Source organism: Pogona vitticeps, chromosome 6, assembly GCF_051106095.1.
Source record: "Pogona vitticeps strain Pit_001003342236 chromosome 6, PviZW2.1, whole genome shotgun sequence".
Taxonomy (NCBI): domain Eukaryota; kingdom Metazoa; phylum Chordata; class Lepidosauria; order Squamata; family Agamidae; genus Pogona; species Pogona vitticeps.
This window is the reverse complement of record NC_135788.1, coordinates 94,574,293-94,632,222: the sequence shown is the minus strand read 5'-3', so window position 1 is coordinate 94,632,222 and position 57,930 is coordinate 94,574,293. Positions and strand designations below refer to the sequence as shown.

The 57,930-nt window shown below is 44.6% G+C and overlaps 1 protein-coding gene across 2 annotated transcripts; it reads right to left on the bottom strand.

The window, feature by feature from the left end:
* Positions 1 to 1,443: 1,443 nt before the first annotated feature.
* On the bottom strand, positions 1,444 to 44,031 carry LOC110074905 (inactive phospholipase C-like protein 2). Of its 2 annotated transcripts, XM_020785645.3 has the most exons (6): positions 43,270 to 43,790; positions 12,980 to 15,463; positions 10,813 to 11,022; positions 8,762 to 8,837; positions 7,202 to 7,311; positions 1,444 to 4,271 (listed from the first exon to the last, which is right to left on the bottom strand). In XM_020785645.3, exons 1-6 carry the CDS (start codon positions 43,522 to 43,524, stop codon positions 4,086 to 4,088), a joined length of 3,321 nt encoding a protein of 1,106 aa, XP_020641304.3. In that variant the 5' UTR covers positions 43,525 to 43,790; the 3' UTR covers positions 1,444 to 4,085. The 2 variants fall into 2 exon arrangements, 1 of the variants encoding a protein (XP_020641304.3); XR_013537564.1 differs by lacking the exon at positions 1,444 to 4,271 and having other exon boundaries at positions 5,583 to 7,311; positions 12,972 to 15,463; positions 43,270 to 44,031.
* Between the last annotated feature and the right edge of the window lie 13,899 nt (positions 44,032 to 57,930).

Here is a 57,930-nt window from a genome sequence, read left to right as displayed (position 1 = left end):
CAGGTTTTGGCTCACACTCAGTCATAAAAAGCTCACTCCGTAACCCTGGGCCAGACACTGTATCTAAGCCTAATCTAACCTCAGAGCCATCATGGCATTGTTTTGAAGACAAAAATTGGAAGACCCACGTATACCACCTTGAGCTGCTGTGTGGAGTCTTGGGGCAGGAAGCCAAATCTGGTTCTCAGATCCATCCAATTTCCCCACTCTGAAATAACATAGTACAGTATTATCTTCCTTGACCACAGGAGCTTTCCAAGGGCCCATGCCAAAATCTTTGCCTACTGCCTATTATACAATCCTTTCCTTTGGGACTTCTACATGGAGGGCGCATCAAGTATGCAAAGCAAAGCAAGTGCTTTGCTAATGTTAAAAACAGAATTGTAGAAACTCTTTCTGGGTGGGGAGCTTTTCTTGACATTGATGTAACCTAAGCATCAGAGAAGGAGCCATTCCACTGAGATACGGACCCCCTTCCCTGTTGTTCAGCTTACATTCCCATTAAGTTCCTTGCTTTTGTATTAGTCAAAAGTTTTTAATTTAAAAGAGACAGACTCTACTCAGGGAAGGAGAATCCCACTGTGCTCCCCTTCTTTGTCTAGGCTGCCTTGTAAGACCTCACTCAGCATCATCCCTCCATAATGTACCAAAGGCTCATCCAGACAGAGCTTTTTAACACCTTTCTGCTACCTGGTAAACACAGAATCAATTAAAATTTGTGTCTCTTTAAGAACCCACTTCACTTCTCTTCTCTTAAATAAATCCAGTTCTAGAAGTGCTGGAGCTGTTTTGTTTTCTTTTAAGTGCTGATTGAGAGCGTCTGACTAGGAGGCTCTCACCACAGATATCAACTTCAAGCAGGAAGTGCAAGAGTGCTGAACTCCACCTCCCTCTGCAAAGCGAATGAAAAATAAACCTTGCTTTCAGGAAGGATAAGGAGCGGGAAGTTGCAGAAAAAGCACAATACTAAGCGGGGCTTATGAGAAGGTTGTTTGGATGGCAGGAAAAATAATGACAGACATCCCTGTGGAACCTAGTGCTTTAAGGAGAACAAACGAAGAACCTTCATTGGCTGCTCTCTCTAAAGCAATCCTTTTACTTAATATAATTTTGAAATTAGTTTAATTACAGGTTCCTCCTTCTTTACCCTCAAAGTATATATTTGTAAAAACTGTACAGCAGAGGTGAGGCATGCTCAGCCCCTTGGTTGTTTTAGCTTATGCTCCCCTTCAGCATCCAACCAGGGTAAGGCATTGTGGGAGTGGCAGCTAACAGTACAGTATCTGGACAGCCATACGTTCCCCACCAAGAAGGAGAATCTTTAGAATCCCATGGTTCAGATCAGTGGCTATTCTTGAGCAGCTCTTTAATAGCTTTTCACGTGCGGTGCAAACGTAAGAGTTCTGAGGTCAATCTGACTATGGTGGAAAGACACCAAGAGAATGAAAGAGACATTCCAGTTTTATTGTCATCAGAATTCAGCCCTCTCAATTCTACAGCAAGCCTTCCAGGACTGGCAAGAAGAGAGCAGCCAAAGAGTATGGGAAATTTCCCTTCCCGTCCAAGCCATCCCAAAGAGAAAGCGAGATGGAGAGTGGCATTTGGAACTGGAAACAGAGTTTTGAGCAAATCCAGAGCTTGACATAAATTATAAAATTTGACGTTTTGAATAGTAACTCTTCCCTCCCCCCAACCCCATCCTCTTTGAACTTATTTTGAAGGGACCCCAAGGACTGGGCATAATTGTTCAAGTACCACTTGAGTATCAATTTGCTCAGGATCATTTGAGGATATTTATACTGTCTTTTGTAAAAAAAAAAAAGGGGGGGCAATCTAGAATAAAATTGGAGAAATGCTAGTTTAATATTTATTTTATTTATTCTATTTATATCCCACCTATTTGGTTGTTATGACCACTCTAGGCGGTCCCTAGAGTGGTCATAATTCCAAACTTAAAAACTTTATGTTTTTAAGTTTGGAATCAATGCTGATCTATGACTGTAACAGATCTTCAGAGTATTGTGGGAGTCATGATTTCATAGCCTATTGTTCTTCTGTTTGTTTGTTTGGGTGTTTGTTTGTTTTTTGCCTAACAAAAGAAAAAGAACTTAATCCAATACTATTCTAATGCTGGGAACACTGTGGAAAAACCTAGTCAAGAGAACACAGCATTTGAACTATTATAAACATATTTTAGGAAATTTTCAAACCCCTCCCTTCACCTCCTTTCACCTCTAGCTAGGATCTGGATAATATGAAGGAGCAGACAAACTGTAAAGCTTTTTTCTTTCAGCGCAGTGTTTCGTTACCTTCAGTCATGAGATATTATTGGACTACATTGGCCATAATTCCTAACTGGCACAGCTAAGGTTGGGAACACTGGGAGTTGTAGACAGAAGATATTGGCTACCACCTAATGACGTTTGGGCTCACCTTCCTTTACAGACAACCTGGTCTGATGGAGGCCCCTACAGTAGATAAATGAGCCTTGTTTTGCTGTCATGTTGCAATCCTTTCCTAATACTACATTTGCATGGCCCACTTGATCTTGCTCCTGCTCTAGTGAATTAGATTAAAAAAATGGAAAGAGAGAGGCTATTCAAATGGGCCAGGGCAAAACATTTAAAAAAACAACATCCCTTTTCCAGTTGTTGCTATGAGATACAGCAGCCCACCAGACTGCAGGGAAGCTTGGGCCTTCCAGGTGTCTTGGCCCGCAGGTCCCACCAGTCCCAAACAGCATGGCCAATGGTAAAGGCAGGCTGGGGTTGCAGTACAAAAGGTCTTAGGCAGAGGGGAGCAAATGTTTTTTTACATCTACACCGGGGGGGGGGGCGAAGAGCCATAATAGGACAGGGTGACCAACCCAAGGTGCTGTACATTAGAGGGTGCAAAAAGAAGAAGAAGAAGAAGAAGAAGAAGAAGAAGAAGAAGAAGAAGAAGAAGAAGAAGAAGAAGAAGAAGAAGAAGAAGAAGAAGAGGAGGAGGAGGAGGAGGAGGAGGAGGAGGAGGAGGAGGAGGAGAAGGAGGAGAAAGAAGAAGAAGAAGAAGAAGAAGAAGAAGAAGAAGAAGAAGAAGAAGAAGAAGAAGAAGAAGAAGAAGAAGAAGTGGTGTGCTGGAAAGGCACAGCTCTGCCTTCCCTGAGCACTTACACCCCCTCCAGCTACTGTTCCACAGGAAGGAGTACACAAAAACCAGGCAGGCTTCGTGTGGCATTACTATGGCTGCTGCCCATTCAATCCCAGGCGTTGCTCCCCATTCCTCCACCCACCCTCTGTGTATGTGGATCTCAAGGGATCCAAGTCTAACCAACAGGTCAGTGGAGCCCCAGGCACCAAAACTATTGGTTGCAGCTCTGCCAGGAGGATATTCCATGCAGCAGCTCTTCAGACCTGCCTTTGCAGTACATCTCGAACCAAGAATCCTGGGAAACACCTGGCAGGATGCAGCCTCCATGGCACCACTAGGTTCTGGCCGGGAGGAGGGAGCTACAGGAGTTTAACTAGTGAAGCCTCCTAATATTTCGCCAGCAGACGGCCAGCTGATAACCTGCTAAACTTCTGTAAACATTTTCCAGGTCAGGTCAGTCCTTGCATGCCCAAGGAATTAGGTATCCAGCTTCTGCTGGTTACACCATGCTGTAAGCAGCAGAACTACTTACTATTCCAGACTACAGCTCCCAGAATCCCCAGCCAAGCTAAGAATAGCCATGAAGGATCTGGAAATGTACCCACTGAAAAGTGAACTTTCCAGAATCCTTGCTACAGACTGTCAGGCTGAAGTGAATGAGAGTCTCTAGCTTGACTCACTAGGGGCAGTTTCCTCCTAGAGTCTACCCTCGCAGAGTAAAATCTGTTACCACCATCCAAAATCAGGAATCTGGAAGTCCTAGCTATTACACACATAAAGATGTGGAAATTGAGTGCCATGCCCTCCTTTGCGTCCCAGCTATGGAGCAACACTGTGCTCTGTATGTGACTTTCCTGTTTCAAATTCATCACATCTCATCTTCTCTGCAGGGCCCACGTTGTGACCGCAAGTCCTTTCGCGCTGCCCCCCCCCCCTTTGGTCTCAGCCATCCTGAGTCAGCAGGATCCCACATCACTCGGCCCTTCTGTTTCAGGGATGGGATCAAGAACAGTTCGGTTGCGGAAGAGGTCCGGAGAGGCAGCTCCGTTCTGCCCAATGCCACAAGACTGGGCGGCATTGTGGATCTGCCACAGTGTATCTAGAGCTTCTGCTTTGGAGTGTTTGAGCAGATCAGCCTGGCCCTGTGGAGAAAGGAAGAGTTGGAAGATCAGGAAAGATTTTCGGAGACTCAAAGACGGAAAAGAAATGGGTACAAAACTGTTAAGAGACAAGAGGTGCTTTCATGCAAAGCTTTTCTTTAGCAAACTCAGAGCCTCTTCAGAGACTTTTAGGAGCTGTGGGTCCCCCTGTGAGACTATCTTCCACTGACTGGCCCACCATGTTCTCCTACTACTTCTTCCATTTCCCCTTTATGGGGGAAGGGACAGAATAGCTGTCCAATATATTTTGACTGGTAGCACCTAGAGCTGTGCATCCAAGATGTTCTTCCCAGATGCAACTGGGAATGAGATTTTCAGTTCCACCCCAGCACCTCCCTTCTAAGCCCAACTGGACTCAGAGATTATAGTCCTCACTACTTCATCAAGGAAACTTAAAGAGAACTTCTATAATGTGTGTGGGAAGCTTTGGCCCTCAAGAGATTTGTAACTTCCAACTCCCAGAAGCCCCGGTTAGTAGGGCCAGTGGGAAGAGATTATGGGAGTTGCTCCAAAACATGTGGATGATCAAAGGCTCCTCACCTCTGTAGGGCAAGGATTCAATGAGCAGAGAAGTACCATCATGGGATGTTAAAAGCCTTAACACTTGGAAATCACTTTATTATATAGTGCAATCGCACCAGCTGTGACTGCCATATTTTGTTCACTTGTTTCACAGGCCAGTCACGAAACATCACTATCATATTGTTGTTTTCCCTGTGATTGTTGTGTTGTTTTCCTCCCACCTCCAGACAATGGCATTTCCAGCTTTTCTGAAAATAATTGAACAGTTGTGATATATTCACAGGTGAAGTCATCTTAGTGCTACGCTTTGGAACTGTTTAATACATGTAGTTTGAGCCGTTGACCTGGCTGGATAGCTCAGTGGTTTATGTACTTGGCTGCAGAACCAGAGGTTGGGAGTTTGATTCCCCACTGTGCTTCCTAGGAAAAGAGCCAGCCTGTGTGGCCTTGGGCAAGCTGCAGTCCCAGGGCACTCCTTGGAAGAAAGGAATGGCAAACAACATCTGAGTACTCCCTACCTAGAGAGCCCTGAAAAGTGTTGCCCGTAAACCATAACTGAATGGAGAGCACACAAATATTATTATTAGTTTGGATAGTTACAGCATCCTTTCACAAAATATCTAATTTTGGCACACTTTCACTACTATTTTTCTCGTTAGTGCATTTTATTAGTCTTTTAATTCTTTTTAAAGCTGCAATCTTCTACCCGTCAATGTGGGAATAAAACTCTGTGAGCTCTATGGCACTACCCTCTGAGTAAAACATGTATTAGACGGCGCTATTAATTGAGCTTTTAATTTTCTAAAATGCTCTCTTCCTTAATTATTTAATTTTCAGAAAAGTAAAATATTGAAATAAAAGCACTTTGAATAAAAAGCATTTTAGCAGAAATTAAAGCATTGATTTTTTTTTTTTTAAAAAAGTTGGTGCCATTAGATCACCATGCTTGTTTTCCCATCTTTTAATTAGTACTGAAACACTTTTGATGTACTCATTGATAAAATGTCATTAAAGTAATTACATGATCGCGGGTTAAAAAAAAGTGCTTTACTGCAAATTTAAAATTGGATTAAAATATTTTTTAAAAAGGATTTTAAAAATGGCTTACTCAACTGAATGGTGCCTTTCCTATCCACACAGCTTTTTCAGTCTCATTAGCGTACATGCAGTGCTGTGAAGGGCAGGATGAACATTCGGGGGGGGGGGGGGGGAATCCTTCTGTCCATTCCAAAATATGGAAGATCTCTGCACGAAGTGGGCTGCCTCAGCTCCAACAAACCCAAATGAAGTGACTAGAAGATCCTGAAACAATTCCTTCAATCCACAATCCACCACACCCTCTCTCACAACACCTTAGTAACAATAAACATATGAACGCCCACTGCCCGCTAGGTGGCAGTGCTTAATCACCCAATGACCACGTTAGCTTGACAATGGCAAAGACTTTAGGGCCACTTCCACCTGGACGTAACTCGTGGGTCTAGTTGAGTGATTTTTCCACGTAATAATCCAGGGAGGATCTGAATCAGTATGGCTGAGTACAAGAAAGGGGTCATTAATCTTTATCTTGACTGCTGTTTCCAAATAAACACACACACACCAGCTGACTTTTATGTCGTGGGAAAGAAGATACCACTTTGTGTGAGAAGTTTCACAGTTTCACAGTGTGAGAAACTGTAAAGCTATTTATGGTGTGGAGGAAATGATAGACAGATGGCCTCCTAGGTCTGAAGAAGTGGAATTGCCTATGAAAGCTCACGTTTTAAAATACAGTGGTGCCTCGCTTAACGAGCGCACCGTACAACGACGAAATCGCATAGCGATCCCTTTTTTGGGATCGCTAATGCGATCGCTCAACGACTTTTAGATAGGGTGAAACTCGCTTTGCGAAGATCGGTAAGCGTTTCGCTTACCGATCTTCGCAACACGAAGCCCGGCGATCAGCTGTTCGGCGGACAAAATGGCCGCCGGAAGCCCCAAAATGGCCGCGTGCAGCGTTTTCACGCCCTCCCCTCGCTTAACGAGGGCGCGAAAATGGCTGCCGGCCATAGGAAACTTCGCTGAACGGTGAGTAAAGGAGCCTATTGGAACGCATTAAACGATGTTTAATGTGTTCCAATGGCTTTCCCTGTCCCATTCAGCGATGTTTCGCTATAGCGAAGGTTAATCCGGAACGGATTAACCTCGCTATGCGAGGCACCACTGTATAGCAGTTAGTCTTTAAGGTGCCACAATGTCTTCTTCATTTTTTTGTTTCTCTTTTCTTTTTGCCAGAAATGGTTTTATGGCAGACAGACAGGCATATCTGTGCATGGCTCAGAGGTATTTACACCTCTGTTTTACGGTGTCCCTTGCAAAGGTGTCTCCCCGCAAATGCTGCCCCACATTACCTTGAGGACAGTGATGTTCCAAGCAAAACTCTCCAGGGCCTTCTGCAGCTTCCGCCCTTTCAGCCCCTCCTTTGCCTCCAGGCGATGCAGCTCCTTATGAAAACCCATTCCTGGAGAAGAGGCAAAGTGGAAAATCTCACAAGCCTGCTGCCTTCTGGTCAAGGTTGGATTTTATCACTCAACGTTAGAGGCACAACCTCGTTTCCTCACTCTCATGCCAGAGGTGGTATAAGAGATGCACCATTGCCCATGGGAGTCCATGTTCTTCCTAACAGGGGTCCCTGGAAACAGATTCTGCAAATTTTTGAACCCTTCAAAATGGCTTTGACCGAAAGCAACAGTGGGACTAAAGCATGATGTGGGTCTGTAGAGGAGGAGTCAACAGCCAGGTGTCTTCCAGATATGGAATCATAGATTTCATAATTCCTGACACTCTAGGGTCTGGGGCTGATGGGAGATGTAGTCCAAAAATAACTCAGTACTTCTACACATAGAGTAATGATGTCTCTCTTGTAACAGTTTTTGAGCCTCTTCCCAATCTGGGTACAAAATATTTCCCATTCTTGCCTGTAGGAATTCTTACTGTTACTTCCACCTCCAAAAACTTTGCCACCCAAATTTCAACAAAGTTCTTGCTTATCCATAATCTCACTATCCACATGTCATTTTAGGACAGGTGAGGGAACCTCTTGTTTGCCAGTCAAATGCAAACTTGACTACTATATGTCTCCATCTAGACCTCCAGATTTTACACAAAGTATATACTGTAACTCATGCTACACCCGTCTCCTCAGGCTATACCCTCAACACCTCTACTCCAAATTACTGATATTATCCACTCCACCCCATTCTCCTCCCCAGCTACAAAGCTGATGGGAAGAACCCTGAACAACTTGGGAGAAAGCAAATCCCTGAAAAGAAACATACACTGTAGTCAGGGGTGGATTTACTATGAAACTAATGAAGGTTAAGCTTCACGGGCCCTAATCCCGAATGGGCCCCCAGACACAACTTGAATCCACATGTTTTTAAAAATTGTGGTGATCTGTCATGGAACCACTCCATTGAAGAAGATAGCAGTGGTTATCCAGACCTCATTACTGGTTGCAAAAGGGGCCCCATAATAGTCCAAGCTTCAGTGGCTCTAAAAACGTAAGCCTGCCACTAACCATAGTAAGTGCTGAATGTAAATACGAGTCATGTTGATGATCCTACCCCACTTACACAAATAGAGAAGACTTGCCTTCACATATAAACTAGATCTAAATTAAATCTAAAACGACTAGCCCTTGGTCTCATTGTGTGCAATACTGCTTTGCTCCCAGATAAATGAGCACAGAACAGCAGGATTTGGGGTTGAAAGACAAACAGTGGCAGTTCTTAGATTTGGGTCTTTTAGCTGTTTCAGACATCAACACCCAAAAGATCCATCCAGCACGGCCACTGGCTAGTGAATCTGGGAGATGAAGCCCCCCAAAATCCAGAGAAGTGAAAGTAGAGAACCTGCAACAAGAGGAGGTCAAGAGGGAGAAGATTGGCAGATAGTCTGCCAGCACCTACCTGCTTGTTGCACCTGAATAATCTTGGCATGAACCGCATCAGCAGACTCTATTAGTGTCCGGCTTGTCTGGATCATCTGCGGTGGGAGGGGCAGAGAAGGAGAGGGAGAGGGAGACAGAGAGAGAGAGAGAGAGAGAGAGAATGAAAATTAGTGATGGTTAGGCGAAGTCAGACCAATTAGCAAAGCTCCCCAGCCACCCCTTATATTTCAGTACTGAAACAGAATGTCTGTCACAGACAGGAGGGGTACAAACCTTTGAACCTTCAAATATTTTAGACAGGAGCTCTTCTAAACCCTTATCATCAGGCCTGCTGGCAGGACTTGCTGGGAGCTGAAGTCCAAAATATCAACAGGCCAGTTCTCCCACCAAAGTCACTGCAGTCAATTTCATGGCTTCCTTCCCCCCCCCCCACAAAGACATCCACTTGGCAATCCTGCCCAGGAGGCAGGAAGCCAATACCCAGACTGTTCCCCTTCAGACTACAAGTGTGTGTGTGTGTGTGTGTGTGTGTGTGTGTGTGTGTACATATACAGTGGGGTCTTGACTTGAGAACTTAATCCGTATTGGAAGGCAGTTCTCAAGTCAAAAAGTCTGTAGGTCAAGTCTCCATTGACCTACAGTGCATTGAAAACTGATTAATCCCGTAACAGGCTGTTTTTGTTCCATTTTGGTTTTTTTCTGGTCTGTAAGTCAATTCTCAGTCTGCAAGTCAAACCTAAATTTTGCGGCCAGAGAAGTCTGTAACTCAAAAAGTCTGTAAGTCAAGCCGTCTGTAAGTCAAGGGTCCACTGTAACTGAATGCTCACACACACACACACACACACCCCATCTGTTTGCACACAAAACTAGTCAGTTTAGCATATTTGTTGTCTTTGTTTGGAGACAATGCCAGTTGTTTTGGAATGGAGAAACATTCAGTCACACAGTCCCTTCCTCCTTGATTCAGCAGTCCAGTCCAGTCTAATGCAGTGGTCCCCAGCTTTGGGTCTCCAGGTGTTCTTGGACTAAAACTCCCAGAAGCCTTCACCACTAGCTGTTGGCCAAGATTTCTGGGAATTGTAGTCCAAGAACATCTGGGGACTCAAGGTTGGGAACCACTGGTCTAACGTATGGTTTGGCCACAGAAATTGGAAGTACATTGGCACCCAAAGAGTGTCCATTTAACATGTTGATATTTTAATTATTTTTCTCCTATTAAACAGGAGGAATGCATCCAGTCTTAAATAAACAATATTTTGCATATAACAAGCTTAGAACTAAAACTGTTACTTTCAAAATGGTGCTGTCTGGATTGACTGGTCCTCCTTTTTGAAAAGGAAAGCCATGATTTCAATGTTAACACATCAAACTAACATGCTGTTTCCACGCTCTAAATAAGACTATGAACTTTAGACAAAATCTCCCTCGCCCATAAATTACTTGATGGTGGCAACAGTGCTAGATGTGCTCTAACCCACAACCGGTCACCAGGTTTAGGTAGAGCCATTTTAATTTCCCACAATGCACCAGAGCAACAACACATCAGAATATTGATGGAAATTAAAACAGTTGCTTCTACAGCCAGCCAGCCAATTCAGTCTGGATAACCGAGGCAGAAATTGCTCAGTATTGGGTTTTGTAGGGGTGCTGACCCCTCCAAGAGCTACCTGAGGATACCATATGCTGACCCTGAACCTGATGCTCAGACCATCTGAGGACAGACAAGAAAGGAGTTTTCAGAGAATGATGCTTTCTCCAGTCGGGGTTGTAATGTGAACAAAAGCTTCCCATGCAAACCATACCCATTAAGTGACAGGACTGTGATGCAGCTTAAGAGAGAGCCATTTTATCGTTGTACTTTCACAATACCATCCTATTTTCCAGACATGGTTTGTTGCCTGAATGGTGATTTGCAATCCCACCACTGCGTTGGGCAGGATTTGTACCACAGAGGTGTGCCCCAGAATTTTGCCAGAGCCCAAGCAGAATTAGCTGATCCATAAGAGGACCAACGTATCAAACACTCGCTGGACAAGGCCCAGGGATTCCTGCCATACTGGATGCACTCACAGTGTCATAGGCTGCGAGCACTTTCCTCAGGAGTTCCGGGACGGGGCCCTGCGCCTCCATGGAGGGGTACTCTTCACCCAGGTTCAGAGTGACAGCTGGAGGGCTCTCCTTCTCACTGGGCTGTAGCCACGTGGCCAGCTTTAAGATGCACTGCTTGATGTTGGCTGCTGGTGTCAGGCCACACAATTCCTTGAAGGAAACCAGAGCATTCTGGGACAGAAAAGATGCAGAAGTCAACAACATGCTAAACCACTGTGGAGTTCTCAGCTCCCAGTACTTCTGATCACTCCTTCATGCCACAATAAATAACCCCAGTTCCAGGGCCACATACACATCGTGGTGAACAAACTGGTGCACCCCTGCCTGTTGCCTCTTCTAAACCAGTCGGTGCAGGGTTACCATGTGAACAGAGCGAAAAGTGAGCTTCAGCGCTAAAGGCACAGACACTCTTAAATGCCTTAACCTTCTTTAACAATTTATGTCCGTTTCAGGACCCCTGTTAAATCTCTCTGGCAGAGCATCTGCTGTGCATTCAGAAGTTCCTGGGTTCAATCTAGAAATTGGAAACATGTATTCATGGTGAAATAATTACTTTTGTGTTAAGAAGGGGGCTGGGGGAAACCAAACAGATGCATATGATCTTCTAAAAATAATGAGTTGAAAGTAACATTTTAGTGTTACCGTGTTTCCCCAAAAATAAGACAGGGTCTTATATTAATTTTTGCTCCAAAAAAAAGCAGTTGGGTTTATTTTCAGGGGATGTTATTTTTCCCCCATGTACAACAATCTACGTTTATTCAAATACAGTAATGTCATCTTCTGGTTGCTGTGCAGTGGTGGAGGGCAGGCTTTCACTTAACTAGGGCTTATTTTTGGGGTAGGGCTTACAGTGGTGCCTCGCTTAATGATTGCCCCGCATTACGACAAATCCGCTTTACGACGATCTTTTTGCAATCGCAATTGCAATCGCAAAACCATGGTCTAAATGGGGGAATTTCGCTTTGCGATGATCAGTTCCCTGCTTTGGGAACCGATTCTTCGTAAAACGATGTTTTTTAAATAGCTGGTCGGCAGTTTCAAAATGGCCACGGGGTGATTAAAATGGCTCCCCACTGTATTTAGGGACAGATTCGTCGCTATACAGACAGCGAAAATGGCCACCGTATGGAGGATCTTCGCTGGACGGTGAATTTTTACCCCATTGGAATGCATTGAACGGGTTTCAATGCGTTTCAATGGGGTTTTTTTGCTTTACGATGTTTTTGCTTAACGACAATTTTCCTGGAATGTATTATCATCGTTAAGCGAGGCACCACTGTATGTTATGAGCAGCCTGAAAAATCATACTAGGATTTATTTTCAGGTTAGGTCTTATTTTCAGGGAAACAGGGTAGTTTCAAAACATTATTCTCAGAGGATTAAAGGCACCGATTTTTCTTGTCCTGTTAACACAAAAGGGGCAATCGAAACATTAACGCATTAATAGTAATGTGTTATTTCTAAACTCTGATTCAATTTCTGTGTCAACAATTTTAAAAATTAGGAGATAAGAAGGACATCTTTTTGCCCGAAACCATCAGAGGTTGCTGCCAGTCAGAGCGCACAATACTGTCTCAGAAAGCAAATTATTTTAACTTGCACTAAAGCAGTTCCCTGTGACTATTCTCCCCATACTTTTTCCTTGCTTAATCCAAGCACTAAAATTCTAGGCTTCATTCCCTATGCCAGGTCACAATTACTGCACTAACCTACACATCCCTCATGTCCCTCTGGAATAATCTCCTCTGAGCTGTTCTTCTCCATACATATTGGACTGGAGCCTCCATTAACTCTAGCTAGGAGCCTGGCAATGCTCACAGAGCATAATGGGAGATGTAGTCCAATACATCAGGAGGTGACCAGGTTGGGGAAGGCTGATTTGGAAATTCCTTCTGTAGAAGGGTTAAGGTTCTCCTCATATGACCACCTCCAGCTCACTTTTGTGAGCGGGGTGGGAGCAGAATGAAGAGCATGAGGCAGCACCCAGCTTCACAATATTTTCCTGGAGCAATTTATTTCTGTAGCATAACTGGGCACTCGGAGGTGTACAAAACCCACCAAATTCCTCCCAAATTCCAAACCCTTGCAAAGCAAATTCAGGAGACCCCATCTCCCACTACCTGGGTACCTGCATGTTCTCCCGCAGGTCTGTGGCCTCGCGCAGCGGCTGCGTGGCAGTGCGAAACACTTCATCAATGGCCTTGATTCCTGTGGCTTTAGTGGATGTGTACTCCCGCATACGCCGTCCCTTCCGCCCCGCAAGCCCCCGCCGTTGTGCTTTGCCTCCCCCCCTCCGGTTGGTGATGGCCACATGCACAAACAAGGTGGCATTGGGGAGGGGCTCGCCTGCCAGGGACTGGAGGGGCACGTGGCGGTAACCCATCTGGAGGCACTCAAAGGGGATGGTGTACTGTGCAATGAACTCATCACCGATGTAGTCATCGTCAAGCACCATGAAGCGTAGGATCGCCAGCTCAGGGAGGTTCACCTGGAACTCCAGGGTCTCCTCAAAAACTGGGTTGTCCCCGCTCTGCAGCACCGTCTTGGTGCGCTTTTCAGCACAGTCTGCAGGAATACCATGCATCTCAGCACAGACATACGGCTCCACCACATCACCTTTGGCTCCAGAGCCTTTGGGTTTGGGCAGATTTTGACCACTGATGATCTTGAGGTGCAACAGTTGGGCTGAGATGCCAGGTAAGGTATCCCTGGTGTTTGCACTGAAATAGGACACCTCCTCGCGCATGATGGCTGGCCGGAGCACATAGCCACAGCCTCCATTCTGGCGGAACCAACCAGCATTCAGGTCCATCATGAGGCCTGGTGTCTGATAGTTCATGGCCACCATCTGACAGCCACACTTCCAGAAGTCCTGGGGGTTCATGTTGCTGGCATCGATGCGCATGGGACTAGGGTAAACCCGGGACAGGAAGCGCTTGTTATAGGCCACGAAGTCCTCTGGCTCCTCGTTGGCATAGCGTCCAGCCTCTACCTCACTGAAGGAGCAAACCTCCCAGTAGCACTGGCTTCGCCGAGATGCCTCAAAACCCTGGAAGGAGACTGTCTGGCATAAGCTCACCAGGTCGGAGAGTTCACGACACAAGACCCGCCGGCAACGGGGCTGCTCCCGGTGCTCCTCGCTGTGGGGCAAGCCAAGCTCCAAGGCTTCCTCTTCATCAGACACCTCTCCCTCACTTGACTGGCAGCTCGGGAGCAGCTTCCGGCCTTTAATCAGGACGCAGCCCTTGAGCCTTTCAGGAGAAGGGAGATAGACCTCGTTTGGGTTTGGGGATGTCAAGTAAAGCTTGTCTCCAAAGGTCTTCCTCAGATATTCAGCCACAAGCCTCTGCTGGGCGACACAGCAGCGCACGGACAGGCACAGGATGAGGGGAAACTCGGAGGCCTCAAAGGCGTGTTCTGCCACAGCACTCACCACTCTGGAGAAGGCCAAACGGCTCCCGGCCCCAACCACTGGTTCTCCAGAGGAGCCATCGCACACCACCAGTTCCAGGCTACGGCAGCCAGCCTTGAGTGCTGCCACATAGCCGCCAATGTCTGAGGTGGAGCCCCCCCAGAAGCAACTGTCCTCTGCCAGACACGCTCCATGCGCAGAACTAATGTAGTAGTGGGACAGTGGCTGGCTCATGTCCTGACAGACCTTGCGGTGTTGGGGGTCAAATATGTCGCAGTCCGCTGAGAGGAGGTAGCGAGTGAAGCCGTCAATAGCTAAGTAGCCCTTTTCCCGGCCCTCCTTAGATGGCTCATATTTGCTCACAATCTCCAGGCACATCTGTTCCACCACCCCTTCCATGCCTTGCTCTGCCTCTAGAAAGCTCAACAGGTCCTTCACGGTCATGAATTCTTTATTGCTGGAAAACTGGACCAAAAGGAAGAAAACCTCCGGCCTGGTGCAAAGCTCACAGTAAGCCTCCACAAAGACCTCACAGCTCACTTCTTCCCCAACCCGCTCACTGGCTGCTTTCTGAAGCTCTTTGAACTTCAGTTCAATCGTTGACGCCTTCATACCTGGGTTAAGGGCCCGAATAAGCTGGACAGCCCGAGAAACAGGGATCTGGCCTTCTTTCTCCAGGTCTGCAATGTCAAAGACAGATGAAATCCAGGAGGTGCGGGGATTGGGGTGCCCGGTCTCAGGGGCCCCTTCCAGAGTGTGCTTGCCATAGGAGGCCAAATACCTCAACCCCATCACCCAAGCATTCACCACATCCGGAGAGCTTGCCACCAGATCCAAGGACTCGTAGTTGTCTCCATAGATGATGGAGAAGGCGCATTCATCTGGGAACTGGTCTGAGAGGCCGTTGGAGCGCAGCACGGGGGTCTTCTTCCCTACGCGCACTTCCTTGATCGACTTGATCTCAATCTTGGCTTTTTCCGAGTCCTTCTTGGAAGGTTCCCAGTGCATGAAGCGCAAGTCTGGGTCCAAGACAAAGAACCGACTGTACATGCGGGAGTTAGAGCGCACCTTCTTCATCTCACAGCCCTCCAGCATGAAGGAAATGCAGGCAGCTGTGCTGCTGAGTTTGCGGTTGCTGGGCATGGTGCTGAAGGAGACTGTCTTCTTCTTGTGCTGCAAGGGACGCTGGCGGGACCCATCCTGGGAGAAGGGAAAGGAGGAAAAAAAAACACAGAGATCAGGGGCAGGGCTAGGAAAAGCTGACCATTTTGCTTTCTCCTACAATCTGAAAAAAAAATAAACCTCACTTTTTTAAAATCCCAAATGTGAAGAAATGTGGGAAAATTAACAAATTCTCCAAAAAGGAATTAGAACAAAAGTCTACTACCCCATTTGCCTTGGACAAATTCAATCAGTCGATCTTCCCAACACAAAGAGGGTCAGATTTTGTTTGTCTCCCATATAGGGTTAAAGTTGAGGAGCCTTTCAGGAAAAGGAGCTGGCAACTCTAATTCATCCCCTCTATTGTAGCTGAAGACACAACAGGCAACAGGAGTTCAAAACAGGTGTTTAAGCATCCAAAGTTTTGGGCCTGGATAATGTAATTTGTCACTTTCTGCTTCTTCCACAGAGAATTTTTTTAAAAATCCCAAGTTCTTTGTACAGTGGACCCTCTACTTAAGGAATTAATCCGTATTGGAACGGTGGCTGTAAATCCAAAAGTCTGTAGGTCGAATCTCCATTGACCTACAATGCATTGAAAACTGATTAATCCCACAACTGGCAGTTTTTATTCTATTTTTGTTCCATTTTGGTTTTTTTCTGGTCTGTAAGTGGATTCTCAGGCTGCAAGTCGAATCTAAATTTTGCAGCCAGAGAAGTCTGTAACTCGAAAAGTCTGTAAGTTGAGTCGTCTGTAAGTCGAGGGTCCACTGTACCCCTAAAATGAAAAAAAAATCTGCAGGTTCCAGATAATTCTTATAAAAATATGAATGGAAGCATCTCATCCAAGCCGAGTCAAGGGATGCAACTGGACTGCTGAAGACACATAAAGAGAAAACTAAGGCAACTGAAGAAGAAAGGAAGAGGAAAGTTTAATCTTCGATCTGAATTACATCTTCTTTCTTGACCTCGCGCAATAATTGCCTACTAAGGATCAGGCCTCAGAAATAGAAAAATTAGAAGGTACATGTGAGGTGTGAAAAGATGGAGAAGCAAGAACTTGAATGACTGAAACCTCAGTGTGGATCTAGCCCACAGATGATGGCAAAACCATAGACAGAAACCATTTTTCGCGAAGGCTTTCACGGCTGGGATCTAATGGTTGTTGTGGGTTTTTCAGGCTCTTTGGCCGTGTTCTGAAGGTTGTTCTTCCTGATGTTTCGCCAGTCTCTGTGGCAGGTATCTTCAGAAGGTTGTCCTCCGAAGCTGCCAGCCATAGAGACTGGCGAAATGTTAGGAAGAACAACCTTCAGAACACGGCTAAAGAGCCCAAAAAACCAACAACAACCATTAGAGACGATTTTTGTTCATCTGTTTTTAAAACAAGCATTTCATACAGCTGTAAGGAAACAGGGATGGGCTGATCTGGACCAGAGGGAGAAGACAGGCCTGACCTGAACTCATAGAGCACTGCCCACCCCTCAAAGGTGCAGTAGCCAGATAAGAATGAACTGGCTCCAGGAACTGAGAGCCTATTCCTGACTACTAAATATACTGACATCCGACCATTCTGTTATTTCCTCCCCTCCCCCTAAGCGCCAATGCTTCCTGATGGTTCAAATGGAAGGTCAGGTTGAGGGGAGGGGGTCAGATAGGACAGAGTGGACAACAGAGCACAGAGAATGGAAGACTGGAGGGCGACAATGTTGGGAAATGATGTATCGCATGAGCTGGAGCTGCAAAGGAAAATGATTCCATCGACTCCCAGGAAGCTACACACACTCCATTCTGAAGGCCTCAGCCATTTATTTCCTTCATGACATCTCAGTCTTACGAAACTAGAGAAACTGAAGGGGCGACAGGAAAACTACATTCCCACTCCAGCATCCAATGATTAATTTATGGCCGAAGAGTAAGACCCCAGGGTAAAAAGTCATTTGATGCTGCAATCTGAAGCACTGTTAAGCTATCATTTACTTCTAAGTAAATATGACAGCAGTACACAAACTAACTTTGATTCTTTGCCTCTTCCCCAGATCTGATTCAGTTCCTCATTTTTTGCCTTTTTAAAACAATTGTTTTTGCAAACACAGAGTTAGTCTTATGGTATCGGTTTCACATTAGGATTTTTGTTAAGATCATTTTGTAAATTGCTTTGATTTTTTAAAAAATCAGGTATACTTATTTCCACAAGTGAAGCATTTGTTTTTGACCTTAGGCCAGTCATTATCTGAGAAAATAAGAACATCCCCGCTGGATCCGACCAAAGGCCAACATTCTGTTGACACAGTGAGCAACCTTGGCCCCATCTCTGTGCCATCTCTCCGGATTCCTCAGGAGGTTTGGCCCCCTGCTTCTGTAACAAAGGCTTCTTACTAGTAGAGTCCCCACGGCCTCCGTCTGATTATATTTTCAGAGTTAAGAGAGTTCTCTGTTCTTGCACATTTGATGAGACATAATTGGCTGTTTTTAAAAATGCGACAATTGATTACCTCCTAATTTGTTCTTAGTGTTTGTAGTTGGCTAGGCAGCTCGGTGGTTTGGGAGTTCAATTCCCCACTAGGCCTCCTGTGAGTACAGCCAGCCTGTGTGGCTTTGGGCAAGCTGCAAAGTGCCAAGGTGCTCCAGAAGAAGGGAATAGTAAACCACCTCTGAGTATCCTCTACCTGGGAAACCCGGAAAAGGGTCACCGTAAGTTAGAATTGACTTGATAGCATATGATTATTATTATTACTGGATTTTTATATACTTTAACTGTCTTTGAGCATTCCCCCCCCTTCCCTCTCTTTTTTTTTAAAAAAAGAAAAAGACACCCAAGATGTAATTAATCACAACTGTTCTCTTCCAGGTCTAAAGCATCTCACTGGGTTGCTGGAAGGATTACAAGGGCAGGCAGGGCAGGAGGAGAACAATTAACCTACTCTGTATATATATACTGAATGTAAAGGTAAAGGTAAAGGTTCCCCTTGACAATTTTTGTCCAGTCGTGTTTGACTCTAGGGGGCGGTGCTCATCCCCGTTTCCAAGCCACAGAGCCAGCGTTTTTGTCCGAAGACAATCTTCCGTGTTCATATAGCCAGTGCGACTTAAGACACAGAACACTGTTACCTTTCCACCGAGGTGGTCCCTATTTATCTACTTGCATTTGCATGCTTTTGAACCGCTAGGCTGGCGGGAGCTGGGACAAGCGATGGGAGCTCACTCCATCGCGTGGATTCGATCTTACGACTGCTGGTCTTCTGACCCTGCAGCAAAGGCTTCTGCGGTTTAGCCCACAGCGCCACCACGTCCCTATAATATACTGAATGTAAGAATCCATAAATACCTGTGTACCTGTTCTGAAAGTGCAGACGGCCAAACTCTTGCAGCCTCATCAAAAGAATAAAGGTTCCAGAGTGGATTGCACTCTTGCTTTTGCACTTGTTCCACTTGAGCGCCACCCTCTTTCCCTTTCACTCACCCTCAAAGTGGTAAAGAAGCCAGGCCTGGATGTAGTAGGCCGTGGGTGAAGACTGGAGACTCCTGTGTAGAGCTAAAGAGGTACCACTTGGTGCTGCCTCAACCAGCCCACGTCAGCCATGGCCAACTCCAGAGGCATAAAGAAGTGTGAAGACGTTGGGAAGCAAGAACCATTGAATACAAGAGTTGTCGTAGGTGAAAGTGTGGCCAGAAGAAGAAGAAGAAGAAGAAGAAGAAAGAAAGAAAGAAAGAAAGAAAGAAAGAAAGAAAGAAAGAAAGAAAGAAAGAAAGAAAGAAAGAAAGAAAGAAAGAAAGAAAGAAAGAAAGAAAGAAAGAAAGAAAGAAAGAAAGAAGGAAAGAAATCTGTGCATGATCAGAGGAAATTATGTCAGCCCTGATGAGAGATAACATACCCCCTGGACCATGCCTGGACTGAGGAGTGGTCCCAGGTATAAGCTCTGGGTGGTTTTGCTCCTGAGCACGGAATTCTGCTCCCAAACAGGTGGGGATCCTTTCCCGGGCATCTTGCTCCTCCCTGGGTAAGACTGACAGAAAGCACTTTTTGTGGGGTTCACAAGGAAAGAAAAGAAAACAGAGCTGGGATGCTTCCTTGCTCCGCAGCTGGAACCAGAGGCTACTCTAGATGGGGCCATCTCAAGACATTTTGCTGCAGAGGAACAAACGGCGCCCCAATGAAAAGTTCCGAAAGTTAGTCAAGTTATTTTAGTACAGAAGGCAGACAATCTCAGAAAAGATTCTTCTGCCCGCCTCCCTGGCAGTAGAAATATAGTAACTATCAATTAAATAATTAACAATTTGCTGCCTCTTCATCACACCTAGCATCAATTACATCAAGAGATGGCTGCCTCATTTTGGTCCATGGTGGGATGGATCTGTCTCTATGGGTGGGATCTGAAGTCCCTTCGCACTTTCCCAGGCCACTCGGAGGTGCTAGAAGACCCTAGATCCCAGAAAGGAGGGGAAGGTGTTCCCTCCCTCCCCCAGCAGCAGAGCAGAGACAAAAATTGACAGAGAGGGGGCGGAGGAGATGAATCAGTCATCATCCTGTTGCATAACGTTCCATCTCTACGGTTACCACAAAAAAAGAGAGAGAGAAAGAGGAAATTGATGGTTCCTAAATTGACACAAATCAGGAGATTGGCACAGGAGGGTACTAATCTCGGCTCATTGGATTTTGCTCATGGAAACAGAGAGGAGAAAGGGCTTCACGCTGAGGTTGGCAGGTGTAGATCAATGTATCTGCCTTTATTGGTTCGATTGCACATCAAAACGGACACAGGCCAACGTAATTTCTTCTTCTTCTTCTTCTTCTTCTTCTTCTTCTTCTTCTTCTTCTTCTTCTTCTTCTTCTTCTTCTTCTTATTCTTATTCTTATTATTATTATTATTATTATTATTATTATTATTCTTATTCTTATTCTTATTCTTATTATTCTTATTATTATTGCCAGAGGTGGAATTCAAAACCAACACTTCTGGTTTGACTTTGCAGCCTTCATTTTGAAACTGGCATCAACATCCTGCTATGATTTTTTTTTGGGGGGGGACTCTTGAATTTTTATTATACTATTCACAGAGAAGTGGTGTCTAGCTCGATGAAGGCTTGTATAGGCTAAAAGCCAGCTTTTTTTCTGATATTTTAGTGGACTAATATCAAGCTGGCTGGATCGCTCAGTGGTTAGAGGCTGGGAGTTTAATTCCCCAGTGTGCTTCCTGTGACTAGGACCAACCTGCATGGCCTTGGGCAAGCTGCGCCAGTCCCAGGATGCCCCCAGAGGAAGGGAATGGTAAATTAACGCCTGAGTGCTCTGAAAAGGCTCACCACAAGTCAGAATTGACTTTATGGCACATTAGTGTAATTAATAGGGGTATCACCCCTTTCTTGCTTTTACTATTTTCGAGGTCAACTTTTAGATTCTCCTGGCCAGTGACTGGGGAATTCCGGATGTTGGGAGTCCAAAATGATAAACTTCTCCAGGCTCTAGAATCAATTCCCCCCCCACCCCAATGCTCTCCCATCCGTTCTTGTTGAACTGAAGGAAAGCTGCCCATCTATTTTCATGGGGCTTCCAAGGCAGAACATTCCCACAGCCCACACATCCAAAGGTTCAAAATATTCGGCAGATAGGAGCTGCATTGAGTAGCAATGAGTTACAGAGTGTCTGAACATCCCTGGAATTCAAGGTCTCTGTTTGATTCACAGTTTCATCCCCAGCAAGGTTATAAAAACTCACAGGGAGGGAGTGCTGAAGGTTTAGAAAACAGAATGGGGAAGGGCAGGCAGCAGGCACATTCTGGAGAAAAAGCTTTTACTGTTTCCTGTCTATTTCCCTACTTCCATCTCCATATTATTCCTCCTATTTCTTCTGCAGCTCAGTGATTCCCTTTTCTACTTAGTCTCAGCTTCCAGTAATACGGAAGGGAAAATCACACCACATACATTTACAATAAGAAGTAAAAGTTTGGGTTTAGACAAATCCTTCCATGTACAACTATAGCCTTTCTCAACATGGGGACCTCCAAATATGTCAGCCTACAATGGGTCTGCTGGCTGGGGATAATGAGAGTTATCATCTCATGCTATTAGAGAATACCAGTTCAGCAAATACTGGACTTCTGCAATGCATTGCACACGGGTCTGTCCTTGAAGATAACTTCTAAATTCTTCCAAACATTTCTGTCTGCATGGACATATTGCTTTGGCCAGTCAGCCTGATTATAATTTTACAACATCTTGTGTTATTTTCATTATGGCTTTTTGCTATTTGTATTGTGCTTTATAGGAAAATTTTCATCATCCTGGTATCTTTTGATGGTTTATAAATACGTATCCACATAAATCAATCAATGTGCCTTAACATACTTAGACCTCTGGATTCTCTAAACATAAAAATATAATTGTGTACCAACAGGTAATCCAAATTCTGTACCAAGAATTGGCTGGATTCTACAATCCATACAACAAATGAAGACCAAAACTACCTAATCCTTTATTTTGCAAAAGTAATTCCAATTTGTTTTGATATAGGGGATGCGTAAGGAGCTAAGGAGAGCACTAAAGCCTAAACCTGCAAACCAAGACAGGGAAATGTACAGCCACTTGAACACTGCCAGATTGTCTCTCCCCTAAGCCTCCACCAAATGTAGATGTTCTTGGGAGTGCATTTCATATCAGCTGCAAGGGCTGATATGAAATGCACTCCAAGAACATCTAAAGGATCACATATTCCCTTCCCCATCACAAGATTCATTCAGCCACACTCTGGAGATCTAATCAGACATTATCCATAAAATCTCAAACCTATCCTGGCAATCATGAGAACTAAGAAAAATCACTTTTTGACTTTACATTTTTGCAACTAAGGCTGACATTCATAAGAAACAGGATCCATTGCCTGCTGTCAGGTTCAGTCCTTTCCTGGTGCTCCTGTGAAACCACAACATGACTCATTTGGCTTGCTCTGTCTGGTTCCCTTGGGCCCAACAATAACTCTGTGAATTCAAAAGCTTTCCACTTTTGCAAAACGGCTCATTTGTCAAAGGAGAGATGCTCCGAGTTAACCTTCCTCAACTTGGTCCCTCCTGAGATGGTGGACTATGTCTCCTATCTTCTAACACCCCTGCTGGCATGGCAAACATGCTCATGATAATGGGGTATGCAGTTGCATACATTTACAGGAGTCTGAGTTGGGAAAGGCAGCCTAAGAGTGATATTCATTATTTACTATATTTATGTAATACTTCCCCCCCTCCTTCCCCAGCTCCATATTGCCTTTACAACAACCTTGTGAAATAGTTTAGAATTTGATTGGTGGATGTCAGGTTTCTACTACAAAACTAAACAGATCCCAGAAACCTGGTATCTAAGTGCCCCTGCGCTACACTGTGCTGATGCTCCTAGTCTGCCTTACAATGTACATTGTTTATCCAGTAAATGAACTGGGAAACCACATTCATCCTTTGTTTGCAAGATATATAACCATCAACTATGGAACTGATCCGATTTCCTGTTTCCAAGGGACGTAAGCTATGCAAAGTGCTGGCTCTTGGGGCAATCAGGAAACTTTGCCCACTACCTAGGGCAAAGTTTCAAGGTTTTAAAATTAGATGGGCTTGGTTTTAATTGTGTAATATTATTTATCTGCAATATAAACAATATATTTCTCTGGGCTGCTTCCAATGATTAAAAAAAAAAAACAACCAAGACTTCTTATTAAGTTTTGCTCTGGCTTTGCTCACCATTGGTTGCTGTGCCTTCCATGCCACCAGCCTCCATGAGCAATCAGCACCATCAAATTCCCCATGCCATCTCTCACTCTGGATTCCTCCTAGACCTAGTCATCACATCTACCTGCATTTCTGCCACCATATTTCCATAAGACTCAACCTCTTCCCTCCTCATGTCTCCTCTTTAGCTCATCCAAGTCTAAATACACAAAGGCAATATTGCCATCTCACACTAAGCCAAAGTTTATGCTAGCCATGGTTTGTCATTTTAATGAGCGACTGCCCTAAATAAACCACCCAAACCACCGTTTGTTTTTCCCATTGATGGTCTGCTCCTCTTCTGTGCCTTTTTGTCACCTCCTGTTTTAGAGCAGGCAGCTAGCATAACAGCCCAGGAACAAACCATGGTTGCAGGCTCAAGATGTGATGGCAAACATCAAGTTAAACAACTCAGGAGTTTATGAATGAACCGCTAGCACTCTAATTGTGGTTTGTTGCCAATTAACAAATTGGGAAAAGTCTCGGAAAGAATAACAAGAATTCAACAAACCAAAATCTGATTTACCATTACATGGAAAAAGTCCTAGGTGGCACTTTGAAGGCTAACCATTTTAAAATGGGCTTTGTAGACACCGCGGACTTCCTCAGACGCGCAACAACTTGCCATCAATCTGGCAAATTCCTATTTCCATTCTGACTGGGGAGATTGCAAAGAGTGAGTTCAAAAGAAACGGAGGTGCAGAAAGCACAGGTAGTAATAAGAACCTTAACAGTGGTAACTCACAATCCATTGTTGGCAGTGGATATCCCAAGCACCACTTCACTGGTAAGCTGATTAAAAATGTAGTGTCATTTTTTAAAAAAATGTTCTTGTCAGACCAAAGAAAATGGAATTGAATCCCTTCATGAGTTATTTGAGAATTTCGCACTGTGATATGTTGCCGAAGTCCCGCTGCTCCAGACTGGTCACCTTAAAGTCACCAACAGCAACAAAATAACATTAGCACTGTGAGCACCTAATGAAGGGGGCCGCAGTCCACCAAGAAACAAACAAGCTGTAATAATTTTTGTAGGCGTTAAACTGAGAGGAGATTCCTTCCTTATTTTGCTGCAGCAGATTAATATGGTTACTTTCCCTGAATGCACAGAATTGGATTTTTCATATTCTACTATTTTTACTGCCATATCTGCTTTCCTTCTATATGCCACCTCCTTATGTTGTCGAGATTTAAATTGTACGTTCCTTGGGGAAAGGACTTACTCTTCTTGCTTGTGTTACTTTATAGATTATCACATGCATGCACCTTACAAAGTGCTTCTCGCTTGAACAATTTCATTGTGACACCAATAGCTGGAAATGTCTCTGATCCTCCTGGAAAGACGGCAGAAAGCTACCGCATCTCCAGATGGTGCTTTGCAAAGCAGGCACATATGTGAAAGGTCCAAGTTCTCTCTCTTTGATGTACTAAGCAAACGGACACAGTGGGAATCTGGAGAGCAAGGAACGGAGTTCAAAAATGGACTCAGCCACTTCCTAGAAAGAGGCGTGCGCGTACACACACACACACACACACACACACACACACACACACACACACACACACACACACACACAGAGTACACTTCCTCGCCATCAGGCGCAGCTGAAGGAGAAAATCTGGACCTCCACAGGAAGTCTGTGTAACAAGAATAACTTTTCCTGCCTTTGGAATATGAACAGGTGTTTAGCTTATTCTTTGAGAAAGGGGTGAAGGGAAGGAAAAACAAAATAAAATTAGAAAGCTCCAAACAAGGAGAAAATGAACTCCCCAAAAAGCAGGTTGCAGGATTTTCCTACCATGTCAGCAAGCAGCAAGTAGGCAAGGTTTAAGATTTAGGACAGAGCTCATGGGAAGCCTTGTTTCTCCCTTGTCTCTGCCAGGAATCAGTGCTGGTGTATGCAATAAATTGTTTTAGAAAATCTTTCCAGCTATGGACACAAAACAGGTGAATGGGAAAGAGAAGGTGCAGGCAGAAAGTCCCCGGTTCAGTTACTGGCATCTCCATATAAGGCTGAGGAATGGGTAAAAAATGAGGTCTGGAGGGTTTCTGCTTGATGGTGATGATAGTACAGACTGACACTGACCTATGAGCTGACTTCCGTCAGGCAGTTTGCTTTATCCCTGTGTTGCATTCATTGCCAGTTTGTGGGCTTCCCAAAGGAAAATAATTTGGCTCTGGTGGAAATGCACTGCCGGATGAGCAAGATCTTTGTTCTGGTCCAACATAAACATATGTTTTGTTCTTATACAAGTGTCTCATATATCAATAATAATACCCCTGACTGTCACCATTGCCCTTGGTTTGCACCAGGGAGAGTGAAGGGAACCAGAGCCACTAGATCCTGTTTGGGGGTCATTAGCTATTCTATGGCCTTTCCTCTATCAATGGTCACAGCCATTCCATCCGATTACAGCAGAGGGTGAGGCAAAAAATCAGCCCTTCACCTCTGCTGAGATGTTAATAACTTTAAGCTCTTCTGGAACCATCCATGGGGTCACGAAGAGTCAGACACGACTTAACGACTAAACAACAACAAATATATATATTAAACATCTCTAATTACATCTTACAGAACTTACAACAGTAAGCTCTGTTTTGGGAGCACATTTTATTTGGGGAGGTATTTTTTCTAGGCTGACCTTTGCTCTCACTGACCGCATGGCCTGAGGGGGCGGGGTTTAGATTTAAATGAGTGTGAGCAGAAGCAGCGCACAAAATTCTCTGATTCTATTTTTTACCCTAATCTGATAAATAGGAAAGCCAAATAGCATTGCATACACCTGGGGGGCAGGAAAGTCTTAGGGGTCGGACCATACTTCCCCACTATTAGGGAGCAGGCTGGGTAGGTGGGGCTCGTCAGCCATGGAAGGCAGCCCATCTAGGAGAAGGAAAACTCCGATTTCAAACCTCCACTGCCTTATAGCTGTATCCGTTGATGGAAAAGGCTTCAGGAGTTAACCTCGAGGCAAAATCCGGGGCTGGAGTCCTGGAGCCAATTTGTGTCATTCTGGCAACTCCTGTGACATCGCTGGAACCAGTTGTATTGGCTCTTGCCTTTCCATTGGACTATTTCAGAGATGTGGAGAGGGGGGGTTTGCTGCTTGGGTAACAACCTATCCTCCATATTATTTTACCCAGGCTTTGTCCTCTGGAGAGGGCACTCCAGCTTTGCGTACAGCATCGAAACAACACAGGAAGTAGCAGTTACCGGTTATAAGTCTTTGCTTGATTAGCGTAGAGCAGGCTTGTCCAACCTTGGCCCTCCAGATGTTCTTAGACTACAGCTCCCAAAAGCCTTCACCACCACCTCTGCTGGCCAGGATTTCTGGGAGTTGAAGTCCAAGAACATCTGGAGGGCCAAGGTTGGACAAGCCTGGCGTAGAGCATGACGCCAGGGGCTACTTCTGACAATGGGAGAGGTCATTGCACCTCATTAGGTAGCTACAGCCCGCCTTAAGCTGGACAGTCCCCAGCCACTAAAAGGGGACAGATTGCACTTGTCTGCAATGTGGAAGGGACTGTCGCTCTCGAATTGGCCTTCTCAGCCACACTAGAAGCTGTTCCAAGTCCTCCATACAGAGTACATTACCATAGTCTCTCTAGACTGAAGGATGCCTAACTAACTTCTGGAACCATGTCCTGTGCCAGGTGCAGGGTCTTAAAATGTTAGCATCACCACCAGTGCAATAAAACTGAATGGTTACAGCTACTGTATTTCATTCTTGGCTCTTTAAAATGTTGAGACAGATATTTTGCTAATTCATGTGTTGGCTTTGCCATACTGTGGAATGATTATGCATCAAAACTTTGAATTACTTCATCTTAAAAATGGCTAAACTTCAGCTTACAATTGTTGAAACAATAATAAGGATCTACCGTAATGAGAAAAACTAAATCGTTGTGTTTGCCATTTTGATAACAAAAATAATGGATTCTAAATTGATTGTCGAAAATTTAAGGGACTCAAGTAATGTTTTAGTTTTTAATTAATTATTTCCAAGTTTCGTCCACAGGTTATCATGAAACAAGTGTCTGAATTTGGTTCATCACCTTCCTCCTTCTTCCCAATCCATTCTCCTCCTGAGTTTGAGGGCAAAGATGCTCTTATTACTGAGCTTTGTAAGCTGCTCTTTGAGTCTTTTGAAGCTGTTAAAAAAAGCTTCAGGTATATAAAATAAATAAGATAAGACATTCCTGTTGAAATGCAGACATTCCACTTCGTTGCCACTGTCCCACTGGGCTACTACCACCAACTGCTATGAAGAGGACCTTTACACTTACCCCTGTTGAATTTCATTCTGTTGCTTTCGGCCCAGTGCTCCATCCTATCAAGGTCATTTTGAATGTTGTTTCTGTCTTCCAGTGTTTGAGCTATTCCACCCAATTTTGTATCATCTGCAAATTTGACAAGCATTCCCTGCACTCCCTCATCCAAGTCATTAATAAAAAAAATATTGAAGAGCATCGGGCCTAGGACTGAGCCTTGGGGTACCCAACTAGTTACCTCCTCCCAGTTAGAGAAGAACCCATTAATCATCATCTTCTGAGTATGATTCTGTAGCCAAAATGTCTATCCACCTGACACTTGATTTAACCTGCCCACATCTAGTTAGCTTGCTAATCAGGATATGATGGGGCACTTTGTCAAAAACTTTGCTGAAGTCAAGATATACTATGTTCACAGCATTCCCTCTGTCTATCTGGGAGGTGACCTGATCAAAAAGCAAGATCAAATTAGATTGGCAGGATTTGTTCTTGACAAATCTGTGTTGCCTTCTCGTTATTACTGCATTGTTTTCTAGGTGCTTGTACAACGACTGCATTATGATCTGTTCAGAATTTTGCCTGGGACTGATGTCAGGCTGACTGGCTTCTAGTTCCCAGGTTTCTCTTTTTGGCCCTTTTTGAAGATAGGGACAACATTAGCCCTCCTCCAATCCTCTGGCACCTCCCCCATTTCCCATGATTTCAAGAAATTAATGGCTAATGGTTCTGAGAGTTCTTCAGCCAGTTCCTTCAGTACTCTCCGATGCAGTTCATTAACTTCATATTCTACAGCAAAGGTCGAAATCCTACTATTTCATGATCCCCTTTCAAGGGGCTAAATCTGTTACTCCCAACCAGGATAGAATGAATGGTACTTGTTAAGTCAACACTTACATCAGTCCCATATTTTAAGCTGGTCCCTTCCAGCTGGGACTAATAACAGCATTTAGTCCAAGCTTTGCTTCCTCTTTGATTTGTAGCATCTGGTCTATTACAATTTTAAAAAACACAATGATAGCTCCAGAAATAGAATGTAGGTATGAATGAAAAACCGGGATGGCCATAGCTCCAAGGGCATTGCCCAGACTGTGCATGCAGAAATGTCTAGGATCAATTCCTGCATCCCCAGGTAAAGAGGATCACCTCAAATGTGGACAGCCATGACCGACAATCACAGGTTGATTCATGTTTTGTGCCTTGCATTTTAAGCCCCCTTCTTCAGCTGAAAAAAGTTCCAAAGGTGGCTTACATAAGAAGCTGTCTGCTCTTGGGCTTACAGTCAAAAGCCACGACACTAAAGGAAAATGAGATATGAAGGAGAAGGAAAACAACAACAACCATAGGTATTCATTGTTAGTTTAAAAGGTCTCATGAGTGTCATTTCAGGCAGGGAGGAAGGAAACAAGCTCCCTGCAGCTATTCTTGAACTGGCTGATGCAAAGAATGAGGATGGATTCTCTCTAGTTATGATGTCTTTCCCTGGGGAGGGGAACCAGCCTTCCCTTTGCTGAGAACAAAGGACAAAATGAGCCACCTTGTTAGTTCTGAGAGCAGGGAAGATAGCTGGTCTTAGCAAAGCTCTTAAAACGGGAATATGTGGCTTTCCAGATGCTTGGATTCCAATCCCTATGATGCCTTACTATTGGCTGTTTATGGAAGTTATATTCTGAAAATGTCTGTATTGGAGTTTCCCCCCACCACCACCTCATGTGCTGTCTGTAGTTTGAGAGACTGGGAGGGACTTTTCGGAGCTGATTGTCTGTCTATCCAGCACTAACCAATTGTTCTTTCCAGCTTTTGAAATTCAAAGAGAGCCCTGCCTCTCTTCTAAGTGTTCTATCCCTTGCTTTCATTTGTCAGTGCTAGTTTGTTCTTGCTATTGATTTGTTCGGTTGGTTGCTAGCATGTGTGCAGTAAAGAAAACAGGATACATAAGTCTGTAAATCTAAGCAACTGTAATTACAGAAATGTTTTTCTCTCTCCTACAAATGTCTCAGAATGAGTTACGGGAACTTTAAGTGCCAGCCAACAAGAAAGGGGTGGACTCTGAGGAATTTGAAGCTATTGCCCTCTGTAGATTTCAACACTTCTGTCTAGCCAAAATGAGAATTTTACTAGCAATTCAAAACTCTGCAACAGTCTGGAGGGCCAGAAACTGCCCATCTCTGTTTTAGAGCATTGCCTCCGGTCCTTTACACCACCGATCCGTTAGAGTCAGATGCCAAACTAGGCTCATAACCGCAAATGCAAAACAAGAGGCCCACTGACATAAGAAAGTACTTTGGTCCTTTGCTCAATTAATATCCAGCACATCCAGCGATTAAACCTTCAGGTTTGGCCAGACCTTAACCTCTCAAGTCCCAGTGAGCTGATTTGCTCCTCACAGGAATTAATTTGCTAACACGGACTGGCTTTGAGAGGAAGGGTGTGTGCATCAGATCTGCACCTCCTTCCACTAAAGGCTTCTCTTCTCTCTTCCTACTTCCTTCTGCATTTCTCCTTCTGAGAAAGAGACGGCAGGTGGCTTAGAGACAAAGTAGCAGGAAAAGAGAGCCAGATGGGCAAGGCACTCTGGACAGTAGGTAGGTCAACCAGCAAGAGAAAACAAAAACACAAGAGGGATCCCAGCAACATAGCCGACTAAACCGCCTCCCGATCCAGCTTCTCTGAAAGCCTCTCTCTCGCTTGCTTGCTTGCTTGCTTACTCACACTCTTCCCCAAGCCAGAACGTATCCCAGCCAAAGGCTCATTGGAGATTCTGTCTGGGGATGAGCTGGGAAGTGGAGTTGCATTCCCACTGAACGCCAGAAATGCTTTTCCAGCCACCTGTGAATTCCTCTGGAAGTGCATCCCCTTGTCTGTTCTCTGCCATCCTCTCCGGAAAGTGGGACGAGGAGCACAAGTCTCTGCACCAGCAGCTGCAGGTGGCAGCAGGAGAATCTCTGCCACAGGATTTCAGCTGTCACTTGGATAGACAGACAGACACAGTGTGCGTCAGTCAGGCTGTGCACTGACGACAATGGCAACAGAGACAAATTCTTTTTTTTTAAGAGAAGGTGTTGTTAAAAAGATTTTCAGTGAGCCCATCATCCACACCTCATGTCTGAATAACAGAAGGGCACACACCACTATTTTTGAGAGCTGATCATAAAAGTCAGATTTCTTCTTGACAAAAAGCTTTCTCCTGTGCCTTTCAGGGGTCCTTGAAGGCCTCCTCATTTGGAACACCTTTTGGCTGGAGGATTGTGGGGGAGGGGATGTATTGTGAATTATGGGATATGTAGTCTAGTGCATCTCGTGTGTGTAAGGTTGGCTAAAAATGGCTAAACCGAAACAGCATAAGCATAGGTACCTGAAATAACTATATACAGTAGCGAATGTATGGCTCTTCAGATATTATATGACAATTCCTATCTGCTCCAGCTAGCACAGCTAATGGGAATGATGGGACTTGTAGTTCAATAACATTTGGAAGGCTATATAGTCCTCACTCCTGATATATAGGCCCTCTGTTTGCCCCATCCGTACATCCTTTTCTTTCCTTCGTTGTTTCCCCCACATCAAATTTTAAATTGTAAGCTTGTGCCAGGGAGCTGTCTTGTTGTGTTTCTCATACGCCACACAGACTGATGGCACAACGCTCTTATATTATTACTAATGCCTTATGGAGTGGTATTGATAGTGGTGGGAATGGCAGCAGCTGCCAAATTAATTTTAATTTGACACAACATTTTCCACTGCTTCAGAGGCAGCTGCCCAGTCCAAGCTCTCACAGTGGAACAAGAAGAGGCACAGAATGAAAGCTGGTGATCAGAGTTTAGAAGCCAGGCCGGTCCTTGTCTGGTCCTGAGGGAAAATCTTTCACCCTCAGTTCCTCTGTCTTAAAAATGGGAATGTCAAGAGCCTAATCCACAGCTTTGAGACAGAGAAAACTCTGTGCAACTTAGAAAAAACTAATGAGATATTGTTCATCTTTTAGAAGCCACTCCCCCAATTGATGCAACAAATTGGCACTCTGCCCATTGTCAAAAGACCTCAGGGCTATATTGTGCCTGAAAGTGTGAGTGAGTGAGTGAGTGAGTGAGTGAGTGAGTGAGTGAGTGAGTGAGTGAGAGAGAGGGGGGGGGAGGGAGGGAGGGAGGGAGCAAAGCCTCTAGAATGGAGCAGTGTGAGAAGCAGAGAGCACTTCAAAATTAGTCTGTGAATTTCAGTCCTGAGGCAGTCCTGGTTCATGTTTTCCTGGCCCAAGGTATAATGCTTGTCCTCTGCCCATCTTCCCAGACCCCCAGGAACCTCTCTAGATGCCCTTATAAAAGGTCCTGAGCACACTCATCCAGTATGAACATATCCCAGCCATAGAAGAGCACTCCCTTCTCCCCTAATCTTTCAAACGGGATACCCGGGGGAAAGTAAGCTTCCCCTATTGCCTTGACTAGTGTGGGTTTAGCCTTTTTAAAAAGACACTACCAGCTAATGACAAGCTAATTCTGTGTTCTGCAAGGTGCACGAGAATGGCCTAGGAAGCCAGCGGAGGTGGTGGTTTGGAACACAGCCCACACGCCTTGTATTAATAGCACAGGAGCAATCAATTCTTAAAATAGGCTGCACGGAGCAAAGGAGGCGGGTCTCGGGTGACAGCAACCTATTCTGGAGATGAGCAATGGTGACGCAAGAACAATTAAAAGGCTGCTTTTAGAAAGATGCACACCTACCAGGCCACCTCTGGCAGAAATGCTGGCATGCACCCACCCAGAGGTTAATACCCTACAGATGGTGGGGCGGGTGGGGGTGGTCTGTGGCAGATACTGACAAGAGACCAGTTAAAGGAAGATGTTCTTTACTGGGCATGTGTACTGCACATGGATTTTGTCATGACTCAATAACTATAATTTTCAGTTAAAACAACGCCTTTTAACGAGGAATCCGCTTGACGACGATGTTTTTGCAATCGCTTGGTTTGAATGGGGAAAATTCGCTTTGCGATGATTGGTTCCCTGCTTCGGGAACCGATTTTTGCTTTACGACGATCAAAAACAGCTGATCGTCAGGTTTCAAAATGGCCACCAGGTGTACAAAATGGCTCCCTGCTGTGTTTAGGAGCCATTTTTCGCTTTACAGGCACCCGAAAATGGCCGCCCCTATGGAGGATCTTCGCTGGACGGTGAGTTTTCAGTCCATTGGAATTTTTCAATGCATTTCAATGGGCTTTTTAATTTCGCTTTACGATGTTTTCGCTCTACAGCAATTTCACTGGAATGAATTAACGTCGTTAAGCAAGGCACCACTGTATTTGCACAACATATCTATGGTATCCTTCCCTTTTGAGATGCAAAACACCCAAAAGAAGCACCAATGGAGTAGGAAATTTTTAGTAAGGATACAAACAACCCATTTAGTGCTTTCAATTTTTAGAACAGCAGTTATTGTGATTTTGAATAATTTGTGCAACTGCATGAATTCGGCAAAAATAGCCAATTTCCCACAAAACATCATTCTTGTCAACCAAGAACCCAACTGAGAGGACCAAGCAATTTTTCTTGCTTTCCTCATAGATAAGAAAAAAAATATTGCAGTTCTTTGTCAAAGACTCTCATAAACGGCCATCGATCTTTCTAGGGACTGAAAGGGGAACATTCTAAAATATCCACCTATGTGTCAGAGGAGAGGTGGCTGGCAGGACCATAGCTTTGTGGTTGAGCACACAGAAGGTCTCAAGTTCAATCCTCACCACCTCCATTTAGAGCAGTCAAAAGGCAAACAGGTGGAAAAGATTCCCTGCCTGAACGCCTAGAAAACTGCTGTTTGTCAAGGTAGGCAATATTAGGCTAAATGTAGTCCAACCTGTCACAATAAGGCAGTTTCCTATCTTAGGTTGGAAAGGTTCTCTGCCCAAGACCTCCAGCCTTTTGCACACTCAAATGTATCAAGGCCACATCACACCTCAAGCTGTAGTTTGACAAGAAGCCATTACTGTACAATCAGGGTAAAATGCAGAGCAGAAATCTACATTCCATCCTAACTCACTGGAGTTTTGAACACCCATGTTTTCATTTGTTTCATTTTCCAATAGTATTTGGGGTGGGGGTGGGTTGCTTTAAAAGTAACAACTCTGGCAGATCACAGCTCATGTTTTCAAGTGGGGATGGAATAGCTAAAAGGGTTGTTTATCTTGGGAAAACCTTTGTTTGAGACCTTGGAAAAGCCAGTATCAGTCAGAATATTCAGCACCTGGTCAAACAGACTACAAGTCTAATTCCACAGAATGCTGATTCATAGAATGATATTTAAACCGATACAGTATTTTAATAACACATTTTAGCCACTAAGTATAAGCTTACCCAGTTTGATATTTCAAATAGGAACCCTTTCTTTTATTTTTCTCCATGCCCCAAGAATTATAAATCTGTCAATGTGCTGCCAGAAAGAAAAATGGGGGAGAGAAAATTAACAATATATTTTGTTTCTTTTCCTTTTTTTAAAAGTTTGAAATAGGAACATTTGCTGCAGAACATTTCCACCCACTACATTTATTTCAGCTTCAGAATCAATCTCGCTGTGAACCATTTTATCTGACTCAACAGATCAGTGTCTTCCAAGCTGGTGTCAGACTACAACTCCCAAAAGGCTACTGGAGGCAGCCTTCTATGAAATATCCAGAGAGCACCTGCACGCATAACTGCATTTTTATAAATTTGTTTTCACTGATAACTTCCACTGCTGATTCTTAAAAGAGCAGACCTCAGTGGAACCTTTTCACTTGCCTGCACATTCCAAACGATTGTTTGGGCACAGTCCGGAGTCAGGACCCCCTCGGATCAATGGTAGAACGAAATGGGAAATGATAATTAGTGTGTCCTGTTCAAGATGCCTGCCAGCCAGCTATATCTTTTACAAGAGTAGTCCACCCTTGCTCCCTTTGATTTTCCCTTTTCAACCCACCATTCTGTCAACATTTTGTAATCCTGGACTATGTTAAATCCGAATTGGCATATCTCATGTTTCCAGCTTCTCTTTAGGTATTTTTGGAAATATTCAAGGGAGCAAAGGTCAAGGGGGCAGAGGAGGAGAGAAACTACTTGACTACCGCAATGCACTCTACATGGGGATACCCTTGAAGATAATCTGGCATCTTCAATCACTGCAACATGCTTCAGTTAGGTTACCACCCAGTGCATAGCCCATGATACTGAAAGATCTTCATAGGTTGCCAGTTCTTTACTGGGCCCTATATTCAAGGTGTTGCTTTTAACCATTAAGGATCAAAATCGCTTGAAACTTAGCTATTTAAGGGGCTGCCTGTCTCCTTATGAGCCTGTCCTGATTTTATGAATTTCAGTAGAGGTCTTCTTAAATATACTTGTCACCAGTTTCAGAGGTTTGCTTGACAAGCACGTAGGGGGGCTTCTCCTGTGTGTATCCAAAACTGTGGAATGCGCTCCCTCTGGAGTTACAATCAGTTTCCATTCTGACTTATTTTAAAGGACAAGTAAAAACACAACTGTTTACCTGCTCTGCTGTGTTGTCTTTAACTATACCTTTTGCTTTTATTAATTTAAATGATTCACTTGATTTTAATGATTTTCACAGTGGGTTGGTTATATTTGATTTTACGATTTTAAAGTTAGCTTTGGTTTTATTTGTTTCTCTTCTTTTATGGCACAGGTTGCTTTGAATGTTGTTTTTTAATGAGAAGGCAAGGAATAAAAGTAAAAAAAAGTAAATGAAATAAAGAAAAATATATTGTGAAACATTTAGCAATTTTCTTCAAAGACAAAAACCCATCCCTTTTTTAAAGTGCCACAAACATTTTGCCTTATTCCTTCTTTTCCTTTTTTTCCCCTTTAATTTTTCCAACATGCTGAAACAGATTAACACAGCTACTTCTTTGGAACAGGGATTTTAAATCATCATCATCATAACTGAACTGCAGGGTTGTTTTTCTCTGCAAGAGGCATACATCTGCAAACCTTGGTGTTTCCCCCAAGCCCACTGATATCACTTCTTGTGAGTTTTGACTAGTAATTCAGAATCCACACTCAACAAGTGAAGCTTTGGTTGGTTGGTTGGTTGGTTGGTTGGTTGGTTGGTTGGTTGGTTGGTTGGTTGGTTGGTTGGTTGGTTGGTTGGTTGGTTTATAAAGAGAACTGCTGGATAGCTCAGTGGTTTAGGAAAGAGTTTGGGGGTTCAGTTCCCCACTGTGCCTCCTTGACAGAGGCTGGACTCAAATGATCCATAGGGTCCTTTCCAGCGTTTCGGTTCAAAGTTGTTTGTTAGTTTTTGTCTCAGCTTTATTATAGTATCCTCTTCCTACTTAGTTCCCTCTTGACATGGAATACAATCCCCTTTGTCCCAAACTATGCTAGTTGCGGATTGTGTGGGAAGGAGAGGGACAGAAGGTAGTCCAGACACCAGATCAGAAGATACTTCTATACAGAATTGACAACCTCCGCCACTATTACTTTGAAGTATTTAGCCCTATTCAGTCATTTCTTAAAGAGTGCACTTTCTACTATTGTTTTCAACACAGAAAGCTGACTTTTTGAAGAAAAGGAACCATTTATTTATTTATTTATTTATTTATTTACTTACTTACTTACTTACTTACTTACTTAAATTTTGAAGACCCCACATGGCAATACATATAACATACTGTGTTTCCCTGAAAATAAGACTGTCTTATATTATTTTTCCCCAAAAAATGCATTAGGGCTTATTTTCAGGGAATGTTTTAATTTTTTTCATGTACAACAATCTACATTTATTCAAATACAGTCATGTCATCTTCTTCTGGTTGCTGCACAATGGTGGAGGGCTGGGTTTCACTTAACTGGGGATCATTTTTGGGGTAGGGCTTATATTACGAGCATCTTCAAAAATCATACTAGGGCTTATTTTCAGGGAAACAGGGTACATATCATATGGTCATTAAACATCATTTAGAAAAATTAAAATAAAAAATAAGAAAAGAAAAATTAAGTATTAACACTAACAACATCTAGAAGACTCATTTGGCATATTTTGCAACTCCCAACTTTAGCCAGCACAGTGAGAAATGCTGAGAGTTGCAGAGCAAAATCTAGAGGGTCGTAATTTGTACATACATACACATTGGGAGAAAGAGGGATTATAAATAGGACAAATAAATAAGACACACATTGGCCATCTGTGCTTCTCTTTGACATAGCCAAGTAAGGTAAACTGGCTGGGTAGTTCAGGGACTTGGTGTCCCCGGGGTCAAGAGTCTGATTTCCCACCATGTCTACCAAAAGCCAACCTGTGTGACCTTGGGCAAGCTGCACAGTCCCAGAAAAAAAGGAATAGAAAACTACTTGTGAGTATTTTACACATAGGGAAACCTGACAAGGGTCACGATAAGTTGTGTGGCATGTTTTTCTTCTTCTATCCAAGTCAGGGTCTAATTGGACACTGTGGTACCATGTCTTTAAAAGAAGAAAATGAGCTGGTTTCAGCCACACTCATCGTCTCACCACCTTGTGTCTGAGGAATCGGAATGCAAATGAAGCCAATGTTTAACTCCTGATGATCAACCACTAAGAAAGCAAGCTAACATGCAAGCTGCAGCAGACCAGAAAAGCATGAAGAATTAAGATCAGACAAGTTTTAACACTTAAGGATCTGCCATTTGTTCATGTCCCAGAAATGTTTCTCCATGAGTCCATTGCTCTTCCATTCTTAAGGGGACTTTGGGACCATAGCAAATCTCAAGAAACTGCTTATATGGAGGTAAGAATTCATTAAGGTTTGTTTCTGTCATTTACTTTAAGGTAAGAATTCATTAAGGTTTGTTTCTGTCGTTTACTTTAAAAGATGCATATGTTCTTGATCATCTTTGCAAAATCAGAGTATTTTATGCACATCACAACAGCCTCAAGTGCACTTTAAGCAGCAGACGAACTCCATTCACATCTAGAGCCCTTCCTCAAGTGCTTTTGTTTATTTCACGAATTAGGTATGGAGTACAGTGATGCCCCTATACTTTTCTTCACAGCAACATAACCTGTAGTTCAGAAGGGGGAACCTTGTTATTGGTGTCAGCCCAAAGCAGCTTGCCATGCCGGCTGCACGGTGATGTAGCTTGAATCTAACAATATTTGAAAGCTCCTCACGTTTCCGCTTCTGTCCAGGCCAGTAATGAAGAGATTGTAGAGCAATGGTTCCCAACCTTGGGTCCCCAGAGGTTTGTGAACTACAACTCCCAGAAATCCAGGCCAACACAGCTAGTGGTGAAAGCTGCTGAGAGCTTCAGTCTAAGAGCATCTGGGGACCCATGGCTGGGAACCATTGTTCTAGGCTCAAGCCTGCCTGGAAATTGCATCTACTGAATTGAAAGGCCTTATTCTAATCTCAGGTGTTATGTAGACCAGGGGTCCCCAACCTTGGGCCTCCAGATGTTCTTGCAACTCCCAGAAGCCTTCACCACCACCTCTGCTGGCCAGGATTTCTGGGAGCGGAAGTCCTAGAACATCTGGAGGCCAAAGGTTGGGGACCCCTGATGTAGACTATTTGGAAGTTGTTACTCTCCTCTGAGCTAAGACTAGAAAGGCCCACTCAGGCCTGGTGTCAGCATCTGGAATCCTTGGGTGCTTGCCAGGGCCCTGTATGCCAGCAAATTCACTGGCAATACCTGCCCCCCTCCCCTTCATTTAAAAAAAAATCAGTTCAGCACCCCTAGCTGTGACTGTGGTGGGTCTTCATTTGATATTTCCCAGAGTGCAATGCTAGTGAGCAATGCTACATTGAGTGCACTGTGGGAAATCAAAACGGTAACCAGATCTGGCTGACTGCTACTGCGATTGCCACTGCTAGATAAACCTACAAGGTTCCATCAGTGGATGAGAGGACTGTACCAACGATGGACACTTTGTTCAAACCCTCTTCAAGCCTAGAACAAGCGCTCTCCATATGCTCAGAGACATCTTACTTTCCCAAGACTGGTTCAAAGGTTGGAGTCTGGTCTTGCAAAGACCAGCTCCAAAATTAAAGCTTAAATTGTCAAGGAGCAGCACTCTTGGCCAAGAAAAAAAAACCTTCAAAACAAACATGACAGAGCATTTTGTGATAAATCTCACAAATTCTGAGCAGAGAGATATATGCCTATCTAATTATTCCAAGAAGTAATTGGAGATCGATTCTTTGTACGAATAAGCCACTTTTGAATAAAAGTAATTGTTGAAATGTATGAAGCATAGTGGATTTTCTTCTTTCACATTTGCCTTTGAATAACGTCACCAAATATATTAAATCAATTATTCTTAAACAGTAAGCTGTGCCCCACCCCCCAGCCCAGGAAGGAGCATTCCGGGATTGCCGTAGAGGCATCTGGAGTTTCAAAATGCATATTCAATATTATAATATAAAATTTATTTAGAAAATGAGGAAAACAATTGTGTTTATTGCTTTCTTAATACTCAGATTACTGTGTCATCTTTATAATGTGCTGTAGTACACATGTTTCCTTCCTTTATCCCTCTCTCTCTTTGCAGCTACGAGTGTAGACAATTTGGAATGTGGAAATAAACACTTTTCTTCTTAAATTTGCAAAATGCTTTGCTTTGTTTTAAGACATGGTGTTTCAGATTTCAAATAAAAGTGTTGGTAGAGGCAGATTTGAAGGGAGACATGGACATTTTTGGTGTTATCAAAAGAGAATTGATTCAAATAAATAAACATTGTGCACAACAGCAGCAGCATCCTTCCCAGACTCTCCTGACCTTGTGCCAAGAGGTGTCCAAATCTTCCTTAACTCCAAGGAAGTTAACTTGATTTCCAGAGCCCAAAGCTGCTCCTGTGTGGAGCCACCACCAGCCTGGAAAGGTCATGGCAGAGCCAAATAACAAATATGTGAATCTGCTTCCAGGGACCCATCAGTCCAAGAAATGGCCTTGGCTATCTGTTTGCTAGTAAACATGCCATAAATAACCAGAGGGAACTCGAGAGCCCCTCAGGGGGTGTTTGTGAGGGGGAGGAACAGCAACATCCTTCAAGGATACAGACACTAAGAGGCTTTGATATGAACTTGGCTCGTCTACCGCAGTTCTCAGAAACTATCCCTTACACATCTTTGCCCCAACACCTGCTCTCACCTCATGGGACACACACACCCCAGTTGAATACACTGTCGTCTCCAGTTAAAGAATCTCAGCTTGGAACTTGACCTTAGTCTGAAGGCTGGAAAAGGCCATTTCAGCTCTCCTGAGGAAGAGAAGTGGTTGTCTGTGGAAACCCAGAGAGACTAGCTAGGAACCGGAGGGGGAGCATTGGCTCCGGCTCCAGAGATTCTGGTTCCCCAATGGCCATGCCCTAAATCCTCTTCTAATGTTTACTGCTGGAGAGCAACCAGGGTGGCATTTGTGGCCTTTCCCTTTTGCCTTAAACCCCATCTATCATCAGAGTAAAGCCCCCAAGAAAGTCTCTGAAGTTCAGTTGAACTGAAATGCAACAATGGGCTCAAGTTAAAGGAAGCCAGATTTCAGCTGAATATCAGGAAAAACTTCCTAACTGTTAGAGCAGTACGACAGTGGAACCAGTTACCTCGGGAACTGGCGAGTGCTCCAACACTGGAGGTATTCAAGAAAAACTTAGATAATCACCTGGCAGATGTGCTTTGATTGTATTCCTGCACTGAGCAGGGGGTTGGACTCGATGGCCTTGTAGGCCCCTTCCAACTTCACTTTTCTATGATTCTATGAAAGAGGTTCCCAACTCTTGATTTACAAGGTACATCTTGCAGCCAAAGCTAGAGTCACACAGCCTAGCTGTACAGCAGGAGGCTGGACTTCGTGACTTTTTGTCTGCTTTGATATGAGCCCTGCTGGCACACAAAATGTCAAAGAGGCTCTCGGGGGGATTTCCTTGTGAACTCTGGAAGAAAACCTTCGTGGAGGATGGGAAGAACCGCTAGCTTGTGCCGCAGCGTAGGAGGCTACTGCTGAGGAACATGGCATAATCAACTGGTGGGGCACCTCTCTCTCTGTCTCTCTCTCTCTTTTTTAGCAAATAGCAAAATGGAAATCAATTAGGAGCCCCAGCAGACTCGGAAAGAGGGACTGTACCTCTCTTTGGACAGGTGTCACGCAAGTACAGCTGGCCTTCATTTCTCCTAAGACCACTAGAGGAAATTGTGGCATCCAGATGTTTCTGGATACTGACTCCCATGACCCGTTCATAGGTGATATTCATCGATGAGTCCAGCTACATAATAGAAGACCATGGGTATTCCACACCAGCCTTAAGATTTACCAGCCACAGTTCTTCCCTTTTTAATCATCTTGTGTGAAAGTGACATATTGCCATCCAAGGAATCATGCTAAAGATTCACATTCATATACTCTTGCAATCCGGGTTCTTAATCTGAAGCAATTACCTCTTTTTTTAATTCCTATTGCTAACACTGTGTGCGCTGAGGATGAGCTGTAGGAGCTGTGTGACAGCCATCAGAGGTATGAATACAAATTTAACCTCTCTCCACATCATCTTTGGAGCAACACTCATCATTCAACTTTGATCAGCTGTCAGTAACGGCATGTCAACCCATATGTTTGTCAGACCTGGCCTGAGGTATTTTGCTGCCTGAGGCAAAGGAGAGGACGTTATCCCTCACCTCCATATCCAGAAGCTGACCAGACTAAAAGCGGAATTTCATTTCAACACCATCCACGGAACAGCATCTTCCATTCCACTTGAGGGTGACAGGCTAGCTTAGAAGGTTTGAGGCAGGCCACATGGCACATCCAGCTCTCTCCTCCAACTTCTAATGGCACCTCTCAGACCTCCAGCATCTGCTGCCTAGTATGGTCCTTTCCATCTACCTAATGGTAGGGCCGGCCCTGTGTTTGGCACTTCCTAGGATGACCCGTTGCATTCTCTGCTTTTGTTTGTGTTTGATCCTTTTTAGTATCTGCATATTTACTAATTTTAGCATTAAATATTGTGTTTTAATGATAAAGGAGAAAGGCAAGGTAAAAATACCTTCTTAAGGAGAAAGGCAAAGGAAGAATATTTTAAATAACTAAATGAGGATGCCAAATGACAGGGATAGGGACTCAAGCCGTAGGACTCACTGTCAGGTCAGACTTAAGTTACACCGGTGGTCCCCCCCCCCCAGTGACTGGGACTCAACTTGTGACTTGGAGCCTACCCACTCCTCTTTTTTTCTGGGGGGAAAAAGCTTGTTTTTAAGAGGGACTCGAATTTGGTACCAAAGACTTGGACTTGGGAGTTGCCAACATCCCTGCCAAAACACAAAGACGATACACACGTGCCCACTATTCAAGTTACTGAAAACACCCAAATGTAGTCCTGGGCAAACAAGAGGGACCCACATGAAGGCTTCAGTTCACATCACAAACAGAAACCACTAAGGAACCCAAAAGATCTGCCAACTGGACAGATCAGGTCCAAATGAGCACTGATGTAGGCTACAGACCATGTGGGAAGGTGTTTCTACCAGGATTACCACTTCTTGGCCTCATTCACCCATGCTCATTTCTTCATTTGGTAAATCAAAGGGATGACTTGCACCAGCAGGCCTGCTGTGGCCAATGTAAATGTAGCAGATCCAACGTGCACATCACATCAGACAATTCCCCAGTCCTGCCACAGGTAGAGCTGACTGACCCCCCACCCGGCATTCCAGTCCTCAAATGTTCACACTGCATGTGGGAATCAGCTTTTCAGATTCGCTTTCATTAAAAGTGCAGAAGAAGAAGAAGAATATGATGGTGGTGGCGGTGATGGTGTGCACTGTGACTTTTGAGCAGGCACCTTTAAAAGAGCAAAGGGAGTCTGCTATCAGGGTTGAGCGCCCCCTTTTAGGATCAAAGGCATGGGGGGGCTATAGGAGAAAGAGCAGTACGGTAATTCCAAAAGGAGCAGTGGGGAGAGTGGGGAGCTATGAAGGCGAGCATTGAAAGAAAAAGAGAAGAAGGAAAACGGCTAGAATTGTTTCTGGAGGAAGGCAGGGGTCACCCTGACTTTTTAAAATTGAAGCCAACAACCTGTTTGCCAGATGGCACTTTCATTGGCCTCATGACTCCCCCCCCCCCACTCACCTTCCTGTATTTACTCTCTGACCGAGGCTGATCAGCAAGGTGTTCAATTCCCAGAACAAATGATCTATCTGTCGCCACATCACAAAATTGTGAAAAATGAGATCAGGAGGGCAGCTTAGATTGCAATGGCATGAAGCCTCGGAACCCGCCCGCTTCCATAGCAGACAGAGACCAGCCTTGGATATATAACACATACAGTAATGAAATTGCTGGACACCACGAGGCATATGCAAAGCGTCTTTCTCTCTCTCCGGCTTGTGAAGAAGAATCCCTGGCAATGCCCAGCCTCTTCGCCCAGGGAAGGGGGCCTCTCCCTCCCACTCCCACCCGCAGCACCTGTTGTCGTAGAACTGAAAGGAGGCTGGGAAGGGGCATAGGGTGGTGGGGGTGGGAGGAGAACTCTTGCGGCGGGGGGGGGCGCGTTCACCGTGGAGCGAGGGCAAGGAATAGCTGATGGGTCTGAAATCTCTGGCAGATCCCTTGGTTAGGTTTAGAAGGTCAGATGAGGACAGGAGTGGCGGTGCGGTGTGTGTGTGTGTGTGGGGGGAGATGGAGGAGATTAGCAACTGCTGCTACTAGAAGGATGTCCTTAAGATGTGGGGCAGGGGTAGCTGGGGATTCCCTGCGGAGATTCAAGTGTTTTGTTTGTGTGTTTTTCAGGGACCGGGGGGGGGGAATGAACCCTTACACACGTGCCAAAGGGATCCGGGCGCGGGAGAGGTCGGGGCCGGGGCTGGGAAGGGAGGCGATCGAGACCCACCTTCATGATGCCGGCGGCGGGGGCGGTCCTGACCAGGCCGGAGGGGTCCCTTTCCGCCGAGTTGTCGCGGCTGCTGCAAGCGGAGCCGCCCGAGACGGAGCGCAGCGGGCTAAGGTCACCGGCGGCTTGGGCAGCAGCCGGGGCTGCGCTCGGCTCTTCTGGCGGCGGCGGCGGCGGCGGCGACAGCGCCCGGGCGCGGGGGGGCCCGGGCCGGGGCGAGCCCGAGGGGGGGACACCGGGGGTCCCGTCCGCCATCCCCCCCTGGGGCTCCCAGCAGCCGCACCGGCCCGGCCCGGCGGGGTGGCTCAACGCCTGCCCCAGCGGCGCCCCCCGCCTTGGGCACCCCTGCCCACCCGCGGGCGCTCCAGCGTCCTCCCCCTGCAAGCCCGGCGGAGAGACTCTGCCCGCTCGGCTCGCCTCGAGTCCCTTCGCCTTGCCGGGGAAAGAGGGAGGAAGACAGCAAGCGATCGACCAGGCGCCGCTGCCGCCGCCGCCGGGTGGAGGGATGGTGGGCCGGGCCGGGGCGGGGCCAGGCAGAGCACGGCCCCCTCCTTCTTCCTAGCCCCTAACCCGCCCCCCCGCCTCAACCCGCGATCCGGCCCCACCAGCGAGCTCCACGCGTAAAACCGCACGCCGCGCCTCGCCTCGCCTCGATTACGCCGCTGCCGCTAGAATCCAAGGCTGGGGAGCGAGTTGCATGCCAGAGGGGCGACGCGCGTCCCCTCCGTGGAGCGTTCACACGGACGAAACACAAGCATCCTTGCCTGCCTTGAAGCGTGCAAAACCAAGCCCCGATTTGCGGGAAGAAACCTTGTGTGGAAGGGGGGCATTATAGTTAATGACATCACCAGACGTCAGCACACTGCCCAACCTTAAAGACCATGTCGCCGCCGATGGATTGAATACACACATTCGGCTCTGCCTGCCTGACCTAGGTCAGGATCAAGCGCTGGGCGTGTTTGTGTGAACAGTCGAAACTAACGTGGAATAAGACCTTCCTGTCAGATGCTGTGGCCTTAACAGGTCCGGGGCAGCAGCGAGAAGGGGCCGGAGAGATTCCTTTGAAATCTTGAAGCGAGGCAACCTCCGGCCTCAGCCCAGGAGCATCCTTCTGCAGTCCATTGCTTCACACCTGTTCAGGTATTACTTGATTCAGTGGTGGGGAAACTGTGACCTTCCAAATGTAGCTGGACCACCACTCTCATCACTTAGTCTACAGAGGCAAAATGGAGAGAGATGATGGGTCGCCAGACAACAACTGGTGGGCCATCTGTGACCTATTTTTCCAGCCTTCCAGAGTTCAGAGCACTGTGTATGAGTTTCACTCCCAATAAATAAAGCTGGCTGAATAGCTCAATGGTTTGGTTGGGAGTTCGATTCTTCACTGTGCCTCTTGCAAGCAGAGCCGGCCTGTGTGGCCTTCGGAAAGCCGCCCCCAGAAGAAGGGAATTGTAAACCACCTCTGAGAACCCTCTTCCTCAGAAACCCTGCAAGAGTAGCCATAAGTCAGAACTGATTTGACGGCTCATGATGATTACTATCTACTACCATAATCCTGTGCTGTCCTCTCACTGAAACTGGGAAGATTTAGATGGATTAGATCAACACAGATCCATTGGCTGATACAGCAGAGTGATCTGCAGAAGATCGACCAGAATTTTTCCAAATATATATCCTTCTTAGTCCTTCTCAGCATGTTGCCAAAAGAAAAGAGGTAATAAGATAAAAGGGGCAAAATATTGTAGCACGTTAAAAAGAACAGTTGTTTATTTTAGTGTGAGCTTTTGTAGGTCAAGAGGAAGGGACGTGGTGGCACTGTGGGCTAAACCGCAGAAGCCTGTGCTGCAGGGTCAGAAGACCAGCAGTCGCAAGATCAAATCCACGCAACGGAGTGAGCGCCTGTCACTTGTCCCAGGTCCCGCCAACCTAGCGGTTCAAAAGCATGCAAATGCGAGTAGATAAATAGGGACCACCTCGGTGGGAAGGTAACAGCGTTCCATGTCTAAGTTGCACTGGCCATGTGACCACGGAAGATTGTCTTCGGACAAAACGCTGACTCTATGGCTTGGAAACGGGGATGAGCACCGCCCCCTAGAGTCGAATATGACTGGACAAAAATTGTCAAGGGGAACCTTTGCCTTTACCTTTGTAGGTCAAAATTCACTTCCTCTGACATAAAATAATAAATAATAAAAGTGCAGCATAATGCACACATCTTTCTATGGAATTCTGTGACCAGGGAAGAATGCAGACAATAAACAAAGTGATAGTGGTTTTTAATACAGGAATGGGACTAGCAAACTTGTTTAGAACGTTTGACTCCCAAATGTTTTAACAGTACAAATGACAAAAAGGCCTTTCCCACCCATTAGGATGTTGAAATGAAGAAGGGGATGTCAACCAAAGTAGATTTGTGTGAACAAATGAGGAGCTTCCTTTTGGTTCTGAATGCAACTTTCTCTACATGCACATATGTACAGTATGTTCCAATGTCCTCTGTTCATCAGCATAGGGGTAGGTACAGGGGTGACTCGTGACCAGGATGGAGGAGGGGTGCATTCTTGACAAGCTGCCCCTGTGTAGGTAGTTCACTGTCTTGTGCCTGGAATCTTAAAAGCAGACCATACATACATAGGCATCATTCAGTCTCGAGAGACTATGGTAATGTGCTCTGTATGGAGGACTTAGAAAAGCGTCTGGTGTTTCAACACTGTATGCGAAGCTGGAGTGTCCTATCCAGGACACAAAGCCTGGGTAAAATAATATGGAGGATAGGCTGTTACCCAAGCGGCAAATCCCCCCTCTCCACGTCGCTGAAATAGTCCAATGGACAGGCAATAGCCAATACAACTGGTTCCAGTGACGTCGCAGGAGTTGACAGAATGACATGAACTGTTTCCGGGACTCCGGCTCCAGATTTTGCCTCAAGGTTAACTCTTGAAGCCCTTTTCATCAGGGGATATAGCCACGAGGCAGTGGAGGTTTGAAGTCGGAGTTTTCCTTCCAGACCACGCACTCCAGAAGTCTACACTTTCCAGTCATGTAGGGATTGGGATCATTTCAGGATACAATATTTTGCTGCCTGGAGCAAAGAGCAGAAGTAAGTTAAAACATGATATGGGAACTTGAAATGAATTCAAATTCCTTCCAGTCTCAAGGCCCAGATGAATTGCATCCAAGAACACAGAAGGATCTTGCGGACACAAGTTCACAGCCTCTATCCATCATCTTTGAGAATGGTTAGAGGACATGCGAGGTCTTTGGAAACTGAGGGCAGGAAAATATTGTCCCCATTCTCAAAATGGAATAAGAAGAGGACCTGCATAAGTCTGACACTGACAGCAGGGAAGATTTTAGGACAAAGAGTTAAATAGTTCATCTGTTGAGTATTTAGTAAAGAATGTGGTGATTAGAACAACCCCAAACTTGTTGGAGAAAGAGCTGCCAGTCACAAAGGGTCTCACATACAGCCCCAAACACAATTATATAAAAAATTATAGTTCCTTCCTGGCTGAAGACAGACATTGTTTCTGTGTGCCTGTAATCTGCAATGCCTGAAGTGAAATACAAAGACATTATCCCTTTGGAGGCCCCCCCGCAATGGATCCTAAGGAACCTGCACAACCCTGAACTATATCCATCGGTTCCTATCTTTCAGTTCAAGAAGACCTTGATAGAATTGGAGAACTGACCTAAAACAAACAGTAAGTTTCAAGAAGTGTAGAAATGTAACTTCCAAGTGTGAAGTTCTATATTTGGACAGGAAAGTTCAGATGCAGAAATGTACAACTGATGATGCTTGGCTTGGCAAGTAGTTCATGTGAATGGGATCTAGGGGTCTTAGTTGACCACAGGCTTAGTCAACAACAGCATGACGTCACTGTTAAATAAATAAAAAGCTAAGGGAATTCTGGGCTATATCACCAAAAGTTTGTTATACAAATCAAGGGACGTCACAGTTCCACTCTGTTCAGCTCCAGTCACTTGAAGTACTGTGTCCAGTTCTGGGGACCATGGTTTAAGGATATCAAAAAGCAAGAATGTGTCCAGAGGAGGGTGTCTAAGATGATTAAAAGGTCTGGAAATCACCAAATGAGAGATGATCGAGGGAGCTGAGTATGTTTAGCTTGAACAAGACAAGATTTAAAAGTGATATGAAAACTGTCTTCAAATATTTAAAGGACTATTACTTGGCAGACAGCACACACTTGCCTTCTGGAGCTGCAAATGATGGGGACCAAGTCATGGATTCAAATTATGAGAAAGATTTCAGCTCAGCATTAGGAAAAACGTCATGCCTGAAAGCGCTGTTCCATAGTGGTGGTGGGCTTTTTCCTTCCTCAGAAGATAGCCATCTGTCAGGATTGTTTAATTTTGGATTTCCTGCATCAGCAGGGAATTGGAGACGCAGAGACTCTTGGGATCTCTTCCAGCTTTAAAATTCTATGATTCCATGTACAAAAGGTGGCGGGGCTGAGGAATGATAGGGCAGCATCTTCCACTGTACCTAAAGACAGTGGGTAGATTTGCAATGGCGAGTATGCCACCACTTTCTAACACTTTCTAATACTTTCTAACCAAAAACACTTCCTGCTGATACCACTAAAAGATTTGATCAGATTTGGAGGTCCAGTTCAACCACAGTCTGCTTATCTTCTTCATTATCTTTGTTCTTAATTAAACATGGAAGATGCTGATTACAGATCACCTAGTACATTTTGTCTGTGTTGCAATACAGTACCAACCCATGTAGCAGGTGGAGCTTTTGTACTCATGTTTAGGGCTCTTTTCCTAAATGGATTTCATGAAGCAATGAATGTAAGTTTTCTGACTTTATCTGATTACAAATTCGTGGCATCGTTATTCTGGTTCAATAGGCACAAACTCCACATTAGACTGACTGCACTTTACTAACACACGCATACTCGCATAGCAAATATTCTTACAATTTTGGCCGTGAGAAAGAGTAACTAGTCCAAAGTTGCTTGTTGAGATTCATGGATGAACAAGGCTTTGACAGTAGGGTGAATTCTCATTTGGGGAATGTCTTGAGAGCTGCATTCCAGTAAGTGGGTGAACGTAAGGTCATGGGTTGGGGCCAAAGCTACCCATGATATAGCTGTCATTGTTAACAAATTGGACATTTTTCCCATCAAGCTTGCAAACAGCTAAGTCCTATGGGTGTTTCTTGGGATTTACCCAAGCTGAATGACTTCCAAGGACAGCACCTTTCAGTTCCTTACAACAGCTTCCTAAGCTGCCCAACATGGCCACAAGGCACAGACCAGCATTCTGGGCTGGGACCCAGTAAACTCACTATGATTTGATATGCTTGTGTGTGTGTGTGTGTGTGTGTGTGTGTGTGTGTGTGTGTGTGTGTGTGTGTGTGTGTGTGTGTGTGTGTGTGTGTGTGTGTGTGTGTGTGTGTGTGTGTGTGTGTGTGTAAAATGATACTTTGCTTACCTCTCGAGATGGGAAGGCCCAAAGCAGTCAACAAGAATGTAAAACAGCTGCCCAGCAAAAGCAAAAAACAAACAAACAAAAAGCATGTTGCTTATATACCGCCACATAGCGCTTCAAGCACTTTCTGGGCAGTTTACAAGCTAATCATGCAGGCTACACATTGCCTCCCCAGCGAGCTGGATCAGATACTGACCTCAGAAGGATAGAAGGCTGAGTCAACCTTGAGCCGGCTACCTGGGATTGAACCCCAGGTCGTAAGCACAGTTTTGGCTGCAATACAGTGGTTTAACCACTGCGCCATGGGACTTTGTTTTTAATTAGTGTGAGTCAAGATTTAGTGAAATATTAAAATCAAATGATGCAAAGGCAGCAATAAAACAAAAAAAATACTGATGTAAATCACAGCAAGCTTAAAGACCTAATCAACACACTGATTCTTGCTCACAGTTTTATGACATTTAGTCTTTACAAAGATGTTTACCTTAATATAGTGTTTGCATTCCTGCTCCCAATGGATCAGAACTACCTTCTACATTTTCTTTTTCCCAACTGGTTTCCTATGCTAAGCACATGGAGGCTTCCATCTTCTCCCTACAACAGTAGCCTTTTCTCTGGGGTCCCATGATCTAAACTGGGGGGGGGGTGGGCTTCACCCTACCCAGCTGGAGTGAGCTCCCTGTCACACTCAAACTCCAGGTGGAGTGGCTTGAAAACAGAAATAAGAAAACAAAGATAATACAATCATATCTATTCTTAGTTGTTAACTCCTTTAAAGGAAGGGGGGAGGGAGAAACAGAGAGAATTCGAAAATTCTGAACAGTAATTAATCCAATCATAAAGTTGAAAGGAACCACAATGTTAGTTTGCAGTTAAGAGACTTATTTACACTAGCATCTACACCAGGATTTTCTGGACTCAAGGGAGTACTCCCCTTTTGCTTACAAGATTAGACTTGCTAGCAGGTCTAGTTCAAGACTGGCCATGGCCTTTAGCCAAGTCCCTTCTTATGAGCCCCTCCTTCCTTAGTGGATCCCCCTGAGGTTAACTTGAACGATAACCATTCTTGTTGGTGGGGGGGGGATTGTTCCTCTTTGCCAACAAAATGGCACTGGCAAGAAGAATTTATCATCTGGCTAGGTCACAGACTTTTCTCCAATTGGTGGACTGTAATGGATTTTACTAAAATTAATTGTGACATTTCCATATACATTTAACTTAGCACATGGAAATATAATGCCAACATAATTTTTAAAAAGCCAAGTCTTTCTTTTTGGCAATCCATCAGTCATCAACCTAGGTGGGGTTAGCCTTGATTGTAGGAAACTAAAATGGCCTCTAGCTAGAGCCTTCTGCATGGTGCTAGTTGCAGTGGCAGATTATGGGGTGCGGTGGGGAGCATATTTCCAATAAACCCCTCATCAGAAATAATCATCCAGAAGGCTCCTTCCATTTATTCTTCTAGGATGATTCCAAGAGACTGGTGAGGGCTGAAAAAAATGCCCCAGTTGCAGCTGTCACCACCTCCATCTCATTCTCCTTTGGCTTAGAAGGGCTGCTATCCTCTGAATTCCATTGATCATTCCATGAGAGAGAGAGAGAGAGAGAGAGAGAGAGAGAGAGAGAGAGAAAGAAATTTTAATGAGATCCTGGAGCTTGGGCTTCCGTAATTGGCAGTATAGTTTTGCAAGGCCTCAGCCTGTCAGACCAAGACTCATGGAAGCTCCAGGCTTGTGGCCTTAACAGTGGGATAACGACTGATGTGGGTCTAAACAAACTCCATCTGGCCCAGCACAGCACCAGCCGCTGGCATCAAAGCAAAAAGGCTAGTGCAGACTTGCATGCTGGTGTTGGAAAAGGTAGAGGATGAGCTGCTCCTGTGGAGTCTATGCATCAATAATGCCAGCTGTTTCTTATTTTCCATTAGAGGGGCCTCCTACCCATTCTCTGAGCAGTGAGAAATGATGGTACTTTGTATATAGAGAGCTTAACAATGATGACAGTCATGATGAAGAAGATGACAATTAATTAAATCCATAATGAACTTTACAACTGGGTGAGGAACCTCAAGACATGGGATGGAAGGTAGCCCTCTAAAGGTCACAGTCTAGCTCAAATTTATTTATTTTTATTTATTTTATTTATATGCCACCCACTCTACCCAAATGGCCGTGCCTCCTTTCTGAGGACAAAATGATCTGGTGGTTTCTCAGTTTTATACTGGCTAAATTGCTTCTCTAACTGAGAATAATTGCTTTGAACGGAAATATGCTGGCATTCCCACCCACCAATGAAATGTGATTTTTGAGATCCCTGACTCTTGCTTTATAAGGCAAAAACTCACATCCAAACAAGGCCAATGGCTTTTGTAAAGACAACTGAAAGATCAGAAATAATGTACAAGCTTTTGAGTGCTTGGGAACTCTTCAAAGTGAGGTGTATACAGTAGTGCTTCACTAGACAATTGCCTCATGGGACGAAAAACCCGCAAGACGATTGGTTTTTGCAATCACTATGGTGCCTCGCAAGACTTTTTTTCTATGACCGTGCTAAGCAAGATGTCAGGGGTTTTTTTAGACCGATACTTAGGGAACCTCGCAAGACAATTTTTTCACAGGACAACAATTTTCACGGAACGAATTAAAATTGTCTTGTGAGGCACCACTGTACATGAAAAGGAAAGTAGCTGCCATTTTCCTTTTTTTAAAAAAATGCAAACTTTCCACTAGCAGCTCGTGTGCCTAGCATTTGTTGAAGAGCTACATGCCATACACAGTGAGGGAAGAGGTGCCCTCTCAGCTCAGTCCCTGGATTGCACCTGGATATTCCTGTTTTCCCACACTTCCTACTCTTCTGGCCATCCTGTCCAAGGAAGACATGTGGAGAGCTGAAATGCTTGTACACTTTTGTAGGAATGTGATGGATTCTGATCAACTGAATTCTGCCCAATTTGGGGATAAAGGAGGATTTCACCTCAGTTCAAATTGCATAAGGATTTCCCCAAATCTGCAAATGTCTCTTCTGTAGGGTGGAAACAGAAGGAAGGAAGGAAACCTAATAGATTCAGTTATCAAGGCAGATTAAGTGCTTTAGCCGATGAACTATTAAATGTCCCGATGTAAATCCATATGTATGTGACAATTTTAGTGCTGAATTAGGGTTGCCAGGTCTTTTCTCTATAATGTTTCTCATTTTTAACATTAATATCACCAGCAGGGTCTGGGGCTAGCTTATCTATTGGTTGTGTGGCCAGTGCAGAAGGGTGAACCTTTTTGTTATAACTTGTTTTTAAAGAATTTGCCAATTTTGCTAAGTGAATGTTTGCAACAGAAAGGACACAAGATTTAATGCATTTGAAAAGGGGAAAAAGTAAAGCTGACATTTTTCCATTCCATGCCCAACTATGAGACTTAATATGGAATATGAGTGGTGAGTGCAGACATTTATATTACAGTACAGCAAGACCTGAATCTTTTTCATCTCCAGAGAGTAAAATTAGATCAGGACACCACTAGCCTTCTGAAGAACAACAGTTCATTTCTCTTTACATTAAAGGGAGTTTGCTGGAATATCTTGATGGATTGCGCCCAAGATTCAAATTTGGCTGCCATCCATCCAGAAACTCACAATGACATCCAAATTCCATTGTGTGGAGCATATTAATTATTATAAGTAGAGAGAATGCCATATGGATTTCCTGCTTCCATCATCAATGTTTCTTAGCCTAGCCCTGGGGGAAAAAAAGGAGTGAGCAGAATGACCTGATCCATCTTCCATTCATCTTTTTCTTTTCAAAAACATTGTTCAACATTTTTATTTCTCCCTAGGGATGCTTTTGCTGGTTTCCTAGGTTGAACAGCATCATACCCTCATGTGTTGGACTGCAATCCTATCACCCCCAACCAGAAGAATGCTTGTAGCCCAACAGAGCTGCAGAAGGCTAAACTGGGGGACGCTGCCCTGGGAGATAGAGAGGGGCATCTTCAGTAGCTGGGCTGTACGGCCTGCTCCCACAGTTGCCCCCCACTTCTCCTATTTATAGGAGCCAGCTGTCCCCACAGCAGGTTTCCTCCGGAGGAAAATGTAGCCTCTTTTACTAGCAGCCGGCATGTGTCCACTGAAGCCAGCTGGTCCCAGCCAGTCCTGGAAGCAACTCTGCCTTCAAAAGAGCTTGGCCAGGAACCCAAGTTCTACTGCAAAAAGGAATTTTTGTTTTTAGACAAAACAGAGAGTTTGGCCTCCAGGAACAAAGCAACAACCACATCCCTTAATGGGGATTAAAGGATATTCGGTCTGTGGCCGCAGAGCACAACTTTTATTTGAGACCGGAAAAGACCATTCTGCCTCTTTGCACTTCATCTTTTCAAAACACATTCACACATGTGTGGACCTCCTTCTTTCTTTTAAATGAGGACCCAGTCAGTTTAGGAAGCAGTGGGAATCGCCCTATCAATTTGAAAAGGAAGGGCTGTGAGGATGCCTCCGCGTTATGATGCGTTCGCACTGCAATCATACATCTCCATTCACTAAATTCTGTAAAGGAGAGTTCAAACACTGCAGGTTTCTATCTGTAGCCCTCCACTATTTTTTTAAGGAAGAGAAAATATTGAATGGTAGGGTACTTCAATAATACCAGCACTTGGAAAGACTGTTATCATCCTGTGTTGTCAAGTCGGGACAAACTTATAGCGACCCTAATAGGGCTTTCAAGGTAAGTGAGATATTTAAAGAGGGGCTTTACCAGTTCCACTCCCCCAGGGAGTTTCCATGGCTGAGCGGGGTTTCAAATCCAGCCCCTTGAATCCTAGTCTGCCACTCTATCTACTACAGGCTTGTCCAACCTGCGGCCCGAGGGCCACATGTGGCCCAGGTTGGCTCATAATGCGGCCCAGTGCAATTTTTATTTTTAAAGAAATTCCAAAGTTTCAAGTTACACTGCTTGCGCTTGCGCCCAGAATGCGGCTGGGGCACATCACAACGGTGGGGGGGGGAGGGAAGGAAGGAAGTAGTGGGAGGGAAGGGGAGAGGGTGGCTGTGTGACTGCATTGTGCCATCCCCGTCAATAGGTGGACCCCCTCCTGGCCCCATAAAGCCACCGGAGTTGAAGCTGGCAGTCTCTGCTGTCTGAGATCGCAGCTGCTGGTAAGCGCGCTCGGAGCGGGGCTGCAGAGGATGGCTAGGGCTGCCCCCCCATGCGGCCCAAACCAAATTTATGTGCGGCCCAAACCAAATTTTCATCTTCTAATGTGGCCCAAGGAAGGTGAAAGGTTGGACACCCCTGATCTACTACATCACACGAAGTATATTTTTTTTTAAAAAAACACAGCTTCCAGTATTCGTAGCCTATGTGATATTGTCACTTTATTTCTTAATTTGTATTTTTTAAACCATTTCTCATTTACAGATATCAGGTCAGTATATTTTTTAAAAAATGTAAAAACATTAAACCATGGAATCAAAACAAACAGTTGTGGGATTTGCAATGTAAACACAGTAACTTTTCCAGGTTTTGCTAGAAACTCCATCTGGAATCACCTTGGGTCTCCAATCTGCCCCAATGCCATAGTTTATGGGTTGGAAACCAGAGTTTACAGGGTGCCAAATATGGTTCTCTGAAGTTCTTAATTTATTTAGATCCATTTCTCATTTAAGGTGCCAAGTCAATATGCAAAAATAGAACCAAAACCCAACATTATGTAATGAAAACAATCATCCAGTAAACATCAGACTGCGAGAGGCAGCTTTAAAATGTTTGGACAGAATGTGGAAAAATTACTTTTTAAAGAATTCAGCTCCCAAAATCCCTCTGTCAAAAATAGCTGAATTCTCATTTTGATCTAGGGCCAAAGACAATAGAATCACAAGGAGAGTGATCCATAGTTGGGGCACTATAGTGAAGAAAGGGCTGGAGCACCAAGATGATCTGATTACCTACCACTCTCTGATTCCTCTGAACTCAGCTATACTTTCTCACAGGAGCAGGGAGTGACAGAAATGGATCTTCCCAGCAACAATATATTCCTGCAAGCTACCTTCACTAGAGTGGTCCTAACAAGACTAGATAGGCGGGATATTAAACAAACAAACAAACAAACAAACAAGTAAGTAAGTAAGTAAGTAAGTAAGTAAGTAAGTAAGTAAGTAAGTAAGTAAGTAAGTAAATAAATAAATAAATAAATAAATAAATAAATAAATAAATAAATAAATATAACAGAGAATATTAATAGCAATTAAGAGCTATTAGTTTTACAAAAGTTCCATTTCTGGTGGAAACTAAAATTCTAAAATCAGTTCATCAACTTGAGATGAAGCATTTCTCCTTGATAGTGTCTAGAATTGGCAATTTTATCCTGTTTTGGGCCACTCAATGTCTGTCCTGGTCTTTCCTTTCCTTGTTCTCAGATGTCTGTACCCAAATTCCAACATGTTTATCACTACAATGACTTTTGTAGCTCTCTGTTCTAGTACTGTCAGCTTAATGAAGCAAGAGTTTGCACGGGTGTAGCAGACTGAATGAGACTAGGACCAACTTGGTTTCAAATCCTTCTTCAGCCATGGAGACCCGCTAGGGGTTGGCAGTGTAAAACCACTCTTTATAAACCTCACATACCTTGCAAATTCTGTTAGGGTTACCAGCAGTCCCTTGCAATGTTCTGCACCCGCAGAGTAAGAGAGGCAGACGCAGATGGATCAACAGAGCTCCTTGCATTTTTGGACTCTCCTTGGGAACAGGGCTATGGAGAATGTCATGATCAATGACTCCTAGCACTTCAACATCTACGGCTAGAAAGATCCTTTTGGAGCAGTAGAAGGAACAACCTGTTTGCGAGCAAGCCAGATGTGTTTCCAAGCTGCAAAAGAATGGCTTTTGGGCTCCCTCTAGTGCTCAAAAGTCAAACTTCAGAATGAGGCAATGGATTTCCCAGCCTTTCAATCTACTAGCGCTCAAGAGACTAACAAGAGTCAGAAACCATCCAGGATGAGGCAAGGGGTATTAGAATGAGGGCATTTTTAAATGGATTCCAGCTTTCTCATCAAAGGCAGAGTAGAGGAAGGACAAGGCCTAGGAAGAGTGTTTAATTCAATGTATTAGCCATTGAATTTTTAGAGGGAAAGCCATGTTACTTCTATGGCTATAAACACAACAAGAGGACCCTATCAAGGCTTCTGGTTTGCTGTACCTCATCAGTTTCATAGGGTGATAGGAAAGGCAGGTGCTCCTAGAACAACTAAAAAAAATCATTACCTGTATGCAACAGGGGTGGTCAGCAACCACAGCGCTCATAATTCCTCATGATGGGGCTCTCATGCTGATAGGAGGGATAGGCCCACAATAAAGGGAGGACCATTGCCCATCTGAACTGTATAGAACAGGGGTCGGTCCTCCAAGTGTTGTTAGGCTACAACTCCTATCAAAGCTGGCTATAACAACCAGTGCTGAGGAATGATGAGGGTGCCCTCAGGAGGTTGGTGCAGATGTTGGTTATCTTCCTCAGATTGATGGCTGTAACACTCTCTGTGTGGGGCTTCCCTTTAAGGCTTTCCTAGATACTTCTGCAGGTCTAGAATGCAGCAGCCAGGCTGGTGGTAGGTGTGAGCAAGTTTGATCACAACTCCCCAGACCTGGCTCACCTGCACCGATTACCTGTCTCAGGTGAGGTTCAAGGTCCTAATGCTGACTTGTAAACCTCAACAATTTGGGATCATGCTACTTCTCAGAGCGCCTTTTCCCAAGGTCATCTCCCTGCACGACCAGATCCTTCCAGGCAATGCTCCACTGGGTAGCTACTCCAACAGAGGCCAGAAAATGGCTGCTCACTGTAACCTATATTTAGCCTCAAAAGAGGGAGGTTAAATGCCACTATTACATGGCAAATGGTGGGTCAGGCCTTCACCACAGTGGCACTTGTACTTTGGAACCAGCTGCCTATTGAGTTGCACCTGGCCCCCTCCCTCCTAACGTTAAGGAAGGTCCTGAAGACATGGCTCTTCAAAGAGATGTGTCTCATTACAACCCTGCCTGACACACTTGGCTCTTCATTTAGATTGTGTTTAATTTTTTTTCTATTTATTCATTCAATTATTGTTTCTCACTATTTCTTTATTTTGTAACCATCCAGAATAGTGCATTGCACAAATAGGGTGGTATATCTGCTAAACAAACAAACAAACAAACAAGAATGATGACAGGTGCACTCCAGAAACAAACCATAAGCCTACCGTAATATGCAGCCTTATTTTAAGAACTGTCATTTCACATTATTTCGTGGCTTACATGCTTCCATTTCTTCCTCCACCTGCCTTCACCTGAATGGCTGCTGATTGTTACCTATATTTAGCCTCCAAAGAGGGAGCTTAAAGGCCGCTATTACATGGGCAAGTGGACTGCTGTGACAGCAAAAGCTTAGCTGGATGGGAAGTGGGGGCTGTTCTATGTTGGGGACAGAGGCAAACCTACACTGTGCCACCAATGTAATATTAGGATCAAGGTGTGAAGAGAATTAGCAGGCAGACACATCTGTCAGATAGCAATGACTTGACTGAACCAAGAGGGAGTCCCAGGCTGCCAGTCCCACTTCCGCCCCCACTTATGAAGTCATTAAGTGGTCTTAATAGACGCCATTATTTTCTTCTCCTACGCCCCTTTACAAGAATAGAATTGTTGTAAAGATTAATGCAAACTCTAAAGCAGGGGTGGGCAATTAATTTCTATAGGGGGGGGCACATGAAAAATCTGAACTGTGTTCGGGGGCCAAACCAACTTTACTTAAAAATAAAATGAAACAGTGATGTTATGATTGTTTTTATTTTAAACTTGTTAATCCTGACAAATACTAAAGAGGTTTTTTGCAGTATGTTAAAGATAAGCAACTTTAGGCAAAAAGCTATAAATGGTTTTGATGTTCAAAACTGTCCGCGGGCCGGACAGGAGCAGCTCGCGGGCCGTATGTGGCCCTCCGGCCGCACTTTGCCCAGGTCTGCTCTAAAGAGACTCAAGACCAGAGGTTTTTTCCTCATATGTAAGAGTTACTCCTGATCATATGACAATGTTCTTTTTTTGGCTCTTTTCTTACAAACCAACATAGATGGTTGTATTCCTTTGTTTCTGTTATTATAATACAGCAACTATAAATAAATATATGATATTGTAATACCAGAAATATCCCATTTATAGGCAGAAATGCTGTGGGACTTCACAAA

What these genes read in the sequence shown, in the direction of transcription:
- LOC110074905 (XM_020785645.3), bottom strand. Translation starts at nt 43,524, where the DNA reads ATGGCGGACGGGACCCCCGGTGTCCCCCCCTCGGGCTCGCCCCGGCCC. An exon ending in CCGCCGCCGGCATCATGAAG is followed by an intron (nt 15,464 to 43,269) that starts GTGGGTCTCGAT and finishes CCCTTCTCCCAG; the next exon opens with GATGGGTCCCGCCAGCGTCC. An exon ending in TATTCAGGTGCAACAAGCAG is followed by an intron (nt 7,312 to 8,761) that starts GTAGGTGCTGGC and finishes CCTCTTCTCCAG; the next exon opens with GAATGGGTTTTCATAAGGAG.